The following is a 72089-nucleotide window of genomic DNA, read 5'->3' on the forward strand; positions in this document are numbered from 1 at the left end:
ATAGTAAAGTCTTAACTTGCATCTGTGGATGCAGAGGCGAGAGGTGTTGGCTAACAAAGGTATACTAAAGCAATCCAAAATCCATGTTCATGATATCCATTAGAGATGAATGATGTTTTTTAAGATAGTGACATCTGAGGGATCAGAGATCACACGCATTCAGAAGTGGTTTTCATCTTGCCCTTTATGCACCGAGATTTGACCAGATTCCTTGAATCTTTTAACTATATTGTGCACTGTAGATGGTGAAATGTCCAAAATCCTTCCAGTTTGTCTTTGAGGAACATTGTTCTCAAAGTGCTGGATTATTTGCTGGAACATCTATTGGCAAATTGACAAGTCTCAAATGATCCTTACTCTTGAAGGACTAGGCTGTTTTTGGAGGCTCCTTATATACTATGACACGTGTTTAACATTTCCTGTTTCATATTGCCTTGTTATTTTAACTCGTCAAATTGTTATTAGTCTTAAATTGCCTGTCTCAACTTTTCTGGACCGTGTTGCAATCATCTTATTTGAAATTACTGTAAATAAAAAAATAAAAAAAATAAAAGTAAACATCATATAATGTGTAGTTGTAGTGCTTTCAATATAGCAAAGGGTGAATATAATATACAAATCACTCCTTTTTGTTTTTATTAACATTTTTCATACTGTCACAACTTTTTCAGAATTGGGGTTGTATCAAAACCATGATTTCTGCTAAGAAAACCACGGTGACAGCAGTCCTTGTTATTACTCTCATGGTTACTACAATATTACCAGTGTTGAGTGTACTGCATTACTAAGCAATTAATTACTGTAATTAAATTACTTTTTGATTGTAAAATGTAAAGCGATTACTCTTAATTTTTCAGTAATTTAATTACAGTTACTTCTGATGTAATTGTGTTAAATACTGTATATACTATAGAACAATTCTATATAAAACAATAATGAACCTAAAATTGAAATTTAACGTCTAATGTTAAAATGAATGTTTTCTAATTTATTGCAGCACCCTTAAATTCTTTGGCCAGTTCATGAATAATTTATTTGATTTTATATGATTTATTTGAAGGAATTAAAAGAACAATTTCATGCCTATCCTTATATTTTTCAACTGGTTGAGGTTGATAAGGATTTTACAAGTGATTAGTAATAAGTAATGCAATTACTTTTCAGACAGAGTAATTAGTACATTAATATAATTACACTGTATAAGATGTAAGTAGTAGTTAGTAATTAATTACTTTTTTAGGGTAACTTACCCAACACTGAATATTACTATAGTAAAACCATGGTTAATTTTCATTGGTTATTTCAAACTCAACTCAACGTATTTTCAACATTCAGAATCTGTGCATCACTATAGAAGAAATAAACTTGCTTTTAAAATGAAGAGGAGAATGGATGTTGTAATGCAACATGAGTGTTTTAATCATACGTGGAAATCCCACATCTTCATCAACGGAGTAAAAGCAACATAACTTTGGCTATGAACACCCCAAGCGCTTTAGTTCTTGTTTCATGTCTGTCCGAACTAGCACAGAGTGCCTGTTTAAAGATGGAAGGAATTGTGTCTGTGTGCAGTTTTCGGGCTCACCTGCGGCTCTGTGCACACCGCGCACTATATATCCTCGGGTGATGTCAGCATAAATAGCTAATCAAATATCGATGTATTGCCAGTATACGGCACTTGCGCCGAACAATGTCTGCAAACAGTGCCTGTTTTGTAAACGTTTTTTGACCATCGCTATTGTAATTGACTGCATAAAGAAAAGTTCCCAGACAGAAGACTTGAATGATGCAGGGGCTTCTCTCTTGCGGCTTGTTTTCTCCACTTGCCATTTTGCCAACTAACATGTGCAGAACTGTGATGTCATCAACTGATTTAACATACTAACAGTTAATAGGACAGCTTCTCTCAGGCAGATGTGCCCATCTGTGAGCCATTCAGGTGCATTAGCGGAGGTTACAACTCTGCATGTCTATTTGGCTCTTTATTTTCTTTGCCAAACTGTATGATCCAGATGCGTTATTAAATTAGAGATGATCTGCGGAGCAAATGCTTACCGAACCATTGTTGTCGAACTGTACAGTTAGTTTTTTTTACAGAGAACCCCTAATATACAGTATATATATATATATAAAAGTTTTAGGCACATAATATTTTTGTCTTAAGATGGTTATTTATATCTTCAGCTTTAGTGTGTCAATAGGAAATATACATTTTAGACTCCCAAACATCCCTTTTGCAAATAGAATAGAACAGAAGAACAGTGAGCCCTGTAACAGATCGAATGGCTCCTCAGAGTCCCCCACTGAACATTGAGTCAGTCTGGGATTACATGAAGAGACAGAAGCAATTGAGACTAAATAGATAGAAGAACTGTGGCGAATTCTCCAAGAAGCTTGGAACATCCTACCTGCCAACAACCAAGAAAAACTGTGTCCAGGTGTTCCTAGGGGAACTGGTGCTGTTTTGAAGGCAAAGGTGGTCACAACAAATATTGATTTAACTTTTTATATGTTTACTGGATTTTGTTTTGCATTAAGTGATAAGTGAAAACTATTTATGGCATTATCTTTTAAAACATCCTCACTATGCAACATTTTTCATAAGTGCCTACAACTTTTGCACAGTACTGTATATGGTGAAAAGCATATGAAAGCTATGATTGAAAATCAGGGTTATTCCACCAAATATTGATTTCTGAACTCTTCCTAAGTTAAAACATTAGCATTGTGTTGTTTAAAAATAAATATGAACTTGTTTTCTTTACATTATTCAAGGTCTGAAAACACTGCATCACAACATCACGTCTTTGCATGAGACTCGATGGGGAGAGTAAACATGAAATTAAGTGCTATTTTACGTTTTGTTTTGTTTTTTTGTTTTTTTTTTGTCCAAGATGAATAAAGAGTGGTACTTGTTAGTATTTTGTGTTCTGTGATGTTGAGATTTAGAAGAGTTTCTGCAATTTAAGTTTCAGTGGCTACCACTCTGGTGAAGAGTGAAGTTTGAGCTTATAAACTAAATCTCAGTATTTAAAGTTACTAGCACTTCCAATAATCAATCTAAATGAGCTTAAAATGCATAGTGTGGTAAACCTAGACATTTAGGGTTAAAAAACGTTTGTTTGTGCGGTGCAAGTATTTAGTATTTGCAATGAAAACATTTGCTGCAAACAAATTCAACTCATACATTTGGGCATTGCCAACTATAAGCAGTGATGTGAAGTAATTGAGTAAACATATTTAAGTACTATACTTAAGTATTATTATTTTTTTATTTGTACTTTACTCGAATGCAATTTAAACAGAATACTTTTACTTAATTACATTTCCAAAGAAAATTTGTGTTACTTTTTAGTCCTTACAATTTCATTTCACTTGACAAGTACTCACTACATTTTTTCAGATAATTTTTTCGTCTTACTGGACTGAAGCCACCTTTTCACTGCATCCGACAAATGACAGATGACAGACCAGAGGTCAGTCATTTCAAATGGAGTGTCGTGCGGCGGCTGTGTGGAGTCCCGACCATTTGCAGAGGCAGAATTTCAGATCTGATTTGAGCTTTGGATATGTTGAAATATTTGTGCGACTAGACCACATGTTACCGCCCGACTGAATGTGATGAATTCATTCAAAACTATGAGCACAAAGTGAGAAACACTGATGTTTTTTGTCCTAAACTGTATTCTAAACGCCTGCTACGTCTACAGATTGGACAGTTATGAAGTCAAAAATGATCATTCATGTTGCAAATATACAGTATATATAAAACAAAAGGCTTTTGAAATTAAATGTTATTTCTACACTTGCCTTCATATTTAAATCATATCTATGAATTTCTACTCCCTATTTGCTGAATTATTATTGTTGTTAGGCAACTATTAATTATAATAATAACTATAAAACCAGCAATGATAATGATAATAATAATAATAATACAAATAATGGAATCTGAGAAATATTAATTATTAATTTTATTGAATTCATCCATCTGCTCAACAGCAAGATTTGGTAGCAAACCTCAGACAATGGGCCCCCTCTAGATTGTATAGGCTTGGTCTTAAAGACACACCCACCTGCTGGCAATGCCAATCAGAAGCTGAGGAGAGAGAGGTATAGTTCTGGATGTGTATGATTCTTATATATATATATGTATATATATATAGATTTGAGTGAAAGGGTATAAAAGTAATTGTTGTTTTAGCACCTCTAGCGTCCATTCCACCAGGAAATTGCCGTGTCACATACAATAGGCCACATAAAATAATTTTGCAAAAATGTAGTTATTGTAACATGATTCTATGACCAGGTTGCGAATGCCACTGGGGGAGAAATATGACAGTCGTCAGACAGTAAAAAGGTGATGCAGAAGTTCCAATAAAACGAAGGAAGTGGGAAGTGGGGTGGCAGTCCAGGTAAAACAACTTTTAATGGTCTTTAGCTTGACAACAGTACATGCACTTTTAGCTTCACAGCACAATGCACTTCAGCTTTACATCTAAATACACTTCACTACTTAATGCACTTCGGCTTCACTACTTCAGCTTCAGTACTTCAGGTACCTTGGTTCCCGTCTCTCTCTCCCTCACTGCCTCCCGTCATCACTGTAATGAGACACAGGTGTTACGCATCATTAATCACCAGGTGATGGCCCTTACCACTTCCTCTCTCCACAGTGACAGACACATGACCACGTCCCGCACCACAGGTAACTTAACAAACCAATCTAATTTAACAACATCTTCTCTCACACAATCTCCTCTCTTGATTTCATACCAGCTAGGAAAAAATTACTTTTTACTTTTTTAATACTTATGTACAATTTAATGTGAATACTTTTTTACTTTCACTAAAGTATGTTTTTGGCTAGATACTTGGACTTTTAATGGAGTAAAATTTTCATGCAGTATCCATACTTTCACTTAAGTATAATTTCTGAGTATTTTTTACACAATTGTTTTTTATATGGAATATTTTTACAGCACTTTGACATGCCAGCAATCATTACCTTTGTCAATTAAATGTATAACCTAATTGATTTGGAAACAATTAAACTAGATTTACACAATGGGCAATGTTATACACAAATTCAGTATAACTGTAGCAGTGGTATATGATAATTGCAACAGTGAACAAGCAGCTCTATAATGTGAATAAATACAGTACATTTTATGTGTACATCCAAATGTTAAACAATACAAAGCTCATCCTCAAACACTGTAAACACATCAACAGATTATGAAGCACAGGCCTTTGTGATTTAAGAATATATGTAAAATCAGCAACAAGAAAAACAAGTTGATATAGAAAATATTTTTTTTTATTCAACTTTGAACCCCAACGAGACACTTTTAAATGCATGATCAGAGAAACAGAACATAAGTTTAAAATCTAAAATTAGAGTTTAACAAATCCTTAATTCTTTCTTTAATATTAAAAGTTATGGCAAATACAGAGATGACCTCTTATGCCAAAGATCAAATATCAAATACCATTGCCACAAATCTCAGACTTCTTCTGTCTCTGTAGTCTCCCTGCGAAAGGGGAATATATTTTAAGAATTGAAGAATTCATGTATTGTAAGAATGAGAATGAACATTCAACCGTACACAAAACAACGCACATGAAATGTATATTAACTTGCATATAACAACACTGCGTTCTCTGGACTCTACACAAAATAACCCGCATTATAATAAAGTGACAAAACAACAAAAGTCAAAGTAACACACACAAGATGAGCATCAATTTGTTTATAACATTATGCATTCTCTAATATACACAGCATAAAGGAGAGCTTATATCAGTATGAGTGGTAAAACAACCAGATACAATATAAACCATATGAAATGTGCACCAGCATACATATGATGCTTTACTCTTTTGTATATACACGAATAACCTGTAGGCTACTCTAAAGGCTGAAACATACTTCATGCAAGTACGCAAACGCAGATGCAAGTGCTTGGCCAACGCATGGCCGATGCGCGGTCCCGTTGTACATACATTACGTGTGCTCTTGCGTTGCTCTGGTGGTTACAAACCTCAGACCGCAAGGGGGCAATATATTTTATAGGCATGACCATGAAACCAGATGTGGTAGATGAGTCTATAGTTGAGGAGTGGGTAGAGACATGGAGAAAAAACAAGTTCATTGAATGCACTGGGGACAAAAGTCTTATATATTTTTCGAAAAGATTCAACTCAAATTGCTGCCCAAGTCCACCATGATAGTTGTTGACTGAAAAAAGAAAATCCGCTTTAGCGCCCCTTGCGGCAACACTGAGAAAGCAGTGCGTACTTGTGTAGGGTTATGAATTGAGCGCTGACACATTTCACAAAGCAACGACACGTGAAATCGAGCTTGCATAGCAAGGTGCTTCTGCTACTTGCATAGAGTATGTTTGGGCCTTAATGCATATCAGTTTCCTGATAACAGACATGGCATTCTCTGGAATATATGTAAAGTCATTTCACATTCATTATGCATTACAGTTTATATGGCAAACATGACATTATCTTGCCAGTAATAACGTTCAAATTATCACAATACCATTATGCTTTACACATTATCATCAAAGTTTTTCTAGCAAGCCAGTCCACTGTCGGACATATTTGGAACGCTCTCAGGAGGCTATTTCCAGTCATGCTAGTGCAGCTCCTATGTACTTGAATGAGGGAACACCGAAATCTCCTAAACGGATGGTCAGGATTACGATTAAAGAACATATTTCAAAACAGCAATACAATTTGATAATACTGGAATCATTAATTGTGCAGTTGATCAGCGGGAGAGCGAGATAAAGGGGAGCCGGAGGCACCAGTTCAGGAGAAGAGAGAGAGAGAAGAACTTGCTCACCGGCTCCCGGATGCTCTGTCGCCCAGTCCTCAACTGCTCTTCCACCCTCTGGTGGATGCCAGCGGATGGCAGCCAGCCCCTGGCAGACGGAAAAGCTCCTCGCCTTTTTCGGCAGATGGCAGCGGTTCCAACGGCTCTTGCCGGCCGTCCCCAGGCAGACGGCCGCGGCTGCTCCCCTGGTGGATGGCAGCGGCGAGAACTCCGTGACAATGCATCCCTCCATCCTCCTGGGTTTCGGCACCACTGTAACAGTTAAAAGGTGGGCAAGGAGGAGGCGGGAACCGGCTTAACAGTTAACATAAAGTTTAATAAGAAACTCAACATAAAACAAACATAAACAAACACAGACACACATGTAACGCGGCTGCGTGTGTCTCTCTCGAACTGGCGCCTCTGGCTCCCCTTTATCTCGCTCTCCGGCTGATCAGCTGATTCAGCACCGGCCATGCATCATCACGGCCCGGCCATGCCCTCCTCCTCATCACAAAATGTTTTTCCGAGTATGGTGTGAAAGAAATTGACTGGCTTACACAAAGCCCAGACTTGAACACCTTTGGGATGAACTGAAATGCGACTGTGAGCCAGGCCTCATCGCCCAACATCAGAGCCTGACCTCACTGATGCTTTTGTGTCTGAATGGGAGCTAATCTCTGCAACCATGTTCCAACATGGAACACAGAAAGTCTTCCCAGAAGAGTGGAAGTTGTTAGGGAGGACCAGTTCCCTATTAATGACAATGAATGTTTTCAAAAAATGTCGACAAGCATATATGGGTGTGGACCAAACATTTACTTTCTCTCACAATTGACTTGAAAACCAAATTCAGACCTATTAATCTAAAACTCAATGAGGAATACATGCAAAAATTTTGCATGGTAAATATTAGACATTTATCTTGTTTAACTGACAAGGAGAGACTGATTTTCCTAATGTGTCCTAATGTGAGTCACTAACTGGTCTGAGTTGTCTGGATCACTACACTTCTCCTCCGGAAGCATCTGTGTTGCACCTAATTGTTTTTTATAAGTATATACATGGAAATGGATATATAAACCATTTCAGCTTTCACCTACACTAAATAAAAATGCATCTGAGAGTGTACAAGCCACTAATAAGTCTCAATAACCACATTTATTTATACCCTTTTGTCAGTGATTTGTCAGCAAAGTCTCTGATGTAAATATTTTGTGTTCATCTTTGCTTTTCAAAACATCTTTGGGTGGAAATGTTTGATGATTTTAAAACTATTTAAAAAAATGTTGCTTTACTGTAATACTTCTGTAATACATAATGTCTGTTTACAGAAATCCTCAGCAATTTTAGTCTAAATCACCACACTATACTGGCTATTTTTTTTTTTTCATTAGTCTGCGAATCACGAAGATTGTTGTTAGAAGTTTTGTCTGAGTGGTTGCAGGCAGACAATAAAAAAAAAATTAGAGAATTAAAAATCCTGAAGATGGTCTTTGACTAAAATGTCATTATTAATTATATAAAAGTAAAAGTTCTTTCATAAAGATTTGCAAGCTACAATAGTGTGAAGAAGTTTTTCTATTTTTTTTCCCCACAATATTATCGTTTTTACCACTGAGAACCAGTAACTCGGGGCTTTGCTGCTGTGGGCAGAGAATGTCTCTCTAATTTGGAATGTGTTGTAGTTTTCTTCAAATATTAATGCAGTTAAATGAGACCTTGGCTGAGATATTCAGTGCAATTACAGATTTTTGATTTGGTCACAGTTTTCTGACTCACTCTTTTACACTTATGCCTGTTTTCTCAGTGGATGTGTTTTGCTCAGGAGCAATATGTAACTGAGGTATTGAGATGTTCAGAAACTTGGTGAAGTAGATGTGAAAATCTCATTCTAGTTTTAGGCGAAGCGTCTAGTCTTTAGGTTTATTTGGAAATAATACATTTCAGAGACTGTTGCAGGTGTGAATGAATGGAATGGGTTACTAATGTTTATTCAGTCTGTTTATCAGTTAATCTGATGACTCTACATGTCAACGTCTCAGTTTGTTAGAATGCTATTCAAAATTGTCTTTACTAAATTTTTTGTAATAAATATTATTACATTTACATTCCTGCAAATGGGTATGCTTATTTCCACAGAAGGCCAGAAAGAGTCACATTAATGCTTTCAAAATTTTTTTGGAGATAAATCATAATATTTTGCAAAATATTTTGTGATGGGTTTACAGCTGGAAACTGGCTGTCTTTGTGTCTGTTGAAGGAATTTACAGAAGTCCAAAGGGGGAAACAAATTATTTGTCTACTGCTCTAAACAAATTAGGGAATGCATGCAAAAATGTTTGCATGTAAGATTTACCTTCCTACTTTGTCTTTCTTTGAAACATTATCAGGTGTATTTGATTGGTTCAATGTTTGTCCTGCCTGTAAATGTGTGTTTAGATTGGGCTCTGTCACTGTCACACCATAATTGTTTCTTTATTTTTATTTTTTTATTTTTTGGATGTCAGTTTAAGTAAGAGAGAGTCAATGACATAATGCACAGTCCTATTATCATCTTCAAATGATCACTGTAAACTCACAAAACCTCTTGACTAGGAAAAGATGAAGACTACACTCACTGTGCTCCTAATCCTGAAGCTATATGAACTGACCTCCTGTCTCATTAAAAAACAATTTTTGAAAATCAGAAGAAGACATGGTATGATGCACAACAGTTCTGCAAAACTTACTTTCATGACATGTCCACCTTCACCAATGAAAGCGAGGAGCAACTATTTTTAAAAGATGCAGGTAATCTAACTTCTCACAGCTGGATTGGACTCTACAAAGAATCAGGAACCTGGAAGTGGTCAGGAGGTAAAGCTGCAACTCAACTTAGTTGGGATACTGAACAACCAGAAGACAATCACTGTGCCTTTATACACAAAGATGATAAGAAACTGCATGACGAAGAATGCACGGATCAATTACCTGTATGACAACAGAGTTTGTTCTGGTGCTGCAGAATGAGACCTGGGAGGAAGCACTTGAATACTGCAGATATCATTATACTGATCTGGCAAGTCTGAGCTCCTGGTATAAAGAGCTCGCAACTGTGACTAGGACATTCTTGCCAGCATTCTACCAACCAAATATTGGACATTCCAGCTCTAAATACAATACTTTTTTGTTCAGCGGGGCTCCTGTGCATGGTGCTGCACAATGGTTAAAGAGGTCCACCTAGAGCTTGTTGAAAAGGTTGTTGAAAATTGAAAAACAGCACTGACAGATGCTAAAATACTTAACATGAAAATTTTTTATTTCTCATTGGATTACAGTGTTGTTGTTTTGGCAGTAAATAGTATTTTCCCAGGGAAAATGTAAGAAAATCACATTAAGCATTTTAACAAAACTACTGTTCTGTACTTCTGCACTAAAAGTTCTGCAGTTTACTGATTTATCTGAGTCTTTCTTTCAGAACGGGCACTGACACAATGTAAAGCAATGTCATGGCATTAATATGTGCTTTTACTGATGTAACCCTGGTTCCCTATCTGTCACTCACTCGATGTTGTGTCAATGTAGTGACACTAAGGGTCACTCTTGGGAGCCCGAGACACCTCTGGTCTTTGATAAAAGGCCAATGAAAATTTACATACCACTCCCCCGGACATACGGGTATAAAAGGAGCTGGTATGTAACCACTCATTCAGATTTTCTCTTCGGAGCCGAACAGTCGATGTTTACTGAGCTGACTGTTCATTCACCTCTGCTGGATCTGACGGTGCATTTTAGCGGCTTCTCCCTCTACTGCACTGGTGCACTGCAGAGAACGCCCCTGGGCGCTTCGGCAGAAATAAGAGAGTATATTTCTCTAAAAGAGTATATTTCTCTAAAAGAGCGGCACACACGGAACGTCTATTTAAAGACGCGTCTTTTTAAAGATGCCTTTCCGTTTGTGTGTTATTCCTGGTTGCAGTCATTATCTCTCAACTTCTGACGGTCGCGATTGCTGTCTTTCGTGTCTGGGCGCGACCCACACGGAGACAGCATTCGTGAATGGATCATGTACTCATTGCGAGAACATGACCATGGCAACGTTGCGGTTGCGGCTTGCTTCCTCAGTGGCTTCCCACCTCGGTCCTTCTACCTACAGGTATAAGGCCAGCGTGGCTAGCACTGGGGGTGATTTGGGGACCCCAATGGGACCACCTCCGCCAGGTATCCCCCCACGGACCTCCCAATCCCCAGCACGCTCGTCTGCCCTGATTGGGCTTCCGGATGAGTCCGCCGGCTCATCTCACTGCGAGTTCGGAGAGCGGGCTCATCCAGTCGGACACAGAAGCCTCAGCTGGGCTCCCCCCCTCGGATACGGTCTCCCAGTCACAGGCTGATGTGGAAATGATGGACATGCTTTCCCGGGCAGCTGCTCACAGCCAAGCCTCGCTCCAGTTCCTTTCTTCCCGGAAGTGCACGAGGAACTGACAAGGTCGTGGGAGGCACCTTTTACTGCCCGGTCCCGATCTTTCAGCTCCCCCGTCCTCACTACCCTCGATGGTGGGGCAGCCAGGGGTTATTCGGTGATTCCCCTAGTGGATAAGGCACTCGCGGTGCACCTATGCCCGCGGAGCGCTGCCACCACCTCCCGTCCAAGGCCTGTAGGTTTACGTCATCCCTGACGGCCAAAGCCTACAGTGCCGTTGGACAAGCCGCCTCCACCCTGCACGCCATGGCTCTCCTGCAAGTCCACAAAGCCAAGGCGCTAAAGGAACTGCACAAGGGTAGTTCCAGCCCAGATTTGATGCAGGAGCTGTGCTCGGCAACCGACCTCGCTCTCCAGGCGACGAAGGTCACGGCGCGGTCTCTTGGGTGGGCGATGTCCACCTTGGTGGTCCAGGAGTGCCACCTTTGGCTCAACCTGGTCGAGATGGGAGAGGCCGACAAGGCACGGTTCCTTGCTGCCCCCATTTCCCAAGTTGGCCTATTCGGCGACACCGTCGAGGACTTTGCCCAGCAGTTCCCGACAGTGAATCAGCAGACAGAGGCTATCCAGCACATCCTGCCCCGGCGTGGCTCAAGATTCCGCACCCCGTCTGATCGTCGCCAAGGGCGTCCCCCTGCGGTGACTGCACCGGCTCCGCAGCAGCCCGCCCCTCCGGCCCGGCTCCAGCGTGGAGCCCACCGCAGGAAGCTGACGCCACCTGTCTCACAGACGGCGCCGAAGAACCCACGGAGGAATGTGGCAAAATCAAACAAAAAGGCAACAAAAGATTTTCCACCCGGCCTTCCACCGGGGGATGGAGTGGTCTTCTTACCTGTTCCATGTGAGTGGGTTCCCTCATCCCAGGGTCGCCCGTCTCAGGGGCACTTTCTCCCCTGTTGGGTAGGATCTACCTTGAAGACTCTCCACATGGTCGGAAAGACCATGTGATGTATTCTTCCACTTAAATTTCCCCCCCCTCCCTTTGGGTGAGGTGTGGTCTCCGCAGTGTCTTCCCCTTGGGAGGGACACCCCCCGACTAGACCTGGTGTCCCAGTCGGATAATCCCCATTCTTTTTTAGGGAGTGGAAAAAGAGAAGAGGAAAAGAGGCCACGACTGGGTAAAGCCTGTCTCTATCTTTTGGGTAGTCGACTTGTCCCTAAAGGGCCGTTCAACACTCATGACTATGTTGGGGGAGGTTACGTGTCGACCTGGTGTGCTGGCTATGAGGCACACAGTAGTCTGCCCACCATACACCGCCAGTTCACGTAACACAGTTCAGCCAATTGTGGTGTTTTGTATAGGGACCCCTAGTGTCACTACATCGACACAACCTCGAGTGAGTGACAGATAGGGAACGTCATGGTTACTTGTGTAACCTCCGTTCCCTGATGGAGGGAATGAGACGTTGATGTCGATGAACTACCCGCTGAAATGGCCGGACCTTCGGCTCCTCAGCATAAAACCTGAATGAGTGGTTGCATACCAGCTCCTTTTATAACCGTATGTCCTGGGGAGTGGCACGCAAATACCACTCGCCAATTTTCATTGGCCTTTTTTTCAAAGACCAGAGGTGTCTCGGGCTCCCAAGAGTGACCCCTAGTTTCACTACATCGACACAACGTATCGTTCCCTCCATCAGGGAATGGAGGTTACACAAGTAACCATGACGTTTTAACCTGTAAAATTTACAGGTTGTTCTGAAAAGTTGTTTAAATTTTTACTGTATTTTTTTACATAACTGCATTTTTTTTTTGCATAATTATTCTGGCAAACACAGCTGCAGATTTATTTATTTATTTATTTATTTATTTATTTATTTTTTTTAAACAACAGGATTAATTTATTTTTTTACAGTGTAGGGCTTGCTAAATTCTGTATATTGTTTTGAGGTCCCAATTAATTACAATCTTCATTTGAACATTCCTGATATTGATTCCTCAAATCCCAAGATAAATCTTTTACACTATGCGCTGTGCGACTCTGCTCGTTCATATTTGCTCTGCCAAAACACTTCTGTGAGAGGCTCACTGAACTACCACTATTCTTAAAGAGACAGTACCATTTTAGCACTTGTTTTACATATCAATGTTAATGTGTGTAAATAGTTAAAATTATACAAGCTACAAAATGTGACAAAAATGAAAAAATAATGATAAACTAAAACTTTTATTTGTACAATGATATACCAAGTAAGAAGGTCCCCCTCTATAATTAACAGCATTAGCTGAGAGAGAATGTATTTTATAATGGACATTATTACTGAAATATACCCAAATTAATCGAAATTTAATCGAGAGCTTGTGAATCAGAATCTAATCGAACTGCGCCAGCCAGACATAACATGTTATTTCAGCTTTCTTGGATGTTTCTTGTTTTGTTGAAAAAAACAGTTTTGACCTGTATATTTATATTAAATATGTATGTTCCTCACAGGTCCGGCCCGTGGCAGAGGCGACATAGGCGGTTGCCTAGGGTGCAAAATCACAGAGAGTCACCGCACATTTTTTTATTCTTCTTTTTTTTCCGGAAGTGCGCCCTCTGGTGACAACTGTACGCCCCTCTACCCATACACTGAGCACTAGCACTACGCGATTATATTATAATCGGATCCTTATCATATGGGGACAAAATGAGTGAAAAAAGAACCAAATTATCAGGTGCACAAGGCAGGAAGTGGCACAAAGAAGAGGCACAGAAAAAAAAGAGCAATATAAAGCTAAGAATCACAAGTTTGCGACTTTTCATGTCAGCCATTGATGTTTATTTACTACTTTGAAATAGCTTATTAGACTGGCACAGACACCGTGGACCGTTTTTTATTTATTTATTTTTTTTTAAGTTTAGTGCAAGTTCAGTGCAGTGTATTTTCTTTAAAATAAACTAAAGCTTCTATAATGTTGTATTAATTTCAGTTATATTGCTGCTTGCTTTCACTTCACCAAAAAACTCCTAAGAGTCTTCTTTTAAAAGCGACCATGATTAGGACTGTAGTCTAAAGCATTCATGCTAAGCACCCTCAAACAAACTATAGAGCACCCTCAATTGCAGACCAGGGCAAACTACTGCCAGCGGGTCGATTTATCATGAATGTTTTTTATTAGATCTTTCATTTATCTGGCTTTGGAACCTATTGCGCATCCACAAGCTTTTAATATGCTCAGGGTTGCCATATAATATTTGCAACATCCCAATCAGAGATTTATACATGCACAAATAGGAAATATTTCACCTTATGTCATACTTAATTCATGCAGTCTGGCAACCATGTATGTGAGTGTGCACGCTCCGTGCAATATTGTGCTCAAAGAAAAGTGTGAAGCAGCCACTCCGTGTCCATTTGTGAGGCTGGGTGTGCTGTTTAGTGCCAAGTCTGCGAACCTTTTCAGTGATGAACTTTAGTAAAATCTTTGCATCATTCGCACACGGAGGGAACAAGCGAGCAAAACCAAGTGAGAGAGGAATGTTTGTTCTTTGTGTTATTTGTAAAATGCTGAAGTCCCTCACATCTGTATGTGAATGTTACTCTGGCAGTAATAATTTATCAGTGTCATGCTGCCTGTTGTATTCAGTTGTGTGCTGAATAGGATGCCAAACATACCATTGACAAGACTCACATCATGACCCATGAGCGTGTAAATGGGCTGATAATGTTTTGAGAATAACACAACTTTGTCTACTTTACGGCAAACATTAAAATAAGCTTTTAGAATCTATAATTTCAGAATATTTTATTTTAATATTAAACCAGACTCCTGAGAGTGTTAAATTGAATACTAAATTACCACTGCATTGAAGTATGGTAAAATAAACAATTAATAATTTTATTCAGCCTTTATTCAGTTTTACTAACACATGATAGAAAAGCAGCAGCAAAACTTCAAGCAATCACAGAATGGTCCCATTAGTCTGTATACACTTCAGAAAATTGTGCATCATTCATTGAGTGCATGAGTGCACTACTACTACTGGGCTTAAAATATACAACTATGCAGAACTTTTTATCTTCTCTCTGATCTACTTAACGGCTGATGTGGCCCCTGTTCCAAAATAACTGCACACCGTCTCAGTTGAATATGTAAGATTAATACTGTAGATACTGCAGATTTCCTTGAATCCCAGCAAGCACACAAAATCCCTGCATTTTGTGAACACACAAAATGTTGCATCAATGTATGTCCTATTCTGCAGGTGCAGCATTTTGCTGTCATGTTTTGTACATTAATTTTTTTTATTTACATTGTTTTAGTAGCATTTAAACATGATTTAATCTATTAAAAAATGTGTCATTACGATACATCTCCACTTTATACAGAGCACCCCCACTGTTTTCAGAAGCACCCTCAGTGATTTTGATCTGGAACCGGGGCTGTAGCTGGCTAACATCTACAGATATATTCAATTATATAGCCTATATTTTGTAGGTCAATTTTGGGTACATATTTCATATTGCTTTCTTTTTTTTACCCTTTGTTTTATTAACTACTTGTGCAACCGTAGGCACAGTTGTTTATGTGTTTGTGTTTGTGTGTGTGTGTGTGTGTGTGTGTGTGTGTGTGTGTGTGCTAGCATTTCTTAATTTGGGTTTGAGTAAAGCTCATATCTGGTCACTTCCATATTCTAATTTTGTTTGTTCCTTAAATAAGTGTTTTCGTGTGTGTGTAGACAGGAATCTCGCCTAGGGCACCAACAGAGCCTGGGCCGTTCCTGGTTCCTCAATATGGCTGTTCTTCAAAAAAAAAAATAGCAAGGAATACATGCAAAAATATTTGCATGGGAAATAATTGGTCTTGTCTTACAGAGAAGAATATGTGCATTTTCCAAGTTTGTTTTTAAAGCTTTTTAAAATATTTGGCCAATTATTTAGCTACAATATGAGTTGTAAAAATGCAACATATAGTCCCCGGCTTTGTGAGGTTGAGTTAGTACACAAGTGCAAAAATGGCAAATCTTACATCACTATATTTGGGTTTGCTCCATTGGAAACTTAAAAAATCTTGTCACACTTTGTTGCCCTCAGGTTTCTTAATCAAGCCAATGTGATGGCATTTCCTGCATTTTATTGAACTTCAATATAAACAAATAGTCACCAACTTAGGTAGTCACTTCATGTGTTTTTACTGATCGGATTGGTATCCAATTGAATAAGCACATTCCATTGACACTTGGCCACATCAGTGTGTTTCCGTCAAACAGATATAAATCCGATCTTCAATTTCTGCACTACATGCAGATAAATAAGAGTTCACTTCCATGATTGTGCTAACACTGTATGGGATGAATATAATATCAAAATTATTCACAAATGTGTAAACACTTATCCATCAATTCGTTAAATGTCATACATGCATCTTACTATCCACATACAAACGCCTTTCAACTTGTGTCTGTGAAATTCAGAATGAAATGAATGTGCACCTATTTGTACAAATAGAGACATATTTGTGAATAAAAATGTTCCTTTTTGTATAAATGTAACAATTTGCGTGTCTAACCAAATTAAACACAAAATGGCCTTGTGAAGCACTGAACGTGCATTTGTGGATCAAGTGACGTGTGCATTCATTGACGTTTTTTTGTGTGTTTTCTGTTTCATTCATTTTAATTTTGAGACTCCCTTTCTACTGGATTGCCTTACACGATCCACATGTAACTTTGTGTAATAAAAGCAGCTACCATACATTTATTCACAAGGTCACTCGGCATGCGCAGTTTACAAGTGCCACTTCAAACAATGTCTGAGATCAGCAGAAAGAATCAAAGGTTTGTATCAATTGTACCAATTATTCTCATACACAACCAAGGATTATGTCATGAGGGTGAGCAATTTTTATTTTTAGGTGAACAATTATAAGTGCAGCTAAAAGAAGAAAATGCTAATTATTTAGGTAAATGCCTGTTGCACTTTTATTTGTATACATGTACATATTACTTAAGTCTGACTTCACATCAGAAAACAATAAAGTAGCATATTATACATTTTAAAATGTATCCTGTATTGGAGCTGGAACCACTGAGTTTGGGAGCAGGTGAGTCAGTGCTTGAAGTTGATGGGCAAAGCACAGGGAAAAATGATATCAATGAGTCAGTGATCCTTGTCTGAATCTGATATAGGATTTCATAGAATTCATATTTATTGCCTTATTGGGGATTTTTTTATATATATATATATATACATATCGTGGAAAAAACAATTTTAACAACAGAAGATCTTGTACAAACCTTAGTATAAAGGTATTTATGGTATGTCTTTTATCATGATTCTTGTTTTGTAAAGGCACTTCTAGCTGTGCTGCTGTTCTTCTGCATGAATGCCTTTTATTTCTCTCAATAAAAAATTCAAAATGGTTGATGAACGTATCAAATTCAAGGCTCTGATGCTGGCATAAAGAACAATCACTGGGTCTGCTCCAGCATACCCAAAATCATTTCTGCAGAGCTACTTGTACCAACACAAAGAGGCACCAAAACACTTTCCCGGACTTTCGGTTTCATCGTACCATGTTGGTGGAATGACCTTCCCAACTCCATCCATGAAGCTGACTCACTTTCTGTCTTCAAAAAACAGCTAAAAACATCTTTTCTATGAGCACTTAACAAGTCACAAAAAATACAAATAAAATTGTGAATAAACCACGCCCCCGCCTGATGGTACATCTGTAAAATAGGCCGTCGTCTAGTGGTAGCTGCTTTTATTACACAAAGTTACATGTGGATTGTGCAAGGCAAAACCAGTGGAAAGGAGGTCTCAAAATTCAATACACATTCGATACTTCACAAGACCATTTTGTGATTCATTTGGAACATCTTCATTTGGTTGCATACACAAACTGTGATTTATTTGTACAAATAGCTGTACATTCATTTAATAATAAATAACACAAACACAAGTACTTTACATCTGTATAAGGCCAAAAACACGCATTTGTGAATTTTTCCCAAATTGGTGGGTAGATGTGACCACATGTATGGATGAATTTATGATTTATTCATTGGTTGTTGTTTGTGTATGGGTTGGCCATGGTAAAAACAGCTAAAAAAAAGTCTCAAAATTCAAAGAAATAAAACAGAATAGACACAAAAACATGTCAATGAATGCACGTGTCTCATTTGATCCAATGCTTCACAAGGCCATTTTGTGTTTAATTTGGAATTACTTCCTTTGGTTAGACACGCAAATAGTGTTACATTTATATAAAAGGGAACATTTGTATTCACAAATATGTCTCTGTTTGTACAAATAGGTGCACATTCATTTAATTCTGAATTTCACAGGCACAAGTTGAAAGGCATTTGTGTGTGGATAGTAAGATGCATGTATGACATTTATTGGATTGATGGATAAGTGTTTAGGCATTTGTGAATAATTTTGATACTATATACATCCCCTAATACTGCGCAGTGTATTTAAAGATGTGATTAGTTATTTGACACTAAGTGACTTTGGCCAGTGGGCTTGTGTGTCAGTGTGTGTGCATGCTGTGTATTTTTCCTCTCTGGGCTTGTCATATGTAAGAGCAGTCTATGCACATCAGCTGCACTTATTGTCAGTGTTTAGTTTGAGTTTCGCAAGGTGGTGGTTTGAGTGATCGGATTGATATCCTTCACGAATCCGTCTCGGAGGGCATTTACACCTGGTTAGAAATCCGATCAGTAAAACAGCATGAAGTGACCAAGTGTAAATACCCCTAACTAAAAAACATCCTTCACACAAATGGTTGACCGAAATTGATCGTAGGACACAGATATATGTCAATATAATAGAAAGAAAGGGAACAAGTCCTGCACACTGTTGTGGCTTACAAATCTTTACTAAATAGCAATTTTCCGGTCAAAGACTATCTTCTGGCAAAAATCACCAGCATGTTTAAATATAAACAAGCTAATCAGATTATTTTTAGGCGTGCTACCCAGCCAATGGCATAAATGTGGCAACTAAACATGTAAAAAAGGATATAAAAACAGGTAAAGAAAAATACCAATAAGGAATCTCAGATGTGAATACCAAGAAAGAAAATTTCAATATATATTTCCATGAGATCAGGCTGTATCATCCATCATGTTCTTTATAGGGTATGTTTGCACATTTGCTTCGGAAAGTGCTTGTCAAGTAAATAAATAGAAAAGTGATCCCAGCTTGCCAAACTACGTGACTGTTATGTAAATATAACATATGATGACCAAAGTTTCATTGTGGCAACGTAAATGGTTACGTCATGACAATCGTAAATGTGAAATCCCAGGATTCGTCACCACAACGTAACTTTGTGACAGTGTCAGTCCGTAAGATCTGCATAAACGTTTTCAATAAATAATAACAGTACAGTGCAAAAGTAGTCTTAGGCACATAAGATGTTTCACAAAAACATTTGTCATAAGATATTAAAGCGTAAGTGGTAGTTCTAGCAAGAAGACTTGGGATCTTTACGCTTTCTTTCAATCAGGGTTCTCATCCAATGTAGTTTGGTCATTTGGATAATGGATATGTGTTGTTTGTTTGACGTAGGCTTCAACAAAAGTCTCGGTGTCAAACATCACTGTGGCAGGGCGGAGGGCAGGGCCGGGTCGTGATTCTGCACACTCAGCCCCTAATCAGGCCGATCAAGCCCGAGAGGGATGAAGGCGACCGGAGACGTCAGTGCGACAGAAATAGAGAGTTATGGGCAGCTGCCCGACACCTGTGTGTGTATTTGTCTTTTTGGTTAAGTTTATCATTAAACTATCATTTATATTATCAAGCCGGTTCTCGCCTCCTCCTTTCCCTTTTACATCATTACAATCACATCATTATTTGCCGTTACATATTGGCCTTTTGATCTGCATCTTATGGCATTTGCCAGTCCATTGATCTTTCAGTCATCTAAGACATCAAATAGTAAGATACCATTTAAAGGCATTTTCCATTCCTTTTATGAATAATTGATATGCTTTGGCATTATTTTTTACTTTTCGTAATATATTGTAGTTAATTGCCTGGAATATATATATATATATATACACAGTGTATATATAGTGAAGGGGAAAAATTCTAATCTCTCTTTGCTCTTGAAAGTTATATCTTATATTTCATAATCCTCACTTATTATATTAATCAATGATCTGTTCTCTTTTCCTAAAAGGTACAAGTAATATGTAATCTGAGGGATGACTGAGGGTCTGGCCCATGCCAGGAGTGCAGTAACAGTGATTACTCATTTAGCCCAGCTTCCAGAGAATGTGCATTTGATATTGTATTGCATTTATTCTATTTTTATTACATAATGAATCATATACCCTATTTAACCATTTGATTATATTGAGGATTGATTAATCTCAAGTAGTAATGTAAGAGAGAGAGAGAGAGATCGTAGTTATGCTTTTTTGTAATTATCTTTGTTTTATGGTTCGTAAAAATCACCATGACTGGACAACACATCTACCTCATGATCTACCACATGTCATCAATGAATTGAAACATAAATTTACTTCCTGACTTTACTATAATAGTAGGCAACAAGATTTAGCAATGGTGTGCTCTCTTGTGCTCTTTTGTTCCTCTCTGTGTTCAGTCCTAATGTTACAAAGATGGTGAGGCCCGGCATTCCATCAAGGTTGGGGAGAAGGCCTCTGTTCCTGAGAAGAGAACACCTACACATTGCATGTCTAAATAACTCATGTCTCTGAATAATTTTGGTTATTGTGCCCTCTCAAATTTGACTTTGCCATAGTCGAAAACAACCTCCAAGGATTTTAATTGCTCTCCTTGGTACCCCTTTGATGTAAAGAAATAAGGAGTAGCCATAACTGATAGCTAACCTCTGATATCTGACCATAAGTTTGTTTCAACCAAGGATGGGAACTCAATTCATATTGTGGCTAACAATTATTGTTTGCACGAAGACGGAAACAGTCCATATTTGTAATATGTTAAAATGTTTGAAGTAACTGACCTACTAGAGTGCTAGAAATTGTGGTACAATGACACCCTTAATGTAATTTGCATATGACTATAATTACTTTGGGAAGTTTGTAAAACTTCACTTCGACTTCCTGTGTTTCTAACTGTTGTGATGCCTATTGAACCTACAGAGAACAATCAGTAAACACTCCCTCATCTGATTATTGCAAAACCTGACTCTGAGTTTTTATTCTTCAATATCCATGTTGAGGACCCAGCTGTCGCCCCCTACTATATATATATATATATATATTACACACACACACATACAGTACTGTGCAAATGTCTTAGGCACATAAGATGTTTCACAAAAGCATTTGTCTTAAGAGGTTATATATATATCTTCAGCTTTAGTGTGTCAGTAGGAAATATAAATGTTAGACTCCCAAACAATACTTTTGCAAATAGAAAAGATTAGAATAGAAGAACAGGGAGCCCTGCAACAGATGTCATGGCCCCCACAAAGCCCCCCACTGAACATCGTGTCAGTCTGAGATTACATAAAGAGACAGAAGTAATTGAGACAGCCTAAATAGATTGAAGAACTGTGGCGAATTCTCCAAGAAGCTTTGAACATCCTATCTACCAACAACCAAGAAAAACTGTGTCCAGGTGTACCTAGGAGAATTGGTGCTGTTTTGAAGGCAAAGGTGGTCACACCAAATATTGATTTAGTTTTTTTGTTTACTGGACTTTGTGTGACGTTAAGTGATAAATGAAAACTATTTATGTCATTATTTTTGAAAACATCCTCACAATGCAACATTTTTCACAAGTGCCTAAAACTTTTGCACAGTACTGTATATACAATAATATATATATATATATATATATATATATATATATATATATATATATATATATATATATATATATATATATATATTGTATATACATGCAAAGCTTGAATGCCAAGACGCATGAAAGCTGTGATTGATAATCAGGGTTATTCCACCAAATATTGATTTCTGTACTCTTCCTAAGTTAAAACATTAGCATTGTGTTGTTTAAAAATGAATATGAACTTGTTTTCTTTGCATTATTTGAGGTCTGAAAACACTGCATCTTTTATTTTTTTTTTTTTTCTGCAAATAAATGCTCTAAATGATAATATTTTTATTTGGAATCTGGGAGAAATGTTGTCAGTACTTTATAGAATAAATCAAAAATGTTTATTTTACTCAAACACATACCTTTAAACAGTAAATCCAGAGAAACTGATCATTTTGCAGTGGTCTCTTAATTTTTTTCCAGAGCTGTATATGTATGATTCAAGCTTTGCAAAGGAACTGTTATTGAAGGATGGGGCAGTTAAAACACTATTGGACTGCAAACCTGCAAGTAAATAATTTTATTCATGAATATTTCATATGTCATGACTGTTTTAATATTTTATGGTGCTGCTTGAGTGAACACTTTAATATATTCAGATGTAATGTGTTGGGTGTATGTTATGTGTTAACCTTGAAATGTAGTGTGGAGTTTGTTCATTTTTTTTCAGATTGTGTTTCAAATATAGCTGTAAAGAGCACAACAGTCTAGTTCTGGAAATAAAAATCCCATTCATTTATTCCATAGATGAATTTCAATGATAACTTATAAAACTTTAAGGACAGACCTACCGTGAGCTACGAGGTTGTTCATTGATGGTATATGATTCCGTTGAAGCCATCCGTCTGCGTTATCTGAGCTTCATTGTTTAAAAATAGTGTTTGATAGCGGAATTCATGGTATACAATTATGGTACATCAGAGAAAGATCCACCAATCAGAGAACCGCGTCCAAAGAAAACCGCAAAATGTGCCTCGGAGCGACAAAAAACTCTAAAATTGCGTTCGGTTTGACTTTTTAAAAATTTCTTCCAGAGTGCTGACTGAATAAAAAAGGTTTCTCACGGGGTTAAGACCAGTACAGTCTAATAAAACATGTTTCAGGGATAATGGATTCTGGCAGAAGGTACATGTTGGTGAATCTTCTCCCAATATTAAAAACTTGTGTCATCCTGGAGTGACCTATTCGACAGCGGGTGTAGACAATCTGGTACCAGTGATTTGAAAACAGAGAGGAACTTCTTTTGCCAACAATAGGGCTGATTTCATGGAGTTTGTTCATGGTGCATTGATCCCACTCAGTTTGCCATTTGTTTTTAATATATGACTTTATTATGGGTTTTAGGTCAGTGGGAGGTATTGGACACTTTTTGAAATCTGCTGATAAGGCCTCTTTTGCAGCAGTGTCTGCTTCCTCATTTCCTGGGATTCCACAGTGTCCAGGTACCCAGCAGAAGCAGATATTGAAATTTTGGGCCTCCAAATCCAGCAGCTTGCATATAATCTTTTCAAGCATTGGGTGATCATTTTTTAAAGATGATATTGCCTGAAGACATAATTTTGAATCTGAAATTATCAGAAAGTTTCTCTGCTACATAGTCTTTCCAAAGTCCAGTGCTAAGACGACAGCGTTTGCCTCTGCTGTAAAAATTGAGCTGTGATTGGGGATGGATATTCCTTTTTTCTGATGGTTGATCACAAATGCAGATGATACATGATCCTCAGATTTTGATCCATCTGTATATATAGGGATATGTGATGGAAATATTTCTCTAATGAAAAGGAGTTGTTGTTGAAAGTAATTTGGGTGCATTTCAGATTTTTTGTTTCTTGTTAAGTCTAAGATTATTTTTGGTTTTTTAAAGTTCCAGGGGGGAATTGTACTGAAGTGTGTCTGATCCAGTATGCTCAGATCTACTTTGAGATTTAGTAAATGTGGTTTGATCCATAGTCCAAAAGGATGGATATGTCTTGGTTTTTGTTCATATAGGCTTGACAAAGGGGTTGAGAAAACAGGATGGTAGGCTACAGTAGGGCTAGTTTAAGGCATCTGTTCTCCAGAGAAAGTTAATTTGCTTCTACATGCAAACTTTGAATTGCCAATGTCCTAAAGGCCCCTAAAGCCAGACGTATGCCTTGATGATGTACTGTGTCCAAGAGTCGGATATATGATTTCTTGGCTGATCTATACTTCCATAATCCAGGTGTGTTCAAATTAGTGCTCTGTAGAGATTTAAAAGAACTGAACTTTCTGCACCCCATTTTGTTTTAGCTAAAACCTTTAAAATGTTCAAGGCTTTAAGACATTTATCTTTTAAAATATTTATGTGAGGGATAAAATTCAGTTTACTGTCAAGAGTTACTCCAAGGAATTTGGTTTCCTTAACAACTCTGATGTGTTCACCATCCATGAATATCTCTGGGTCAAGATGAAGAGAGCGTTGCTGGCAAAAATGTACACAAACAGTTTTAGTCTTTGAAAACTTAAAACCATTTGGTACTGACCAGGACTGCATTCTGTTAATTGTCAGCTGGATTTTCTGTTCAGTGTTATTCATGGATTTACTTCTGTAGCAAATACCAATGTCATTAACATAAAGACTGCAATGGATACCCGACCTGATGGCTTTTGCAATGCCATTGATTTTGATACTAAAAAGGGTAACTGATAAATGCTTCCTTGTGGTACTCCTAGCTCTTGTTTATGAGGGTCAGATAGGGTATTACCTACTCGGACTTTAAAATGTCTGTTTGATAGAAAATTAGCAATAAAAATGGGTAAGTGTCCTCTAAAACCAAGTTTATATAAACTCATTAAAATACCGAACTACCAAGTGGTGTCATAAGCTTTCTCCAAGTCAATTCTGATGAAAGCATCTCGTACGTAGCTTTCAAGGCTGATGAGGTGATCTACAGTACTTCTCCCTTTTCTAAAGCCACACTGAACTTTACTTACGAGATGTTGCGATTCTAGGATCCATACTAGACGTTCATTAACCATTCTCTCCATAGTTTTGCATAAGCAACTTGTCAGGGCTATTGGGCAGTAATTGTTGGGGTCATTATGATCTTTTAATGTTTTTGGGATGGGAATGATTATCGCTTCTTTCCAAGAGAGTGGAATATTCCCTGATATCCAAATAGAGTTAAAAAGTTTTAAAAGTAGAGACAGGATAATGTGAGGCAAATTTTGTAAAAACTGATAGTGTACATCATCTGGTCCAACTGCCGTATCATGTGCTCTGTTTATAGCTTGTGTCAATTCTTCCATTGTGAACAGTTGATTATAGGGTTCCTTATTATTAGATGAAAAATTGATCTTTCTTTTCATCCTGTGCTCGAAAAACTTGGAAGGCATCAAGACAATTCTCAATGGAGGAGTTATTTTCAAAATTTACTGCTAGGGTATTTGCAATCTCTTGTTTGAAGTTAGAATAGAGTCTTGCTATTTGATGTGCTGAATTTGAGCTCCATCATTCCTGCCCTTCATCCTTTGAATCAGATTCCAGACCTTTCTTGGTAAAGTACTTGATGTCAGACCAGATACAAATTGTCTCCAACTTTTCATTTTAGCTTCATTTATTATTCTTTGAGCTTGTACCCTACTTATTTTAACCTTAACAAGATTTTCATTTGTTGGCCTTCTGAAGAATAATCTTACGTTCTTTTATTGCTGTCTTGCATTTATCATCAAACCATGGCATCCGTTTGCATTTAATGATGATTTTGGAATGGTCTCATTTGCTATGGAGGTGAGTGTGCTGGTGAACTGTTTAATAGCATCTGGATCAGAGACTTCATTAAACCTTTCATAGCAAAGTGTTTGAAAATGATACCAGTTAACTTTTTTAAACTGCCATCTTGGTATTCTTAGAGCTTCTTCTTTTCCTTTTAGGGTTAGTATTAATGGAAAGTGGTCACTACCACATAGGTCCTGCCATACTTTCCATGAAAGATCCAAAAATAATTAGGGTTCGCAAATTGTTAGGTCAATTGCAGAGTATGTTCCGTGCCCTGGGTGTAGGTAAGTGCTGGATCCATAATTTAGAAGACATAAGGCGTGATTGTCTAGGAAATCTTCTTCCCCTTGGTGTCACAATGGGGATTTCCCCATAGAGTGTTGTGACTATTAAAGTCTCCCATGAGTATATATGGAGAAGGGAGTTGGGCTATTAGGCCATCCAGGTCCTTGTGTGTTACAGTAAGATTAGGAGGAGTGTATATGGAACATATTGTAATGGTTCTCTGCAGGGTTAAACACACTGCTGTTACCTGTAAATTACTGTTCACATTGATGCGACTATGAATCACATTGTTTCTGATTAAAATGGCTGTTCCACCAGAAGTCTGTCTATTAGTAGGACCAAAAGTATTTAAAATTGTAAATTTTTTAAAAGAGAAGGTAAAATCTGGTGGTAGTTTTGTCTCCTGATTGAGAATTGTAGCTAGACGTTGCAACTCTGCAAAATTTGCCCTGAGTTCACATCAGTTCCATTGGATAAAAATATTTTCCATTCTCACATAGGAAAAATAGGAATATTTCCCCTGATTGTTCCTTTTGGGGATGGACTTCTACTCCGACTATCTCTTTCTTTCATTTCAACATCTTTGGTTTGTTTTGTCTTTGCTATTTCATCTTTTGCTTGCGAACAACTCAATCTTCTTGTATTTCTATTTGTAGTTTGGTTTTCTATTGAGTTCTGATTAGACTGAATATTGATTGAGGTAGATTCACTTTGGGTTCCTGTATTCTTGGTCCTTGGGAGAGATTTATTGCCGTTTACATTTTGAGGTTTATCTTTGTGCATCCAGATGAAGTCTGTCTGGCATTCCGTGGTCTTCACAGATTTCTTGACAACAGAAGCATGCATATGTTTTACTCAGTGTAAAAAAAGGGACAGCATCTACCATTTTCCTTGCCTCGGGGTAGCTTATCTTTTTGTGCATCTGATTCTCTGTATTTCCTTCTCCTTGATCCATGTAGGGCATTATTTTGATGCAGCCGAATGGTCTTCTGAACAATTACAGCATTTTGGTGATTTTTGACAACTCTCCACGTTGTGGTCTTCTTCACCACACTTGCAACAGATGCTTTTATTTTTGCAACTGTTTGACCCATGTCCATATTTTTGACAATTAAAACATCATAATGGATTGGGCACGAATAAATCCACTGTGACACTCAGATATCCGATTTGAATTCTTTCTGAGGAAAGAGGTTTATTAAAAGTGAGGATGTATGTATGTACCAGTTTTGATAACTCGGTCCTCTCTTTTGATTATTATTCTTTTCACATTTACTACTCCTTGGGGTTTGAGCTCACAGGTAATTTCATCTTCATCTACATCATACAATTCTTTGGTGCGGATCACTCCTTTGCTGTAGTTTAATGTTGGATGAGGTGATGCCTTTATCTGAACTCCAGCGAGTAGTGCGGCTCGTAGTAAATTCTCTGCATTTGCCTTTTTACAGCATTCCACTAGAATTTGTCCAGATCATAACTTTTTCACTGTTCCTGCTATTCCTGTGATACCCTTGTGTATAGCAAATGGAGAAAGTTTAGTGATTGGCAAATCTGGTGATGCTGCTTTCAGGATTATAAACCTTGTCCACTCTTCACTCTTTGGCATGAGTAAACATTTACTCTCTGAAATACAGTCTGTTTCCATGTCTAAAAAACGCTTTTTGGAAGTGTGTTTTGAAGCCATATTTTACGTTTTGTTTCATCATTCTTATTCCCCACCCACCTTGGAGCCCCCCAAAAAAGCGATGCACAGCGCCACGGAATTCCAGCAGAATATCCATCAGGGCTATAAGAATGATATACTCGAGCAGGTAGAGCAGATTGTAAACTGCTCTATCCACTCGATTGACCCTTAGCCAACGCTTACTGGGGATTCTGGAAAGTTAGCAGTTGTTGAGCTATCAAAGAATTCTAAGAGCATGTCTTGACCAGCCAATTGATTGGAGTGAGCCATTCCAACCTCCCGTCTAGGTGAAGTATGAGCCAAAGTACAGTGTTGAATAAGTGGCAGCCGCAGAAAACCGTATTTCTCAGGCACCAAGATCTCTTCCTCCACCGACACGGGTCGCAACTTACGGCAAAAAAGTATTTTTAATCGCTCCTTGCAAACAGCATTGGGGTACTGGAGGATCTATTTTACTCTGGATTTTTACAGAGAGATGAAGGATGGTATTAGCACATCTAGATGGTGTGTGCAAAAGGTATAATCAAGAAAGTTGTAACCCTCATGAGGGGGCACAAGGGTTGTTCTTTCTTGCCCAAGGAGAAGACCCTAGCACTACGGAGGGAAGGAGCGTGCCACTGTTCCTTTCACGAGCTACCACCAAGAAGATCGGTCTCATGCCGTACCCGGTTAGAACCCATTAGCACCTGTATTTTGCACTAACCACTTGTGATCGGATCACCCATTGTAATACCAGGTGTTAATGTGGTCAAAGACATTACAGTTGCCTTACTAACATATTGAAAACTGTATCACTTAATCTATTCAATGAATAGAAGACTTACAAGTATTACACATACTATTAAGCTAACTAATATTGACATACTATATGTTAATGTTGCAAAGCCAATGGAGGATGGGCTGGTTTCTGTGATGATTTTTCAATTATTTTTCCCCCTTCACTTTTTTTTTTTTGACTTGCTCACAGGGGGCTTAAAGACATTAAGGCATGATTTTCTACAAAGATGTTTAATTGGGGCTTTTAGACCGTTAAGACATTACAATATGACTTTCTGTTAAGCTGCTTCGAAATGGTGTGAAAAGCCCTTTAGAAGTAAAAATGACTTGACCTTGTTTGTTGAAGGGATATTACAGATCAAATAAAAAATAAAAACACCCAGAGACTGTGAGAAGCTCAACTTCTTTTGCCTCAAGAAGTCAGTAGATGGCAGGCCACCTGTCAACCTTTCTGAAAGCCCAAATTACAGTTAAACTTGGCGATGGGGAGGATGGAGTTAGAGTAATTTCAAGTTTTTGTTCCAAATGATTAGTATAAAAGCTAGATAGGCTTCGCCTAACATGCTGTATTGTATTACAACTGGGCCTGCCATGCTCGTATAATTAATGATTGGATTAAGGTACATTTCAGTGGTGGGGTGCATTCCCCGGATGTATGGTGTTGTTGTCCAGCAACCTCCTGGGCATGTTTATCAACTGTAGGGAAAAGATTCCAACTTACAATAAAAATAATTTTGTTGTTTTTCCAACAATAAGAATATGGCAAGAATTATTGAAAATAGCGGACAGGAAGAGACTTTTATTTAGACAATGTTCTTATGTCCTTTACACAACTTGGAGAAATTAAAGCATTTACAAGCTTGTCATTATGTTATGAAAAACATCAGCCACTATCACGATGGAATGGTGAGGACTCTGGGTGATAAACGTTTCCTTCAGTTCACATTTCTCACTTGGAACAATCATTGTATACAGTATGTCATGTTAAGAGAACATGGGAGAGGGATCTAGGGCATGTAATTGAGAAAAGCAACTGGGTAAAATGCCTTTTTAGAATTTATACATTTTGTTGTAATAAAATTATTAAAACTAAAATTTAGGATATTCCTCACACTTACCTTTATGCTCAAAAGGAACATATTAAATACTCTTGGAATTGCCCCTCGATTGTTAGATTTTGGTCCCTAATTTCTCAGGAATTAAGATACATTTTTCGACAAAGAATAGATCGGAAGCCATGTCTATATCTTTTAAGCTTATCAGCTAGGCAGGAAAAAATTAACTCCTATCGCATGATGCTGTTGTATAAAACTTTCTTGCTAAGAACAAGAGTTATTTAGTTTAATTGGATTAGTGAAAAACCACCAATAATTACACAATGGTATAGAAAAATGAGTGCAAGAAATAAAAAGAATGATAATTATTATAATGTGTGGAGTCCGGTTTTAGATGCCCCTAATGACAGCAGATATCACGGAGAGAGGAAATTACGTGCTAGAGCAACTCAATTAAAACGAGATCTAGTCAATAATTGTGAAAATATGGTAACATTTACAGTATGAAATACAGATTGTTAAATTTCAATATTGTGAGAAAGCCAAAGTTTTTTTTTTTTTTTTTTCAGCATGTGGTGGTGGGTTGAGGGGAGTTTGTGTTTTTGTTATTTGTTTGTGTGGCAGGGAGGAGGGTGGGGCTGGGTCGCGATGCTGCACACCCAGCCTCTAATCAGGCTAATCAAGCCCTCGAGAGGGATCAAGGCGACCAGAGGCGGCAGTTCCAGAGAACTGCAGCTGCCCGGTATGTGTTTGTCTTTTTAAGTTTATTATTAAATTACTATTTATATTGTCAAGCTGGTTCTCGCCGCCTCCTTTCCATTGAACTTCCTTACAGTTTGCTTCTTGTATGTGTTTTTTTTATTTATTTTTTTTATGTAGTTTGTGTTTCTTGGTTGATTATTTTTTTATATAATTTGTGTTTGTTAAATTATGGGGGAAAATTTAAAGTATTGAATACTTTATTCACTTATAGACAAGTGAAGCAATCTGTTGGTGTTGTGGGGTATGGTTCTGTTCTGAGCAATTTCTCCACCCATCCATGCATGGACAGAACAGAGTGCAGCAAATAAAACCCCCCAAAACAAAACCATATGCCAAACATATCCCAGTGGTGCGTCGCTAAAACTCGCCCAGAAAAAGAGCTTACAGCAACAGCATGTTGCCAAAATCCGGCCAGATAGCAGCTTATGGCAACAGCATGTCACCAAAATCCTGCCAAGTAGCAGCTTATGGCATCAGCATGCAACAAAACCCAGCCAGATAGGAGCTTATGGCAACAGCATGACATGATATCCAGCCAGATAGGAGCTTACGGCAAAAGCATGTTGCCAACCTGGCCGGATGTGAGCTTAATGCAGCAGCATGTTACCATTACCTGACAAAAAAAAAAACAAAGCAGCATGTCCTATTACTTGTGGGGATAACCAATCATAATGCAGATTATTAACTTGACATGGTAATGGTGATTTTATAATAGAATTACATGAAAGACTATGGTGGGGCATAAGCATGTCATTCTTGAATAGGTTACTCTGCCAAACAAGCCATGTTGCTGATTACTTAAGACTAAAAGTTGAGATTCACATTGGCCTTCTGAGCAACCTCAAACGGTTTTGTACTCAGAAGGAAGCGACAGACATGTCTGCAATTGCAGTGGCTAGTTCATGTAGCCAAATGTATAAAATAGCAGCATGACGGGAATAGACTTAAATGAAACACTGTAATTGACAATTCAAGAGCAGATACCTATGCAGCTGTAAACTCAAATAAATTAATGTTGAAGCGCCATTCAAAGTTAGCAACTACCAATTTAGCTTAGCACAAAACCTTGAATAGGTAAGTTTGACCTTTAAGTAAATTAAGATCTAATTGGTAAGGAATTCAATCAGAGCAGTACAGTGAAGGTAGCTGTGTAGGCAAAGCATGTAGCTGAGCACTGTTAAGATTAATCTGATCAGGGAAACATACACCCTTGCAGCAAGTAGCCACCAGTTAAAACTGAATTTGAATATATAGTAGATATTGCATACGGTAGAAGAGCATTTAGATTAGAGCTATCAAATCTGCTCCTGAAGGGTCACCACCCTGCAGTGTCTAGAGTTTCTCAGAGTCCAATACAAGTAATCTTGAAGAACTTGATTAGCTTATTCAAATGTGTTGATTAGAGCCAATGTCCACGGAGTTCCAGACTGAATAGAAAAAAAAAGATCCAAACAACTCATCCTAAGTGAGGACAGCCAAGCCTCAGGCGGATGCACTGCTTAAATGTCCTTAATTCCGAGATGACATAACATTGTTGGTATGCAACAGAAAAATGTTCGCCAAGAGCTTGAAGGCATTGTTACAGCAGTTGTTGCCTCTCCGATGCGACAGAGTGAGCATGCATGAGGTCATAAACTTGGATATAAGGACTGGCAAACAGTGGCGGCCAGCCTATTGCTTTGTTTGTTGATGCATTCTAGGCACAGACAGTTGGATGACAGACATGCTGCCTATGGATGATCAAAGCATCTGAAAGACTGAATGCCTGACCTGACTTAATAGAAGACTGCATTTTATGAGAGATGGGTGATAATGCATGATAACATGCACATAGGCCTACTATGAAATTACAGCAAACACAAAATGCAAATAAAGCAAAATCGAGTGAAGTTAAACATGTGTAAGGAAATTTAGCTATGGTCGCTATGATGAAACAATGATTTGTATTTAGGGAGCAGCACCAGTAATGAAAAATTAAGTGCAAAAAGACTATAAGGAAATTCTATATTATCCAAACATGGATTGAAGCACAGTTGAATATGCAGCCAGAATCTGGATTAAATCATAATCTGTGCTAGTAAATGAAAGGGAGGCATTTGGAAGAAATGAACCAGATATAGCAAAAGTCCAGTTATTTGTCCACAGTAAGACAAGGCATCTCTAGCTCTGGCTTACAGAGGGGGAGCCTGTGAAAAAGATGCTCACAGGAGAGCGGCACCAGCAGATGCTCTGATGCCAGATCAGCATAATCGACCCTTTAAATATACATGCTGCTTAGCCAGAAATACTTAGAATATAAAGCATACTGCTGTGATCATGCATGAGCTTACAAATATCAACATTTATAACAGGGCTCTTCCAGTTATTTTCTTAACCAAAAGGAATCTTCACAGGGGCAAAATATTTTCTGCATTTCTCTTATCTGACAAACACAATTAACAATGGTGTGTTTGGAATTGAAAGGTTTTTTTTTATTTTTATTTTTTTTATTATAAAGCAACAGTGTAAAATCTGTTGGAAGAACAGACAGAACTCATAACTAATGACACCAACGCGGGAGCTGCGATGAACCCAGATGCGGGAGTTTTTCAAATCAAATCAAATCACTTTATTGTCACACAGCCATATACACAAGTGCAATGGTGTGTGAAATTCTTGGGTGCAGTTCCAATCAACATAGCAGTCGTGACAGTGATGAGACAGTACCAATTTACAGTAACATCAAATTAACACAGCACAATTAAACATCTGTTATACACATAATTACACTCAACAGTATACAAATAATAACATACACTGTACAGTATACAATACGCACTATATAGATACACATTAATCAATAAAAGTAAAAAAGAATATATAAAAAAGTATATATATATATATATATAGAATGTACAGTATTGTACTGTATTGACATTCAGGCTGTCGGTTGATAGTCAGTTGTTAAGAGAGAATATAATATAATAATAATATAATTTATGACAGTCCGGTGTGAGATATAAGAGTAAGAGTAATAAAGTGCAGTGCTGATGTATTTGATCGTGGGAGATCAAGAGTTCAAAAGTCTGATTGCTTGGGGGAAGAAACTATCATGGAGTCGGCTGGTGTGGGTCCTGATGCTGCGATACCGCCTACCTGATGGTAGCAGTGAGAACAGCCCATGGCTCGGGTGGCTGGAGTCTCTGATGATCCCCCGAGCTTTTTTCACGCACCGCCTTGTATATATTTCCTGGAGGGAGGGAAGCTCACCTCCGATGATGTGTCTGGCAGTTCGCACCACCCTTTGCAGTGCTTTGCGGTTGTGGGCTGTGCTATTGTCGTACCAGGCGGAGATGCAGCCAGTCAGGATGCTCTCTACAGTGCGGGTGTAGAACCGTGTGAGGATGTGGCAGTTCATTCCAAACTTCCTCAGCCGTCTCAGGAAGAAGAGGCGCTGATGAGCCTTCTTCACAATGACTTCAGTGTGGATGGACCATGTGAGTTCCTCAGTGATGTGGACACTCAGGAACTTGAAGCTGCTGACTCTCTCCACTGGTGCTCCATTGATGGTGATGGGACTGTGTTCTCTGTCTTTTCTTCTGAAGTCCACCACAAGCTCCTTTGTCTTACTGACGTTGAGGGAGAGGTTGTGCTCCTGACACCAGTGTGTCAGAGTGTACACCTCCTTTCTGTAGACTGTTTCATCATTGTCAGTGATCAGACCTACCACCGTCGTGTCATCAGCAAACTTAATGATGGCATTGGAGCTATGTGTTGCCACACAGTCATGTGTGTACAGGGAATACAGGAGTGGGCTGAGAACACAGCCCTGTGGGGCTCCAGTGTTGAGGGTCAGTGATGAGGAGATGTTGCTGCCTATTCTAACCACCTGGCGTCTGCTTGACAGGAAGTCCAGAATCCAGCTGCACAGCGAGCTGTTTAAGCCCAGAGCCTGGAGTTTCTCATCTAGCTTGGAGGGCACTATGGTGTTGAATGCTGAGCTGTAGTCTACAAACAGCATTCTCACATAAGTGTTCTTTTTTTCCAGGTGGGAGAGAGCAGTGTGTATTGTAAATGCAATGGCATCATCAGTGGAGTGGTTGTTGCGGTAAGCAAACTGCAGCGGGTCAAGAGAGAGAGGCAGCACAGAGCAGATGTAATCTCTGATTAGTCTCTCAAAGCATATGCTGATGATGGGGGTCAGAGCAAAGGATGCCAGTCATTTAAGCAAGTTATTTTTGATTGTTTTGGAACAGGCACAATGGTGGATGTTTTAAAGCATATGGGGACTACAGACAAAGAGAGGGAAAGGTTGAAAAAGTCCGTAAAAACACCAGCCAGCTGGTTCGCGCACGCTCCGATGACGCAGACTGGAATGCCGTCTGGGCCCGCGGCTTTGCGGATATTCACCCGTCGGAAGGATCGGGTTACATCCACTACAGAGACGGAGAGTGAACTAACCTCTGTAGCTTCAGCCGCGAGAGCTCTCTCCATGAGGGCGGTGTTATTTCCCTCGAAACGAGCATAAAAAGTATTTAGCTCATCCGGTAGAGAGGCAGCAGTGTTCATGGCGGAGTTTTTATTCCCTTTAAAGTCCGTGATGATGTTAATTCCCTGCCACATGCTTCTAGAGTTGGTGGTGTTAAACTGTCCTTCAATCTTGCTCCTGTACTGGCATTTTGCGGTTCTGATGGTTTTTCGGAGGGCATAACTGGCTTGTTTATGCTCCTCCGCATTCCCGGAATTAAAAGCGGAGGTCCGCACATTAAGTGCCGCGCGAACATCGCTATTAATCCATGGTTTCTGATTCGGATAGATCCGTATTGTTCTGGTCAGAACGACGTCCTCTACGCACATTCTGATGAAACACATTACGCTATCAGCGTAAAGCTCGATGTCGTCATCAGAGGCGGACCGGAACATCTCCCAGTCCGTGTGATCAAAATAGTCTTGTAGCGTAGAATCTGATTGGTCCAACCAGCACTGGATCGTTCTGAGGGTGGGTGCTTCCTGTTTCAGTTTCTGCCTGTAAGCGGGCAGAAGCAGAATGGAAGAGTGGTCCGATTTGCCAAATGGTGGGCGGGGGAGGGATTTGTAGCCATCCCGGAATGGAGAGTAGCAATGGTCCAAAACCCGGTCCCCTCATGTGTTGCAACTAATGTGCTGGTGATATTTTGGTGCGACTGATTTTAAACTGGCTTTGTTAAAGTCCCCGGTCACAATGAACGCGGCCTCAGGGTGCGCGGTTTCCTGCTCACTTATAATCCCGTACAGTTCCTTGAGTGCCCGGTCTGTGTCGGCTTGTGGGGGAATGTACACAGCTGTGATGCTCAAGAGAACACAGGTGAAACAGGTAAGTAGTGTATTCAGAATATCACAGGATAGGCATAAATTCTTAGACAATTTTCAGTTAAACAGGACAATGGCAGTAAGTACAGATCCATTAAAGGTAACAATACAAGGCACTTGCCGAAACAAGGAACTTAAGCTTCAAGCTGGCATAAAAGGGGAGTTTCTTCTTTCAACAGGGGAGCTGGTCTGCATCACAAGACTTGAAGTTCATACAGTGTTAACAAAGTCACATATCCAGCACTGACACAGTAGGGTGAAGTATAACAGGGAAGTAACACTCAGACATGGAGTCGTTCATAAAACAATATCTGTAGAAGTCACGCAGGCTTCACGTTAATCTTGTAAGAACAGAGCAGTTCATCAAAACATGTGTGGGGAAATATTAGTAAGTTGGCATGCCATACACTCAGTATATTCAAAGTCACTTATCTTGAGAATACTGAACAGAGCGTCAACGAACAGACTGGCGACATGCAGAGATGCGGCAAGTCATATTGTCAAAGCAGGGGAGAGTCCATGGTGCCTACAACAAGGCTAGATACTGACTGAGGGTGAGAGTGCGGTTTAAGTGCGTGTCTAAATGAGATGGAGATGAGCTGCAGGTGTGAGTGATTAGAACGTAGGCGAGTGAGAGCGAGTGACTGACGGTGAGGGAGAGCCCAGTGCGCTCATGACAATAACCTTAAATAACAAATGGGTTGATCAATTTGAAATAAAAACATAATGATCCTTTTAACATTTCAGGGCTATAGTTAAATGATGAAAGTAAGAGGAACATTTCAATCTGCTAAAGCCCATATCTTTGATGAGCGTCAACCCACATAAGAAAAACAATGCCATTGGAGAACAAACTTATTCCTGGTTTTCAGGATTGAGAATGGTGACACGTCTATATATAGAACCAAACGTAGTCAGGAGATATGCATGTGTACAGGTTCCATGGCACTTCACGTTAGCACTTTTAACTAGCACAAAAGACTCTGAACAGATGAGACATGCTAGTTTAACATATGAAGCATTGAAATGAATGCAAACATTTTGTAGTGCATTTTCGTTTCACTTCGTGAATTTCTCTTTGTTGAATGAAATTATGCACATGAGCAGACACCATTTCGGAAACAACTGCTGTGAAAGTATAATTACGTCTTTAGATTTGACCATGATTTGAGGTGCGCGGGTCTTGGAGAGGTGAGGCTCAGGAACGGTATATGCAGCACTGGTATAACTGCAATGAATTCCAATATTGTGGTCTCTCTCATACGGATGGTGGGGCAGTCAGTGTAATCGTTGAAGTTTGGGACACAAGCAAAGCAAGTTTTAAATTCCAGAGTTTCAAACTTGAATGTTGAAGCTGAAATAACAGAATTCTCTGCGGACCAATCAATATACCAAAGGTGTAAAGCAGCAAACTTCTCCAGATTTGGCTGTTTGATCAGGATACCCAGGAAGAGATACACCACATTTGAGTCCAGCATGTCCGTGGTGAGTGACGAAAATAAAATGTGCTATAAGCAAATTTCTTATATCAGTTAACATAAGAGTCGTGTTAAGTGCAGCTTGTATCCATGCAATGGAAAGACATCTAAGCAATTAATGAACAAATGAATAGAGGACTTAAATAGGACCGCTCTGATAAGCATCTGAATTGATGGCTTTGAGTCCCCAAACCAAAGACCTGCAAATATCATGTGTTCACGTTTTGTGCGTTGAACAAAACTTAACTCATTTATGACACAATAAAAAGGCCAAACAGAAAACTTTGAAGACTTGAAAATGGGTATGCCATCTGTGTTCCAAGTTAAAGAAATGTTTCTCGGATCACTGAGAGGCCCATTGCAAGTTGTTAATTTCTGATAAACTTCTCCATCGTATATTTCCTCGATACTGTCATGACACGTTTTCTGTATATTAAACCTGAACTTTAGGTTTTCCTCAAAACCTTCCTTAGCAAACAATGACTTCAACTGTGCTTCAATAGGAACCTCAATGAAATAGGAAGTTGAGCCCTCGATTAACACATTTGCTTCACAGGATTTACAGTGGGTGTCTGTACGCTCAACAGACATAAGGCATGCACTGCAATATTTGTGCAAAAGTAGAGAAGAGGAAGAGGAGTTATCAAAACATTGTTTGAATTTCTGTAAATTCTGAAGACATTCGGTCTGGATGTCAGAGGGGCAGTGCAGAGTGATTAGTGTGAGCAAGTCACTTAGCGCTTTTCCTGTTATTTTGTGTCTGTTTGCAAATGTCATTATGAGTAGAAGGCTCTCTGCAACAGAAATTGGTGCATTTTTGTAAAGTAAACTATCTCCAGTGTTTGTTGAGTTTTTGAGTCCTGTTCCCTCTCTATGTTTAGCTCTACACTGTCCTCAAATGATAGGTCATCATCAAATGTCAAGTTATCATCTTAAGTCCTCTCCTCAACAAATTGATCAATCAGTGTATCTATGTAAAAAGACAGTTCACTCTCTGATTCTGCATTAAGGCCAGTGTGATGCATCACTGTTGTGTGTTCATAATACTGGGACAATGTATGTTTGGAGTTACAGACATCACAGGAATTCATGATTGACGGGTTTTCCAGATTAACAAAATCCTCAGCTTCCAGAGTAGCAGAATAAGGTACTCCTCCAGTGCAGCAGTCAACTGGCCTCCACATTGATTCTAGAAACAAAAAAGTTGTAATACATTTTACAGATTTGTTGTCTTGTTGTAATCAGTCATGTACACGAAATGTTGAAAAGCAGCATTGGTGAGTTTGAGCTCACTATTCTACTTGTGTTTATTTTCCATAGTAATTCTGTAAGTCTAAACACATTACCAGTTACTAGACATCAAAGTGTCAGAGTAACCTGCGCTGTCATTTAAAGCTTGGCAAACCAATTGACGTATGCAAGTCTCACATCAGTAACAGTGTTTTGTTGGATACATTCACTTTTCTTTGAAATTAACACTACTACTGATCACAATTTAAAGCTCTATAACATGGGATTTCTTACATTGCCACTATATGAATAGACCAGATGCTATCTTTGAAACATCTGAATATTTATTATACAGTTATATGAATACAATGCAAATGACATTATGGTAGCCCAGTAAGCATGCCAGCCAACTGTGCAGACACACCTGGATGGATACAGGGACATAGCACCTTCCTACACATTTCAGCTTTCAGATAAGTGTGCTGCTGTCCAAGTGGCAGTTCACTTCACATGCTTTGGAGGAGGTATGTGGTTTCCCTTGCCCTCTCCAGCCAATTCTTTGTTTTTACAGTCAACCAAAATATTCAGTGCTGACATTGGAAGTAGTTTGAGGGAATATGGCAGTATACCATATTCATTTTCCCAATTAGTATGGAACCAAAATCCTTTGTGTGGAAAACTTATTATGCTTCATTACTCTATAGAGTTCATTTTTGAACAGTTGTTACCTGTGTTCTCTACTCCTTGTGTGTCCAGCTGAAAATAGAAAGAAATAATAGTTACCATAGTTAAACCATAATGCATATTAATGGGATGTGCAAAATATTAGGAAAACCTTTCAGTATAACGCAGTACAGTTCAACAGCATCACAAATTACAGACTACAAAATGAACATTAAATCAATAAAACTGAATATTATAATCCCCATGAAGGAGGCTTTATTGAAGGGCTGTTGGATTATACCGCATTATTTTTATACAAGTGTACTTAATAAATTGGCAAGTAAATTAATATTCTTAGTAAACAGTCATTTCAAACAAAACCAATTTCTTAGGTATATAAAAGTATTCAGCAATGCTGTCAGAAGCAAAGGAGCTGCTGAAATGTGGCTGGGAGAAGAACATAACAGCTGTCCATATAACAACAAAAACATCTGAAATTTTCTCACCTTTCTTCTGTATCTTTTGCAAGTACTTTGCTGGCTCTTGACTTTTCTCCTCCAGCGTGAGTCGTACCTCTGTGCCACTGTCAAATTTAGTAAGCGTCAGCTTTTGCGTTTGCCTGAAAAAATGTCAACAGATACAAAATAACCTCTCTGAGTACAAATAAGCATTTGAAAACTGAATAAAATATCAATCATATAATCAAAATCAAAATACTTCTCTCTCTTCCAGTTACATTACATTTCCAACTGCAACTAATTCATGGACCATACTATAGTAAGGCTACAAAGGAAAAAACAGCATAAGGTGTGGGGCCACCACATGCTGCTAGAACAGCTTCACCTTGACATTGATTCTCCAAGTCTCTGAACTGTACTGGAGGGATGAACACCATTCTGCCAAAAGATATTCATTCATTTGGTTTTTTGATGGTGATGATGTAGGCGGAGAGCACTGTCTAACCTGTCAGTCCAAAATCTCCCATAGGTGTTCAACTGGGTTGAGATCTGGTGACTGTGAACTCATCAAACCATTCAGTGACCCCTTGTGCCCTATGGATAGGGGCCTTGTCATCCTGGAAGAGACCACTCCCATCAGGATAGAAATGTTTCATCATAGGATAAATGTGATCACTCAGAGGAACTTTGTATTGATTTGCAGTAAACTCTTCCTCTAAGGGGACAAGAGGACCCAAAACATGCCAGCTCCCCAGAGCCAGCTGACCCCTGTTGTAGGGGTGCAGCATTCATGCCTCTCCTGTTCTCTTGGTGAACGCCACAGATTACCTCAGCCACTTGTCGTGAATATGTAAAGGGATGGCTCATCTGACCATATTACTTTTTTCCACATCTTTGTAGACCAGTGTCATTCTATCACTCTCTATACAGATCTTTTGGTTTTCATCCCTTCACTTCGAGAATTGGAGAACAGTATGTCAAGGCCCACTGAAGCTGTTCTGGTGGCCTGTGGTGCCCTTGCTAAATGTCACTAAATGTTGGTTTTTCCTTAAAAAAAAATTATCTATCTGTATGTGTGTGTAACACATAGAGCTAGGTTGTGTAATAAAGACTTACCCCACTACCATCAAACACACACATGTAACTTCTATGGAAGAGCAATATTCATGCTTGACTGGTGTCAGAAATGGAGCTGAAACAACGGTGACACTAGTGATGACAGAAAAGGCACACTCTTACACAGTTAATACATACCAGTTGGTTTTACAACTTTTAGCGTACACTGGTGCACACGATTATGATATAAATGTATCTCCTGACTGAAGAGTGTTACAGTAATAGGACAATTGTACATTTGTCCAACTTTTCCTATTAAAAAAACAATTAAGATGAAGATGAAGCATATAATCATAATTAAAAAAAAATCACAGTTGTAACATATGATAGCACACTTCGGAACCGTGCACTGATTTCACAAAAAAAAAGCATTAGAACTGTTACTGGCATAGCATAATCACTAATTTCTTTCAAAAGCCAGCAAAGTCCATATGGCCAAAGTCCAGTTTATTATAGACAGTGGCATTTTGAGGATGAAGAAAAATTCCTGGCTTAATACTTCTGATAGTGTGAATAAACAATTTTGATAAACCTATTATAAAGAGTATAGAATAAAAAATGTCATTATTAGTTAACTATATTAACCTTTTATTTTTATAAGTTTTAGCCGATATGCCTGTTCACATATAATCTTTTCACTGATTCAAACTTCCCAACAACAGATTTTTCCTACTTCTGAGTACAATCAAATGCAGAATAACTACACTTTATTAGTATTAATGAATCATTTACTCTTTGGTAAAAGTAATATCAAGCTTTATCCACTTACCGGTTTCGGAGGTTGAACAAATTTAGCGCAAAAAGATGTGAACTGTTAACCAGCAATAGGACATTTCATTGGACAAGAGCTCTGCCTGCATCGTGATTGGTTAATCTAAAGGTTGGGCTGATTAACGTACGGGGAACACAGGGAGCGCAAAAGCGGCCGGGAGCAACGGAGAACCACGGGGCCTCACAAAAGAAGGTAAGTTTTATCTTTGTTAAGTTTAATTTTGTAACATTTAGAAGATATATATTTGGGTTCTGAAACTTTTTGAAGAATCTGGTCCACATATACTGCTTATAATAAGGTTAGCTAGCCTTAAACCTTGACCATATGTGGCTATGAACTTGTAAATGTTAGCTAACTATTACTGCAGCATGATAGGGTTAAAACGTTATAGATCAGTGGTTAAAATCCACGGGAAAGCCCGCGACCTCGGCCGAATTACTCTCTTTCAGAGGGTGTAGGGGGCTCAGCTTTTAAGCTACAGGTCCAAGGTAACCTCTAAAACCTCACTGAGGATGCCGGTGAAGATACCTATCAAATGAAACTAGATGACACAGGTTGTCGGGGGCTAAATAGTGCACCAAACTTAGGCTACTTTGGCGATGGAAAAACTGGCATTGTCATTTTCAAATGGGTGAAAATGTGTTTTATGAGTATGACTCTTTATGTTAAAATGCAGTATGGGCAAAAACTGATTTTTTCATTTACATGTGCTGTACATTTATGTATTTTACAGAAGGGAATGCCAAGCGGGAAATTTTAAAAAAGAGATGCCCAAAAGAGCACGTATCCCAACGAAGAAGATGAGATTTTATGAACCAGACCCCGGCTCACCCAAAGATGACCAGGATGGTAACTGAATCATTGTCATTTTACTGCACATCTTTTTAATTTGATGTTATTCTTCAAATAAATGTTTCTTAATTTTAACTATTGTTTTGGATGATAATAACAAAAATCTACACAAAATGATATTTAGTTTCTAGGGTTAGGGTCGCAGTGGACTGAGTGCACTCTACCTGGTAGCCTAATAAAAAAAACGTAAAAAGCTACTTCATTTGCAGCATATTAAACCATTTTAAACTAATTATTAAATACTGAAATAATAACAACAGGCCTAGAACCGACCACTGTGCACTTGATTTTTGCACTTGACTCATGATTTTTGGCCCATAATAAAACACAACTCCATAGTCATTTTGTTGTTTGATGACAGAAAAGGACAGAACTATATCGTGACTCCGGCTGCATTAAAACACAGTAGAAGTGATAATGAAGAGCAGGAGACTGAACAGAGGTTGAGCACTGAGTATGTTTAATATTGTTGTGGTCACTATCACATGCGATCACTATGATGCTTGGGACGATCCAGTGGCAAGATGAAATACAGAAGAACATGAAAAACATAAATAGGTTAAAATACTTTAAAACACTAAAATATCAATGTAATTCATATAACAACAACATACCATAAAATGTGATAATGTGAAGTAAAATAACCACTCCCTCACCCCCTGGGCAGATACCATTGTTCATTACAATGTTTCACTTTGGACACTGTGATGTCACAGTTCATTAGGCATTGCCCTACCCTATTCTGAGTAGTTTATTAATTTATGAATAGAGATATAGTAGTATGTTTAATTAAAGTTACGATATCTTAGTATGTACTTGTTTACTCAAAAGCTCAGTTTTTCACTCTGTCTTCATTTTCAGGTCTTTTTGTATTTTTGACATTTGAAGATGGATACTCTACAAACATTTTTAAGGTCTGTGACGTACTAAGCAAAGATGATAAACCCATTACTTGCTTCAGAGATCTGAAGCCAGGTGATGTAGTACTAGCAAGATGGTCTGACAACAAGTTCTACAACGCCACAGTGGATTACATTGGAATATCTGACAAGAGAGTGGATGCCAAGAAGGGCTCAAAGAAGGACATTAAAAAAAGAGATGCAGCTGCTCAGAAATTCTATAACCTCCAATCACTGCCTCAAGCCGTTCAGTCCACCTCTGCACAGAAATACCCAAAAACTGTAGAGCACAGTGTCCCTCTACCTACCCAGTCATCTCCACTTCCCAGGCCACAGTACCAGCCTCCACCTACCCGGTCATCTCCACTTCCCGGGCTACAGTGCCAGCCACCACCTAACCAGTCTTCGTCACCTACCAAGCCACAGTACCAGCCTCTCCACCAGAATCCACCCACTCCGCCGCCAATCCCACTTTGCTACAGCCATCCTCAGTATCCACAGCATCACCAGCCCCGCACTGTACAGCTCATGCCTCCAGACCAATTGCAACAGCTGCCTGTTTTTGTGGATTTGGATCAGCAACGGAAATCAACAACCCCAAATAACATAACAGCCAAAGAAAGCTTTCTTAGTATGTTGTACAGTCACACTATACCTAAAAGATCATCTCCTGTTCGGAGTCAGGCTAGTACGTCTGAAAATGAGAGTTGTTCATCAAGCTCAGGCTCATCTGCATATTGTATCATTGAGCGTGATCCACTACCAGAATATGGAGAACCACGTGTGCGAGCTGAATCAAGAGAAGCATGGAAGCCATGCAAGGCATGTCAGGCAGAGGTGGCAAAATTAATGGAGGAGAAGGGGAAACTGGAGGATGTGCTGTGTAGTATCAGTAAGTAAATTTTTTTCTGTTGTGTATTTGTCGCTTTAGGTCGCTTTGTTCCTTTAGTACCTTTTTTTTTTTTTTGCACAATTCACCTAAGGAACCTGAAGTGCTACTCAATACACAAGCACTGTAAAATGAGAAATAATTAATAATTGTGGAACATTAGATTGTAATTATGTTTTCTATCTATATTATATCTAGGGGTGTCAGTGTTAACCCTACGTTCACACTGCCAGTGATTTTGTAGCTCATTGTAGCCAAGTCGGTCTGTAGCTGTCGCTGAAGGGCTCCCTTGTGCGCTCACTGCTCGCTCGAACTCCAGCGACAATCATGAAGTAAAATGACAGCAAACCTAAACGCACTTGGGGTGCATTCCCACAAAATATAAACATTTAGGAGGGAATGTTTGTATATTAGTAGTAGGATCTTTTCAAACTTGGGTTGCCTATTCCTCCATGGATCATATAGAGGGGCTATACATTCGCTTAAAAGCTAAAAAGCACTATGCCAAGTCAATGATGTGTCAATGTCAAGAAGCATTTTACTTTGTTATGCATGTTATAAATCCTTGATCTCAACAATCTCACAAATCTATGCATTCATTTTAAGAATTATGTCTATGATGCCAGGGAGACTGATATCTAGCAGGTTAAATATCTTGACCAGTCGGTGACTCCAAATCGTGTAGTGTGAGGTGTTGAGACTGACAATGACAGCAGTGACGGCCTACAGCCAATGAGAACATTAGTTTCTAACAGAATAAATTGTCATATAGTTTCTTTTAGAATAAACTGTCATAGACTACACACAAGCTTTTCAGTTGTTTCTAACAAAAACAAAGTAATAACAATAACGAGCAGGCAGCTACCTACATTTATTGCAAATTTATTTATTTACATCCAACACTCTCTGCAGAACAGACAATTTGGTGCGCGTCTTCCTAGCCATTCTCGCCAACATATTTTTTGTTTTTGTTGTTTTTTCGCTGCAAATCAGCGCATAAACACCATTTTTGGAAACGTACCTTCCAAAAATGGAAACGTACCTTCTCGCGTGTGTTTGCGTGACTAAACGTAGTTTGGGGAATCGTCTGCGAGTCCTCGTGAAAAATCTTGTAATGTGTGACCCCCTGTCATGTAGTGTGAAACACACAACAACTTCAAGATACCCGATCGCAAGAGAAACAGTCGTGCAGTACAGCGATCTGATGACTTTGAAAGTCGTGTAGTGTGACTCAGCATTAGCAATCAGGAAGCACAGTGTCAGCGTTGTCGAAGTCCTTAAGACTGAAGCCCCGCCTTGATGAGAGTTCTGACATATTGCATTGCCATTTGAATTTTTACACCAAAAGAGCGTCTAAAAATTCAAATGGCAATTCATTAGACTGGGGGCCCTGTTTCACTGGCAAAATGCATTTCCATTTGAATAAAGTGGCCAAAAAACACGGCAATATGGAATGCAATTGATTTAGCATTCTTTTATTTTGTTAAACTAAGTAATTCCAACTGAATAGAAGATTGCATTGTCACTTTGCATATTGAATTGCCAATTGCAAAATGAATAAATAGGCCAAAAAACTCTGCAAAGTCTGCAATTCATTATGCCAATGCCAAATTAATATAGATTATAATATAGATTCTCATTGAGAAATCATAAAAATTTAGCTGAGATGTTATAATTTCCTCTAATCATTTTGTCATGCATTTCTTCATTCCAACACCACACTGGTGTTTATCTCCCCCCATAAATACAAGTAAATAAAGTATTTTAAACTTGTGATTAATCACAGCCTATTATTGTGATTAACTGTATTAAAAAAATAATAAATAAATAATTCATCTTCTGTGTTACAGGTGGTGAACAACTTGAGACATTAAGGTGCTTTCTGGATAAAGTTGAACAGATACAACTTCAGGCTGGTGTTATGGCTACAAAAAGCAGATCTGGGAAACAAGAGCTGTATCCAGATAGTGGCCTCTTCCTGTCCTCAACCCGCTTGGCTGCAATCCATGCAGAGGCAAGGAACGACTGCCTTCGCTTATTCCATCTTCTTTTTGACGAATTCTTCAGTGCAGAGGAGTGCCAAAATGTGGTGCCATTTGGGAAACACGGAAAGGTGCCTGAAGGAAAAGCAGTCCTGGACAAGTCCAAAGTAGATGGGATTCTAAGTAAGTACATTTCTCATTTTGTAGATCAGTGTTGTTTTGTAGATCCGTGTTTTGTGTGTGTGTGTGTGTTTATTCACCCAGTTGGACTTTTTCATGTTTTGTTTTACAACATTTTATTATTAATTATTTCCCCATGCATCAGAATAGTTGGTGATTAATTCAATAGTTGACAACTTATTAATAGTTGTAGCTCTTACTATAAACATGAGTTTTTTTTTTTTTTTTTTTTTTTAGTTTTTTTCATTACTTTTTTAATATAACTTTTTCAGACTAAAGAAGCACAAATTTCCTTCAGTTTTTGTTTTTCTCCTAAATGTCATGGTGCTATCTACCCAAATTTGGTCATAGTTTCTGAGATGTTTGGACACTGTATAATGGGATTTGTAGCTATATCTAATGTTATGATCGTTTTTGTGTCTTTACATTTCTTTGTGTAACTTTACTGCCACTGTAAAATACATGCATAGTACATACATACACTATAAAACACATAAATATGCCTGTAGTAATAAGGCCAACCCATGGTTGAAAGGTGATATAGCAGTTGTTTAATTTTTGTTTTGTAGTGGTACCTTGCATTTGTTTGCGAGAGGATGAATTAAATCAGACAAAACCCAAATATCACTCAATATGTAGGCATCCACATTGTCTGCAGCTGTCAACTTCATTGAAAACTTTCCTGAAACTGCACATTCTGCTAATAAACATCAGTCACACAAATGCAATAAACAAACTGCTCCAAGTAGACAAACAAAAGCCTCAAAGTTATCAATGTGGCAGAATGTTTGATTCACCAGTATATGGAAAGGAGAAACGGAGGGGCTTTGTGTGTTTACAGATGTTTGTGGTTCTGGCATCAACTGATGTTCAGAAATCATTTAGTACTTACAAGATACACTAAGTTAGAAAGTTAAAATGATCACAGTGTAAAAACTGGACATTGACTATTTCCCTGGTAACAATTTAGTAATGATTTTCCACACCACTGTTACTGTATGTAAGGGGAATTCATCTATAATTTGTGCATTCTTTTATTCTTGCAGCCTACATCATGCGCTGTGGCACACTGGATGGATGGACACCAGTTGAGAAAACTAAGGTCAAAAAAGCCTTGATAAACAAATGCCGCACGAGGGCCGCAAAGACTATAAATTCTTGAATGTGGCACACTGGAGGGATGGACATTTGTTGAGATGACCATGGTCAAAAAAGACTGTAAGTTGCAGAATATTGTGTGTTGTGCAGCTGTGCTGAATACTGTTACACTGTTCTAAATACATAGTCATAGTGAGAAGATGCACATTTATAGTTCAGATTTTCTAAATGATGAATAGGACAAGTTCTTGCTGTCTTACAAGTTTTAACCTGTTATTACACAGCTAACTAAAATACTAGATTGTGATTTGGGTTTTTATTTTTATTTTTTTTTATATATATATATATATATATATATATATATATACATATTCCACACTCAAAACCAATAGGGTGTAGCATACTGCAAAAACGTATATTTGTATATTTTCTATATCTCAGTTTTTCAGATCTCAATTTACCAGTCTATTTATGTTCCATCACACATCTATTGTCACAAGACGAGATAGACAGGGACTAGCTTGTTCAGGACAGCCAGCACCAGTTATTGTACCTTAAATGCAATCTGAAGTCACTTATTTCTGAATGTCATTATTCTGCTTGTTCTGTTCAAAACAAATCACTAATACGCAGAGCAATGCTGTATCTTGTGTAGGGTAAACGTGGCCATTTTAATAAAGGGTTCATTTGTTTCAGAATTTGTGAAAGTGTCCTTGATTTATTTACACATATATATAAAATGCATGACTCACATATTGCTCCATAGTAGCTCTAGTACTGCTCATTTTCTTCTAAGGAGAAAAAAATGAGCCATTAATGAGACTGAGCAAGATATCTCCCTCAAGTCTCAACTATGACTGCTGCTGCTAAATGCTCTGTCTCACCTATTTCTCCTAGTGAATTTTAGGAGCAACGTATGAGAAACAGGTCAGACAACACTGAAACTAAAATGAGGCTGAAATGAGAATCACAATTTTGTTTCCTGAGCTTTAGAAGATCAACCATTGAGCAATACAATTTTCCTCTGGGTGGTTAAAGAAGTTTACTCTAAAGTTTTCTTTGAGATGCATGACAGGCTCATCATGTGCCTCATAGGAAAACATCCTCTTCTTCTTCAGGGGCATACAGCTATTTGTGCTGGAAAACAGGCCTCTGCATCCAACTCGTTTGCTAGCTCTCTTGCACTGGAAAGCACCCTTTCATATGCGCTGTCCATGCTGTACTTGTTTAAGAACCATTTTGTTGCATTAAGTTAGTCACTGCTTGAGACAAATCAAAGTCTGCTGCCTGTAGTTTCTTGCTTGTTATATTGATTTAAAAAAGAATGTCATACCAGACAACAAGAGAACACATGAATGAGAAAGTCTTTATTTTCACAGCAATCCCATTCACGTCTAACCTCGTTTTCATGCCACATAATCCAGTAAGAGTAGTGTCATTTGCAATTGATAGCAGGGCATTGTATACTTCAAGTTGATAGCGAATTAGCTTTACAGCCTACATCTGACTTTCCCATCTTGTATCACTCAAAGGTTTTAAGGTAAGTCCTGTATCCAGCTTGTTGTATGTGCTCTTTAAGCACTTCCCAGCGAGAAGTAGATGCTGCAAAAAAGTTGAAAACCTCCTATATAGTGCCAAAAAAGTCAACAGTATGAAGACAACAAGAGGCAGCATCACTGACAACCAAATTAAGGGAGTGGGCGCTGCACGAAACAAAAATATGCCCTGGGGTTAATGTCACAAACTCATTTCTGCACTTCATTATGTTTCCGCTTCATGTTCAAACCATTACCATAGCCTTGAACCTCTCATGTTTCCAACATCAAGGCCCAGCTCTTCTAGCTTCGACATAAGCACTTCTGTTAGACCTGCACCTGTGGTATATTTTAGTTGAATAAATTCCAGGAAATGCTCACTTACATGTACACTTTATTCATTCATGATAAAAAGGACAATCATAGTCTTCTGCTCAGTTTTGCTTAAATCTGGTGTACAGTCTAAAATGATCGAAGAGAGAATTTGGCATTACACCTCAGATGCAATCATTGTGATGATCTCATTTTTGTATGATCTGCCATTACATTATCATACATTCCTCCACAAATTTTTTAAAGTTGCTGTTGTTTGGCTCAAACAACTTATTACTACTCCCATGAAATGCTACATTTTGAGTTGCCATCACTCGCACAAGACTGATGAGTCACTGTAGTACCTGCTGCCATTGCATAGTATCAGCTAAAATTTTCTGCTGGTGGTGTCCATCCACTGTTTTTGAGATTCAAGCCTAATGTCCAATTCTTTCCATTTGTGGAAACACTCCACGTGGTCATTTAATTTTTCATGTGATCAAGATGCTAGACATGTTCTTCCAGTCTTTTATACCTTCTCTTGACAATGCAGGTTTACGCTTGGATTCACAAAAATGTTTTGAGCAGAAACACATTGGTGACCAGACAAAGAGGAAGTGTTTGTGTGTGCTTCTTATAGTGGTGCTGATTGGTATCTTGAATTGGCTGCAGGTGCGGGTGATTAGTACTTTGGTGAGTTCCAGCGCTTTGATTGAATAACTGGGGAGCCTGGTGTATTCGTGACAGCTAACACTACGCTTGATTTCAGAAGTCCTGATGTCAAAATTATTTAACATAGCTCTACATAAATTAGGTGTTTATTAACATTTTACAGATTTTATTGTTGTTAATATCTGCATCCCAACTCAATGTTTTACTGCCAAAATATGCAATATTAATATTGTTAATTACATTGCGATTCAATAATATTATCACTATTTGTTCAAGGTGATAAAAAAAGTTTTTTTAATAACTGTGAAAGGATAGCATTTGGGGTAAATAGCCCCTCTGTTACAGGAGCTAAAGACCCCCATAAAACACATTGTTTTTCTTAAGTAGGGTAAATAGATTCAAGAATATGTCTCTGTGGAACAGTAATGGGTGTTTTCCAATCTGTGACCGTTTTCAAACTGGGATGGGCGTTTCTAAACTATCCAGTGAAAGTAGGGAATCTCAGTGGGCATCAGTGGGGAGTAGGGAATATCAGTGGGCATTTCCAAACCAGGATGAGTGTTTCTAAACTATCGGAATCTCAATGGTTTAAAATAAACACCCACTGATTGGGAAAAGTCCATTTTTGTTCTGCAGAGACATAAGTCTCAATAGGTTTATTATACAGAATGTTCAAAGTGGACTCACATTGACTGATCTAATCACAATGAACATGAATTTGTTTATAGAATACATGAAATGTTATGAAATTCCAAATGTGATTGAAATGAACATAAAACAGTTAATCCTTTTCTGAAGTAGTTATTTTGTGAATGCAACAATCTTAATTTGTTACCCAAAAAAGCATACTTCTGTCTCATAGGTATTTACCAAGTTGACAAAATTTGCCTCATATCTATTTTCTCTCTATTTACTCAATATCACTATAACCCCCCTTGGAGCCTTTTACTCCAAACATGGGGGCCTTTTACCCCAAGTGTGGTTGTACCCTCATTGTAACCTACTGGTATACTGTGCACCCATAATATGCTCCTGTTGAAGCCATAAGTTCATGTTACTTGAACATCTTTTTTTTTCAAAGACTGTTTAATAGTGGAATTTCTTGTGAAGAACTACACTACCCATGAACACTGAAAAGAAAGATCCACCAGCCAGAGGGTCGAATCAAACCTACCACGGCAAACAAGATCTGCAGTGACTGCCCACTTCCATGACACACTGCAAATGATGCAATCGAGTCAGTCCCTACACTCACAAACTACTTACAGTACAGTGCAAAAGTTTTAGGCACTTTTGAAAATGGTGCATAGTGAGGATGTCTTCAAAAATAATGCCATAAATGCTTTTCATTTAACGTCATACAAAATCCAGTAAACAAAAAAAAAACAAAAAAAAAACAAAAAAAAAAATCAATATTTGGTGTGACCACCTTTGCCTTGAAAACAGCACCAATTCTCCTAGGTACACCTGGACACAGTTTTTCTTGGTTGTTGGTGGATAGGGTGTTCCAGGCTTCTTGGAGAATTCGCCACAGTTCTTCTGTCTATTAGGCTGTCCCAATTGCTTCTGTCTCGTCAAATAGTCCCAGACTGATCCCCCTCTGTGGGGCCATGACATCTGTTCAGGTTTGGAAGGGTTACTTTTAAAATGTATTCCACTACAGATTATAGAATACATACTGTAAAGTTTAATTTGTAACATTTTCCGTTTGATTACTCAAGGTCAGTAACATAATCTAAATACTTTGGATTACTTCTTCAGCACTGGTAGATTTTTTCACTTGTTTTGACTATAAAAAACAAAGACAAAATAAACATGTTAAAAATACATTCTCTGATAAAAGCCTAAATATCCTCTGCAGTAAAACAAGATAAAGTCTTACTAGAGAGAGAGAAATATATATATATATATATATATGATGTGGATTTTCTTGAAAAAAAAAAAAAAAAAAGATTGTGTCTGGTGACAGGTGCATGTAAAATGACTAGAAAATAGCATTTTAGATAAGCATAAAGCTAAATGTTCACATGACAATTTACACAAGGTTTATTTCTATTTCTGCTGCTCCAAACTTACTTCTCTGTCTGCTTGTATGAATGTAACATCCTAAGAAAGTGTTTCACACAGTTCAAATGCTTTTTGGATCGCATTATTTATATGGATAAATGTTTTCCAACTGAATAGACTAAATATTAAATGGAACAAATGACAATAAAATGAAATCAAAATACTTTTTGAATGTAACTGTATTCTGATTATCAATGATTTAAACTGTAACTGTAGTGGAAGTACAGTTACTAATATTTTGTATCTAAAATACATATTCCTCTTACATGTATCCCGTTACTCCCCAACCCTGCATCTGTTGCAGGGCTCCTGTTCTTCTATTCTATTGTATTCTATTTGCAAAAGAGATGTTTGGGAGTGTACAATGTATATTTCCTATTGACATACCAAAGCTGAAAATATACTGTATATTTACAATCCCAGACTTAATACTGGACACAAACAGAAGGGGGAAAAGGGATGTGAGCGATGCCATACAAATAAAATAAACAAAACACGCTCTAGCTATAACGTTTTAAACTCTAATCTGACTAGAAAACAAAAGAGTAAAATACAAATTTCTGAACTAATCTACTCGGTCTAGCCAAAACACAAAATGCACAGCGGGTGGCACTCGCTCCTTACCTGGTGTGTCTCTACAGTACAGAACCTACAGCACCTGTCCACTTCTCCTCAGTGTAACAAAATTAGGGGAAATGATAACAAATAGAAACAAATCACAATGAAAAGTAGAAAAGGAAACAAGACAGTAACCTTACAATAACAAGCACAAACTTGTAGATGGGTAGTTTCTAGCATCCAAACGAATGAATACAGTAAATACAGCTGATGCTGGTCGGTCTGTGGGAATTTGTGGAGGATATGGTAATGCCATGGGGGGTTTCCAGCAGAAACAAGCAATGATAAGTGCCAGTGAAAAATGTATTACAGAGTGCGTAGCAACGACACATACACACACAGACACATAGATATAACAATCAACAACGTAAAATAAATAGTTTATATATATTTCCATAATTCGTTTACGTCATTTGCAATCCTTCAATGAATTGTGTGTTTGTGAGCATGTGTGTCTGTTTGTGTTTGAGGTGGGGGAAAAATATATTTCAAAGTATAATTTTGGTTCACATTAATATTTTTGTGAAAGAAAAGGTATGGCAACACTCATAGCAGGTATGTGAAAAGAAAAAATTTAATTAGTAGTGCCCGACCAACATATCGGTCGGCCGATATTAGCCTTTCACCAATATATCGGTATCGGCATATATTTTACCGATATGCGCCGATATGAAACTTTTTTTCAGAACATACAATGCAGAAAACAACGCTTTAGAATTGCTGTCATAGCGTAGTTTGTCCAGCAGAGCGCGCTCTGACTCCATTGTTTACAGAGCTGAACTAATGGTGTCTCTGCAGACAGGGCGGAGTTCAGCGGTGTCATCATGGTAAGTTGTTAACTAGTCTGTTAAATACATACTGGAAACTTAATAAAAAATGACCCCATCATTTTCCTTTTTCAGTATAACTAATATAACGTTAACCTTGTCCCTGACAACCATGTCACTCATGTCTGTTTGCTGTTAGCCAGCTATAGTTTGTCAGTGCAGTCAGTAATGTAGCAGATTAAAAGGTAAACAGCAGAGCATCTTTTTGCAGCACAGCAGACAACGGTGCGGTGGTGGATTGTTTATTTTTACACTATGTTATTACCAAGTTGGTGAGACACAATGCTGGAAAGTAAAATAAACAACATCCATCTTTTACTCTCCGTGACAACGAGCTTATAGCTAACTAGCTAATCACGTAGCTGCTTTCATTGTTGTCAGCAGAGTAGAAGCTAATGTGTAAACATGTATTCACCAAACTGTTTTGTTCAGGATTCACAGTTTGGTACCCCCTTCAGCTGAACAATTCCAGCCGTGTCATTTATAAAATGTAATATTTAAAAGTCTGGTTTTCCACTGTTGAAAGTTTCCCCTGAACTTGTATACCAGAATACGGTGTAACACCACTGCCGCTTTTATCTCTTGTCTCGGCAGTATTAGTCGGCATTTGACTGATACTAAACAGTAATACTGATGTTTATTTAACTATTTATTTTATTTGTATTTATTCTTCATTTTAGTGGTCAGCATTTGACTGATACTAAACAGTACTGATGTTTATTTAACTATTTATTTTATTTGTATTTATTCTTTATTTTAGTGGTCAGCATTTGACTGATACTAAACAGTACTGATGTTTATTTAACTATTTATTTTATTTGTATTTATTCTTTATTTTAGTGGTCAGCATTTGACTGATACTAAACACAGTACTGATGTGTATTTAGCTATTTATTTTATTTTATTTATTCGTTATTTTAATGATCAGCATTTGACTGATACTAAACATACAGTACTGCTGTTTATTTTGCTAATTATTGTATTTTTATTTATTCTTTATTTTAATGGTCAGCATTTGACTGATACTAAACATACAGTACAGATGTTTATTAAGCTATTTATTGTATTTTTATTTATTCTTTATTTTCTCAGTGTTCGTTTCTAGAATTTGTTGACAATGTATAATAATAATGTCAAATATTCTCTGATAAAAATATTTGTTGAAGAAAGCAGCCTTCTGAGTACCTTTGTGTAGTCATATTGGTGAAAAAACCACATAGAAAAGGTCTGTTTTCATTCCAGCTCAAAAATTAAGTATATCGGCCACCATATCGGTAATCTGTGAATTTTCCCTCTCTAAAATCGGTATCGGTCTCAAAAATCCCATATCGGTCATGCTCTAGTAATTAGGTCAGCAAATATTCAATTATTTCTGTTTGACTACAAAGCAAACTAAGAAAAAGTCCAGAATATAGACCTAAAGGCCCTTTCACACCAAACGTGACATGAGAAAGTACAATGAATTGTCGGAAAAGCTTCATAAGGATACACTGTTTGTACCGAAAATGTTCTTTGCGCTGAATAATCGCATTTGGTGTGAAAGGGCCTTAAGTCTATAATTTGTTTTATTTCTAAATGTTTCCGTACAGCTAGACTGCAACAGGTTTTTATTTAATAAAAAATTTCCACATTCCCTTTTTGTTTACTGATACTGACGTGCCCTTCGCTACTTCTATGGCCAAGAAACATTGTATTAATTTTAACTCTATACACTGTAAAAAATTGAAAGATACTTGAGGCACAATTTGGGGTTTCTTAGCTGTCATACTGACAGAATCCTCTGATTATTCTCCAGATCAAGGAGCCTCAAATATCCCACTTATTTACTCAAGGAACATTAAAATATACTTAAAGAGCTTCAAAGCCTTTATCTTACGACGTGGTTACTGAAGGAACTATTGACAGTCCTTAGAATTCTTGCAGGAACTAAGAGTTCGTTTCTCATAGACCTTTTCCACCGAAATGACAATGGTTCTCGTAGCAAGCCTTTGCTCGGCTGGTTTACGGTGTTGGGCCTCATGTATTCAGATAGAAGACAAAGGCAGGCCTAACACAGTCGTAAAAACATAACTTAAGCCCCCACCTTCTAAGTCGTAAATCTTACTGATAAAAATCACGCCAAAATCAAACAAAGGGAGTCCAAAACAGACTACGGATCCATGAAGCCTTGCCCTCTAAAGGATCGAGCTCTCAACTCCTATTGGATGAGGCACACAACAGAACGTCCCTCAAACATGACATCATCAGGACTTCAAATAATTCTGAAATGCTTCCAAAGTGGCTTCCGGCGACTTCGTTCACCGAATACGGACGTAGCTTTTTGCTGCTCTCCGGTGCAACCTCGTGGCATAAGGAAGTAATGTCCGACTTGAAACTGTAGCCATACAATCTCCATCTCGCTGGACGAGTTGAGATTACTCTGTGTTCAACCAAACACTCTAACGGATCCGAAGTAGACCGCCGAGCAATTCGCATCTTCATCCGTTGGCCTACAGAAGTGAAGAGATTAAAGATTTCTCTTCCATCTTCAATCAAGTCGACATTTCTGAGTTCTCCGCCAGCCCGCCGAAAATCAACAGCCGTACCGCCCGCCGACAGCGCGAGGAAACGGCTCTCGTCATCACACGAGCCTCAAGAAACTGGGTCAGAGTTAAAGGACGGAGGAAAACACATTCTACCTGTGTCCTCATGCGATTCAAGTAAGAGGTTTACGTCTGGGCAGAGATAGAATATTATAGCGTGTTATTCTTGTGTTTCAAGGTTTTTGCTTGTACAGTTTACGGACCGCCATGTCCGCTCATTATTAATACTCAGGGTATTAATTATCACAAATATGTTTTGCTGTATTGTGGTCCAACCAGATTGGACTGTTGTGCATTTTCGCCATCGCGGGTGAGACAGCAACTGAGTTCATCCATTAAAGAGTCAAATAACAAGGGACTTTTACGAGCCCCGCTCGTAAAACCGCATCTCTGAGTGATGAACGCGGCTGCTTTATCTCCAGCTATCGCGAAATCAGCTTTCGGGCTGTCACTTAATCTCTCTCTCTCTCTCTCTCTCTCACTAACCACACTGACACACACACACTGATACACACACATCTTATGTGTTATAGGATTCTTTTTATTTCCACATCTAATCATATCACTGTTTAGTTTGTAGTTGTAAGTCAGAAGTTTATTGACTGCATTGTATTAATTATTAATTGATATTACTGCATAAATAAACTTTGTTTATATTAGAGTAAGAAGTGTTTTGGTTTGTTTTGCATACGCCTGTGTCGTGCTGACGGGATGTCAGTGCTCGGATTCAAACCTTCATTCATTGTTTTTATTCGAAAATCGATATTCTTCGGATGTCGATTTTCCTAAGAAAACAATCTAATATTGAGACTGTTTTAATATTCGGTTATTAGTCCCTGATTTCAGGGTGGTGCCCCGTCAATGTTAATCCTTATTAATATTCTATTGATTTTTGATAATTGATAATTATCTTTGATTGAATTAGAATGATCAATAAGCTAGTGTTAATTTTAATGTTTCATCGATGTTAACAATTGATAAGTGTTGATTTTAAAGGATTAAAAAAAAAGCTAACATTGATTCTCATCAATGTTCTATTGATTTTAATAATGAATAATTATCTTTGATAATTATTAATTATTGCTAATAACCAAACTTGCTCCTAAACGTAGCACACTACATTTACTGGAGTCCTATATGAGGTTTTAATGAGTTAGATCCAATTAATTAATTGAAATATTGATTAATAACTACAGAAATAATTATTAATTATTTCTGATAGTAACACTGATCTAAACAACCAGTAAAGCCCTACATAATAATTGGTGCCCCGTGTGAGGAATCCTACGTGCCAGTTCTGTCACAGTGTGTATGCATAAGAATCCAAAGTAATAACTTGACATCCTTACTTCAAAGTTTGGTTCTGTTTGACAATTTACTTCTTAAAACTTGCCAAACATAAGCCAGTGTGGTGTGAAAGTGCTCTTAAGAGTGAATTAGGGGTTGGTAAATTTACTATAGTCTGCTTAAAACCTGCTGTTGTTGTTATTTAACTCCTAACGCTTTCATCTAAATGTTACAGAGAGGTGCCAAGTCACTTCATTAACGTCCACCAAAGAGAGAACACAGTGAAATTTGCACATTACATAACAGTAGACTGTAAGCCACAGGTCGAAGCCTCTCAACTGTGCTTTCGTGTTAGCATTATATCAACTGTAAAACAACAAGCTGTCAGAGCCACTATCACAAGAATTTTTACGGCCCCAGTAAAATGAGTCACCAATCGCCCCGCGTGACTGGAGCTGAAGCTCCACAGAGGTTAGTCGACCCAGCACTGCAAGATGTAGTTGTTGCTGTCCTTCGTCTCTCCATAGAGGAGAGAGATAACCTTAACGGCTACAATATTAGTCGTTGTGATGAAGCATTGCAGGAACTAGTTGATTATGTCAACAACCCAGTCGGGAAGCCAATGCACACAATCCTGGACCTTGTGGGCCAAATGTTCCTTCTTCATCGCAAAACCCAACTGCAAACCGCAGAGCACCAGGCCCAGCTCGCACAGCTGCAGAGCAGCTATCATGCGGTGCAGAGGGAAAATCTCAGCCTGCACCAAGAAATTAGGTGCACTCAAGCTGAGAAAGTCCAGGCACAGAAAGATAATGCCCGGATGCAGGAGGAAAACGAAGCCCTGCGCAGGCAGCTTCAAGCTGCCCAGCTAAAAGTAGAGTCAGATCAGGTAAGTGCAGCTGAAACGCACCGCACGACATCTGACATAGAAGAGGGCTCCCTTTTTAGCGATACGCGTAGAAATGTGCCCCTGAGAAACCCAGGAACACACACTAGGAGCCGAGCTGCCCCTAGTGGTACAGTCTCTGACTTCGTCCTCCAAGACACCTTTCAAAATCCTCCAGCGGCCCGCTGGTTGGATGCAGGTGCCCCTCCTTATAGTTGCCCTCCTCAGTCATTTTTCAGTCATGCCACCGTGCGTTTCAAACCGACTGATTCCACACCACGAAGGGGGGACAATTATTTTCAAGCCCAGAGTGGTGTAAGCGGCTCAAATATCCCAATAGCCAGGGAGCTGTACGCAACCCGGGGTCCACCCCCACACGTCGACTGGACTCCTTCCCCACCACGAAGGGGAGGAAGTCATCCTCATCGCTGTAGCGATCAGAGTGACTATGATGTTTCGGATGACTCGGACGACCCGTGGTCATACCGACACCAACGCTTGCGCATCCGACAACTCGAGTCCCTCGCAGGGGACATAGAACGCTTTGACCCAAGTAATTGAGATTCAAACATCGACAATTATCTTAGGGAAATTGAGCACTGCCTGATTGATTTGCCTTACGCTTCGTCGCGCGAAAAACTCAAGCTTATATGGAAGACCACGGTAAGGAGTGTCCATGCGTTCATGGAAACGCTACCGACTGGTACACGAAACCGCTACTCAGCTCTGTGTAAAGCCCTACGCGAGGAGTATTCGCTGAATATCGACGAAGCCTCCGCTACCATAGCTGCTTTCGCCATCACCCAGAAGAGGCACGAGCCTCCGCGTGAGTATTATAGATGCCTGAGAACCACGTACTTCCAAGGAAGTAATGCACCAGGTCTGGAGGAGGAATGAGCTTTCAAGTCTCTTTTCCTTCACAACCTCCACGAGTGCGTGCGATATGACGTCACAATGCACTGCAGAATGGGCAACCCCACCATGCAGGAAATCAGAATGTACGCGCAACTGGCATGGGAGACACGTGTGCGCCCTGCCCGAGGGCATGAAGGCGACGCCAGAGCCCTGGGGATCCAAGCCTCATATGCAGACCTAGCGCTTGAAGGCAACGAAATGCCTCGCGTTAAGGTGAATGCTAGAACCGGACCCCAGAGGCGCCGATCACCCCGCCAGCAGGGTAAGCAACAGAACCAGGGGGGTGGTAACCAGACACACCCCCAGGGTCACGGCAGGCCTAAACAACAAAACGTTCGCCGGCCGAAAGAAAATGCGTGTTTCAAACGAAAACCCAAACAAGAAGGTGAGTGGGTAGGCAAAGTTTCAAATCCCCTCAGAGAACAAGATTTGAGAGAGGAAATGGAGGATATTAGGAGACGCTTGACTGAGTTAGTAACTAAGCTTGATGTGCTCCGTTGTTCACCAGGTCCGTCGACCTCCTCAAAGGAACACGGCACTGAAACCCCGTCAGTATGACTAGACGATGTACCCCCTTCCGTTAACGCCAAAGGTTACTTTGTAGGTTGGGAAAAGGGGAACAGTGTCCAAGTTGCTCCCCAAAACAGTCACTCCTAACATGCCACACCATCCTTTTCTGACCTTCTTGGGCGATCTGTACCATAAGGGCAACGCTTGACACATGGGTCATTCAACTCCCACACACTACTCAACACCGGTTCCGAAATAGTCTAATGGGTTCCAACACCTTCGCAGAGGTGGCTAGAGCAAAGCTCTCCCTTGGCAAACCGTTATAGACAGAGACCTGCAACGTAAGCGTCACAAGCTACACACAAGATAGGTCGTCTATCACAAAACGGGCCTGGATTGACACCTTTCAAGGGATGATGCTAACATACCCTGTTTACATATGTCCCATTAATACGGAACCACCATTAGTTGGCCAGGACCTACTGAACCGATTGGCTCCGCTCATTGACTGCCGTCGTGGACACATGCGGGCTCAGGTTGACATACCGAGACCACTTGGTCCAGAAAACAGTTCGCCAGCTTCAGATACACACGTCGCCATCATCCAAAAATCCAGCAGAGACGACGACTCCAATAAGAACAATTACAGGGCCTGAATAAAACCCTTCAGGGTACTATAGTCACTGTAAATTCGCAATCCGTTCTTATCAATAACACTTTGCACTCTTTAGGGATTTTGTCAGAGAAAACAACTTATGCGTGTATCGTTAGAGATCTAATGCAGGACCTCAGGGAAATTAGCTCCTTAGTCAACAGTCTGAGTGGTGGAAGGATTCCAGATTACCTGGTCTCCCTAGACCTTTTCGAACAAATCCTTAGATCTGCTACTATCTCCATTGTGCAACCTTCACAGATACACATGGCATATAGTTTTGGCATTGAAATTCCAATCCATGTAAATCCTCAGAACCTCAAAATAGGATTTATCCTCAATCTACCATCATAGGCAGAATATATATAGACTAAAATCTGTATTTAATGTTGGTTTTCAGAGAGGTAATGCACACATTCACCACCAACACTCGCCTACCATGATGAGGACCCCTCGCTCTACCTTATCTCTAACCTAAACATGTGTACCAAGACAAAGTAAATTCATTGGGTTTGTCAAAATGCAACCCCTTTGATAGAGAGGTGACTAACTACCTCTGCGGCCAAAGAGCCGAATTCCATGAACAAGTGTCATGATAGCATGTCCATCAAAAATGAAGGAACAGAGACAAAGGTAGAGCGAGCAGGCAGTCGCTGGCTCGTTAACACCAGCCACCGAAGTCATACGACTGCCATGATACAGCCACTAAGCTAAGGCCACTAAACTAAGGCTACCAAACCAAATGGTGTTCTTAACGGTTCCCCAAAGAGCCATCGTGCACACTGACGATATTGTCCTCCATCATCTCAACGTCAACAATCATGATGCAGAAATTGAGACCATGGACGCATTTAGAGATCACAGCCTCACCGTTGATGACACCCTTCAACAGCAGCTTCAGGCTGAAGGGATGGAATTAGTGAAGTTCAGTCTCAAACCGACTGGCTTGACCACTATATTTCATAGTCACATAAGCAGATCGTCATTTTACCAAGAACACCCTATCAGTTTGGTTGCCCTCTGGCTCCTCCTTAGTGGTTGGATCATCGCAATTATTGCACACGCCATGTACAGGTACATTCAACACCTACAGGCCAGACTGGACTCACTTCTCATACAGCCGCGTTTTACACACCAGTCTGAGCCCATCACACAGGTTAACTCCATCATTTCCAAGGATAAGCCTTTTAACCTTTAACCCTCCTTTCCTCTAACATTTTGTTCCTAGTAACCAATGTCAGGTTCTACTTTGATTTTGTGTTATGACCAAAGAACAACAAAGGATTGTGTTATGGTTAATGCTGTGCCTTCCAGTAACTTGAAATGTTTATGTGTGATGAATGTAGTTTTAGAATTAGCTAGAAGTTCTATGCCCAGATGTGCCTCAATCTCTGTCCAGACGATAAAACCTCTGTGAACTCTAATGAACTGTATGGACTGTGCAACCATTTCTCTTTCCTATCAGGAATACATGGATGGCGTAACCCACAGGTTACTGTGAACCGACAAGAACTGTTCGGCCCTTCAGTTGCTCTAAAGATGCTGGACAACAACCAACTCTTCAGAACAACGGCCAGGGCAGTCTGGAGCCTATCGTAAACTGGCTACGTTTTCCACTAACTTGAGAGCCGAACGGTGACATAACAGGTTACGTAGCTACATGGTAGTTTTATGTGACTACCTCACCTGCCCATAAACAAACTCGTCGCAGTACTTGTGTCCAGCTTTTACTCCCGTTTTTGAGCACATAGTTAAACATACAGAGAAATGCAGTCCTACGTTATTATATTGCTCAAAAAGATTTCCAAGTGAGTAGTCCCCTTACTTAACAAAACAATGAACAAAATAAGATGAGAAGAGTGTAAGGAAAGCTAACAAAGTTGGCAAATATAATTACTTGCTGAGATCAGCTATAGAGGACACGGCAATTCTGTGTTAATCTCAAGCGTGACTGACTGACTTCAATGCCCCGGTTAATTAGCTGGCTTGTCTGTGTCCGAGCACAGAGTCCAAGACATTGTTGCTCCCTCCACTGCCTCTTTTGCTTGGGTTTCTTATGCTCCCTCTACTCTCTTTACATTTTTCAAATTGTTTATGATTTGGTCAGTCGTACGATTGAAGCCGGTGGGCATCATTTCTTGCCGTTTCTCCTCGTAGACTTTTTTTTATTGCAATCTCTCTAGTCTGTCTTGGATCTCCATAGAAAACATATCTCAAGCAGAGTGCTGGTGTCCTCTGCATTTTCTGAATGCTTTTGATGTTGGTAGCTACTGTTGTTGTTTGGAAAACTTTACCTCATGACGAATCATTATCCCGCACTCCGTCCCCTGACATAATCAGTTCCTGTGTAGAGACCAGCAAGCTTTTTTGGAACAGCCTTTTCTGTGGTGGAAACATGCGGGACAGTTTGAAAGTTTGCACCAACCCAGGAACCCGCCCCCGAACCATGTCCATGGAAAAGGGCTATAGCCCGCACCAGCTCCAAAAGCTTGCTGGTCTCTACACAGGAACTGATTACGTCGGGAGGCGGAGTGTGTGATTATGTTTCGTCACAACACGTTTGGTAGTTTCCAAACAACAGTAGCTACCATCTGCAGCAAGGAGTACTTTTTCACTCTATAACAACAATAAAAAAACCTCACAAAAATGTAAGACATCAAAAGCATTCAGAAAACATGGAGGAAAAGAGCACTCTACTTGCAATATGGTCTTCTATGGAGATCTGAGATAAACTAGAGAGATCACAAAGGAAATTAGTATAAATGGAGAAAGAGCAAGAAATGATCCATGCGATAGGCTGCAGATTGCCCTGACCGTGAACCAGCTGATCACATGCTCGGCTCTAGAACCATTGCAATTTCGGTGGAAAGGGGCTATCGGAGAACTGAAGTGCTGGAGGTTCTCCAGAGGGCTCTGTCAGTGTGGCAGCTGAGGAACCACAATGGTGCCTTCAGCCTATCTTTTAATCTAGTGCACACAGCAGGTCTCAAATTCTGATGCCTTTTTTAATCACACACTTCCACCAACTCCTAAACAAAATTTAACTTTACTGAACACTAATAATCAAAAGGTTGAGCACACTTAAATGCTTTAAATTAGTGTTTTGAATAAAAATAAAATCTGTCAATGTACTGTATGAAGTTATTTTAAATATATATATATTTACATTTATTTAAAATAGACAAGTGGTGACTGTTAAAACATATGGTGGATTATACAGGTGCATCTCAATAAATTAGAATGTCGTGGAAAAGTTCATTTATTTCAGTAATTCAGCTCAAATTGTGAAACTCGTGTATTAAATAAATTCAATGCACACAGACTGAAGTAGTTTAAGTCTTTGGTTCTTTTAATTGTGATGATTTTGGCTCACATTTAACAAAAACCCACCAATTCACTATCTCAAAAAATTAGAATACATCAGACCAATAAAAAAAAAAACATTTTTAGTGAATTGTTGGCCTTCTGGAAAGTATGTTCATTTACTGTATATGTACTCAATACTTGGTAGGGGCTCCTTTTGCTTTAATTACTGCCTCAATTTGGCGTGGCATGGAGGTGATCAGTTTGTGGCACTGCCTAGGTGGTATGGAAGCCCAGGTTTCTTTGACAGTGGCCTTCAGCTCATCTGCATTTTTTGGTCTCGTTTCTCATTTTCCTCTTGACAATACCCCATAGATTCTCTGTGGGGTTCAGGTCTGGTGAGTTTGCTGGCCAGTCAAGCACACCAACACCATGGTCATTTAACCAACTTTTGGTGCTTTTGGCAGTGTGGGCAGGTGCCAAATCCTGCTGGAAAATGAAATCAGCATCTTTAAAAAGCTGGTCAGCAGAAGGAAGCATGAATTGCTCCAAAATTTCTTGGTAAACGGGTGCAGTGACTTTGGTTTTCAAAAAACACAATGGACCAACACCAGCAGATGACATTGCACCCCAAATCATCACAGACTGTGGAAACTTAACACTGGACTTCAAGCAACTTGGGCTATGAGCTTCTTCAACCTTCCTCCAGACTCTAGGACCTTGGTTTCCAAATGAAATACAAAACTTGCTCTCATCTGAAAAGAGGACTTTGGACCACTGGGCAACAGTCCAGTTCTTCTTCTCCTTAGCCCAGGTAAGACGCCTCTGACGTTGTCTGTGGTTCAGGAGTGGCTTAACAAGAGGAATACGACAACTGTAGCCAAATTCCTTGACATGTCTGTGTGTGGTGGCTCTTGATGCCTTGACCCCAGCCTCAGTCCATTCCTTGTGAAGTTCACCCAAATTCTTGAATCGATTTTGCTTGACAATCCTCATAAGGCTGCGGTTCTCTCAGTTGGTTGTGCATCTTTTTCTTCCACACTTTTTCCTTCCACTCAACTTTCTGTTAACGTGCTTGGATACAGCACTCTGTGAACAGCCAGCTTCTTTGGCAATGAATGTTTGTGGCTTACCCTCCTTGTGAAGGGTGTCAATTATTGTCTTCTTGACAAACTGTCAGATCAGCAGTCTTCCCCATGATTGTGTAGCCTAGTGAACCAAACTGAGAGACCATTTTGAAGGCTCAGGAAACCTTTGCAGGTGTTTTGAGTTGATTAGCTGATTGGCATGTCACCATATTCTAATTTTTTGAGATAGTGAATTGGTGGGTTTTTGTTAAATGTGAGCCAAAATCATCACAATTAAAAGAACCAAAGACTTAAACTACTTCAGTCTGTGTGCATTGAATTTATTTAATACACAAGTTTCACAATTTGAGATGAATTACTGAAATAAATTAACTTTTCCACGACATTCTAATTTATTGAGATGCACCTGTATTTTTTTTTTTACACTATATAATTTCCATAATTCTGTTTGAGTTATTTCATAGTTTTGTATTATATTATTCTAAAAATATGTAACATAGCAATAATAAAGAAAAAGTTTCTGTGTCCAAACATTTGAGTGGTAGTGTGTATCACTAAAATGTATTTGAGACATGGTAAAGGTGTTTTATTTCATTTGTGCTGGTGAATTGGTGTGTGGAAACTGGCTTTCTTTGTGTCAATTGAAGGGACACAGCCAATCAATGGGAATTTTTTTTTAATTTTTTATTTAGGTTCGAATGTGAACCAAATAAATGTCATTGCTCCAAACTGGGGAATGCATGCAAAAATGTTCTCATGACAAATGTTGTCACTTACCTGCCCACTTTGTCTTTCTTAGAAACATTATCTAGTGTATTTGATTAGTTAAATATTTGCCCAGTATGCAAAGATGTTGTGATTGGACTTTTCCATCACATCATCACACTCATTTCTCATTGATTGTATGCAAGTTTAAGTAAGAGAGTCTGTGTCATCATGCATAGTTCTGTCCTCATCTTCAAATGATCATTGTAAAATCACAAAACCTCTTCACTGGGTAAAGATGAAGACTACACTCATTTTGCTTTTCATTATGGAGCTTTTTGGACTCACTTCCTGTCTCTTGAAACATTTCTTTGTGGATCAGCACACGTACCTTCATGACCTATCCACCTTCACCAATGCGATTGAGGAACAGAATTTTTTAGAAGATGCAGTGGGTCAAACTTCTGATGCCTGGACTGGACTCTACATAGGATCAGGAACATGAAGGTGGTTAGGAGAAGCTCAAACTGCAACAGGAATTAGCTGGGATATTGGTGAACCAGATAACGATGACTGTGCTTTTATTCAAAAAGACCCTAAGGAACTGCATGATGGCAATTGCTATCATCAATTACCCTTCTACTGTATGAAATTATCAGAGCTAATTCTGTTGTCAAAGAATCAGTCATGGAAGGAAGCTCTGAAGTACTGCAGATATCATAATACTGATCTGGCAAGTTTGAGCTCAAGTTATAAAATGGATTATGCTGTAGGGAAAATTAAAGCAGCTCAAACAGAATATGTGTGGACTGGTCTGCGTTTTCTAGCAGGAGAGTGGTTCTGGGCCAGTGGAGATGATCTACAACAACTGGTCTCTGGTAGAACAGCCCTAATGTCCTGCCAGAAACCTACAGTGCGGAGCTCTGAACAAGAATCTGAAAATCTGGACACACAGAGACTGTGAGGAGAAGGTCAATTTTTTTTATATTTAATAATCACTTGGATAACGTTCTAGAGCCCATATTTCAGTTATACTAGGGGTTGGAATTGGTCATTATTGTGGAGTTAGTGTATCATGTTTGAGACATAGACATATTTGTCTTATTTTCAGATGTTGCATGTTGTTATTTACTTTTGATTTTGGGTTTATTTGCTTACAGCCTAAATGTCTTTAAATATTGTAATAGTTGAGATCCTATATTATGTTCATTTACAGTGGGGTGCAACTAGTGAAAATGAGTCCACTAGTAAATAAATGCTTCTGTTTTGCACTTTTTTTTATAATTTAATACAAATATTTTCTTTACAAATTATATTATCAGCATACATTTTTGGTTGAAATTTTGGTTGAATAATTTACATGAAATATTTGCTAAGAAGAAATTTGTAATGTTATGACAAAATGAAGGACATTCTGCACCATTACTTGGTCAATAATCAAATAAACACATTTGTGACACTGACCATGTTATAGCCTATACATGAGCACATGTTGTTGTAATTTATAGATTTGGGGTTAAGAGATAGCCTAAATTACTACTGTATATTGTGATTTTGATATTAAATACTAATATACCTGCAAGCAGCAATGATGGGCCCAACCACCATGGGTCCATTTCCACCCGGTGGCTTTCGGAAAACAATACAAGGTGGACACATGCATTTGGCATTTGACATTATTCTAAACAATTTTGTGTCAAAAGTGCCATACTTCCTGCTGCCAGTTGGTGGCACTATGACCGTGACCCATAATAGCCCTATGTGATCAGCCTCCATAACCAAACATACAGCTGAATTTTCATCAAATCACACAATGCACACAGAAGATATAAGGCACTTCCTGTTTCCCATTTTTCACTATATACTTATTGCTTCGCCATGGTGACACCATTCAAAATATAAAAAATCCATTCGCAATTTAGCATCTACAATTTCTTGGCATGATGTTGTACAAATTTGGTGCCAGTCACATGAATTCCCTTGGAGAAGTATTTAAAAGTTCAGAGCCTGCAATTTTCAGAAAACCAAAAATGCACTTTCTCTGTGCACTGTAAAAATAAATGAAGTACATTAACTTTGAGTCTGCATTTGTTATTAATACGCACAACTAGGGCAAATGAGGACATATATTAGTTTAGAATACTGCACGTTCGCCCATAGAATAATTATTCAAAGCATAAATTACCAACTGGTTACCAACAAACAACTATTTGTCACGGTTCCGGCATTTGTGCCGGCGCATACTGTTGTTTGTTTTTCTCTCTCCCTCCTGTCTCACAGGTGGAGCTGGCACGCGATAAGCATTTCCATGGGAATGGTGATCGATTTCGAGGAGATGCTGATCACAGCAATGATTTACTTGCCCGTTACCATCTGTTTCACTTCCTACTTACTCCTTGTGTGTCACCTCGTTATTTGCCTGTTTATTGTTAACTGTCATGTTAACTGTACTCTCTTGTGTAGTTGGAGCATGCTCGTGTGTTTGTTGGTTGCACCTCTGTAGAGGTGCAGTTACCTTCCTGCTTGCCGTCACCTTCGCCAGTTCTGTGCGCAGTTCATGTGGAGGAGGATTCCTCGTCTCTGCCCGCGTCTTGGGACTATATCATCTGGGCTTTGCTTCGCAACACACCAGCTTCAACGGACTCTCTTCGGATTGTTCCTGACTTCCACAAAGCACACACTTATCATACGAACACACCCTTCACTAGCCCATTGCGGCTCACTGGATCTCAGCCTTCTGCAGCCAGCGCCAGGTGCGCCTTATCTTGACATTGAGAAATTTGTTAATAAAACTATTGAACTGTCATCTCTGCTTTTGTGTACTTTGTCCCCTCCATGACACTATTGAACCACGACCTTGCCACAACGTCATCATGACGGACTGGCACCGCTCCAAAGTTACGTTGTGGCAACGAATACAGAAATTTCACTTTTCCGGTTGTCACAACATAATCAGTTACATTGCCACAACTAAAGTTTGGTCATCAAATTACAAATTAGTTCGGAAATGGCCACGTAATTTGGCTAGCTGGAATTACAAAATGGCTGAATTTGCTGCTGCTTTTCTCAAATTTTGCAGTGCAATTTTCTGCATTTTTTGGGGTTGTTTTGCAGAGAAAATTCACAAATCATCATTATATACCTACATTATATTGCCAAAAGTATTCGCTCACCCATCCAAATAATTGTATTCAGGTGTTCCAATCACTTTCATGGCCAAAGGTGTATAAAATGAAGCACCTAGGCATGCAGACTGCTTCTACAAACATTTGTGAAAGAATGGGCCGCTCTCAGGAGCTCAGTGAATTCCAGCGTGGTACTGTGATAGGATGCCACCTGTGCAACAAGTCCAGTCGTGAAATTTGCTCGCTACTAAATATTCTACAGTCAACTGTCAGTGGTATTATAACAAAGTGGAAGCGATTGGGAATGACAGCAACTCAGCCACGAAGTGGTAGGCCACGTAAAATGACAGAGCGGGGTCAGCGGATGCTGAGGCGCATAGTGCGCAGAGGTCGCCAAATTTCTGCAGAGTCAGTCGCTACAGACCTCCAAAGTTCATGTGGCCTTCAGATTAGCTCAAGAGCAGTGCATAGAGAGCTTCATGGAATGGGTTTCCATGGCCGAGCAGCTGCATCCAAGCCATACATCACCAAGTGCAATGCAAAGCGTCGGATGCAGTGGTGTAAAGCACGCTGCCACTGGACTCTAGAGCAGTGGAGACGCATTCTCTGGAGTGACGAATCACGCTTCTCCATCTGGCAATCTGATGGATGAGTCTGGGTTTGGCGGTTGCCAGGAGAACGGTACTTGTCTGACTGCATTGTGCCAACTGTGAAGTTTGGTGGAGGGGGGATTATGGTGTGGGGTTGTTTTTCAGGAGCTGGGCTTGGCCCCTTCGTTCCAGTGAAAGGAAATCTGAATGCTTCAGCATACCAACAGATTTTGGACAATTCCATGCTCCCAACTTTTTGGGAACAGTTCGGGGATGGCCCCTTCCTGTTCCAACATGACTGCGCACCAGTGCACAAAGCAAGGTCCATAAAGACATGGATGAGCGAGTTTGGTGTGGAAGAACTTGACTGGCCTGCACAGAGTCCTGACCTCAACCCGATAGAGCACCTTTGGGATGAATTAGAGCGAAGACTGTGAGCCAGACCTTCTCGTCCAAAATCAGTGTCTGACCTCACAAATGCGCTTCTGGAAGAATGGTCAAAAATTCCCATAAACACACTCCTAAACCTTGTGGAAAGCCTTCCCAGAAGAGTTGAAGCTATTATAGCTGCAAAGGGTGGGCCGACGTCATATTAAACCCTATGGATTAAGAATGGGATGTCACTTAAGTTCATATGCGTCTAAAGGCAGATGAGCGAATACTTTTGGCAATATAGTGTATGTAATAATGTTAAATGCAATTACATGTAAATATTTTAGTGCATAATAACTGAATATGAAGATAGCAACCAAAAAATAAATAAAAATAAATGCACACAAAAATAGCATACATTTAAGTGAAAGCTGTGAGTATTGAAATAACCTTCATTATTTTGTATTATTATTATTATATAATTTTCTGCCTCAGAGAATGCAATAAAACTTTTCTAGGCCTTCATTGTGATTCATGCCATTAAGAAAACACAGTTTCACAATGAATAAGACACCGTATGCCCATCATACATTAAGTGGCATCAACTAATAATACCAATTGACATTTTAAAAACACGTCCACGCACGAAAGCCAGAACCAAGGAGCTCTAATACAAAGAAAAAGCTCTCTTATAATATTTGCGATTTAAATTTTGCTTGCAATAAATTTTGTTTCGTCAGGGTACACGGATACTTATCAAAACTTGATCCGACACTAAATGCTCAAGCAGCCTAATTTACACTTAGAAAATTCCTGATGTTGCTATAACAATAAAAAAAGCACTTACCAATTTGCTTGAAGTGAAAATGTGCAGTAACAAATAATAAAGAATAGGCAAGTGTGAGCAAACTTTTCTACAAAGTTCTAGTCTTACACTGAGGGGCCGTTCACATTGAGTGCATTTATGTGTCCGTCTGCGCTGTTTTATAAATGATTTCAGTGTAAACGTGCGCTAGACAGACGTCTTTGATGGCTTGTTTGTGTTTTTAGATGCCGTGTCAAGTTAAAAAGAGCTTAAACTCAAAAACGTCTCGAGTTGAGACACATACGTTTTGCTCTTTGTAGCACTGCGTATAATTTTATTGCAAAACAAACGCATTCAAGCATGTGAACGGCACGTAACATGTTTCAAACAATGCGCTGAAATTTCAAATAAATATTTTGAATATTAGCTAATAGATTAAGGGCCATGGAGAGTGAAGTCATTGCTTCCGAATACAAGCTGTTATTTCTAAGATACAGACATTGTTATTTTGCTAGCCAACTTAAAGGGATCTTTAACTTTATCTGTTGTTCTACTGATAAACATAGTTAACTGAAGAACGTAGTTACACATACTTAGAACTATTGTTCGTCGATGTTGCCACAACGTCGTAATGATGGACTGGCACTGGTCCAAAGTTACGTTGTGGCTACGAATATAGGAAATTCACTTTTCCGGTTGTCACAACATAATCAAATACATTGCCACAATGAAAGTTTGGTCATCAAATTACGGTGCAGTTAGGTAATGCAAGAAAATGTGTCTAAGGTTAAAATAGATGTACAATAAATCTGTAAACTATAACATACATCTGCAATATTTAAATTTTCTGATATTTAAATCTGGTATATGGCCATATATGAACGAATACATTTAGAGTTAATATATTTGTACTATGTACTTTATACTATGAGGGGTGGCAACACCAAAGCAAGCGCCCATGCGTAGATCTTATGGATTAACGTACCAAGCTTCATTGCAACAAGTACTAGTTCATTAATTGGAGTTAAAATCAAATTATAAATATCCATGAATTTGTGATACAACTGCATTTCCACAGAAACCACATAGTAACAATTTTGCTACTGATTTGCCAACATAAAAAAAATTCCAGAGTACCATTACATTGTCTATTAAACACATCAATAAATTTTAAATGTTCCTTAGCTTGACAAAACTGGCAATCTGGAATCACCTAAAGGACAATTTTTTTATTTTATTTGTATTTTTTCTTAAGCGTGTGCATGGATGGAGAGTGCATGCATATCCAATGTTATCCTGCTAATAAATCCAATAAGCCTCTCAACTTTGTAACAACTGGAATAAGCCATTTGAAAGGGAACATTAACACAAAGTTAGTTCTAAATAAAAATACACTCTAGGAAAACTGTACTTTGCGTGGCAGTGTTGCAAAACTCATGAATATTAATTATTTTATGCACAAGAGATTATTTTAAATCACCTATTTTGATAAATAGTCGTTCTAAATGACCTATTCAATCACTCAAATAGATATTTCACATTATATGGTAATTTAATCTCTACGTCTGCCACAATCAGTTTGGGGATTTTTTTAGTAGATGAACACATATATCAGCAATTTAATCAAGAAAATGACTGATCGGTCTAGTGGTCACTTTTTGCGTCTAGTTTTTAGAGATTCTGGTTTCTAATTCACCAAAATATAAAGTGTTATTTTAATAAACCAAGATTGCATCCGAAGTTCAGACAGTGACGAACACAAACTCTCCGCTCCAGCAGCGGGAATTTGCACGCGAGCATCGGTGACCAAGATGGCACAGCTCACGAACACACATTGAACACACCCAGCCATGAAACACTCGGTTTACATAGGAAGAAAACACTGGGTGCCGGCGCTGCACATTAACAATCAGCTCACCTGAGAGAGAGAG

The sequence above is a fragment of the Myxocyprinus asiaticus genome, chromosome 10 (genome assembly GCF_019703515.2).
Source record: "Myxocyprinus asiaticus isolate MX2 ecotype Aquarium Trade chromosome 10, UBuf_Myxa_2, whole genome shotgun sequence".
NCBI classification, from domain to species: domain Eukaryota; kingdom Metazoa; phylum Chordata; class Actinopteri; order Cypriniformes; family Catostomidae; genus Myxocyprinus; species Myxocyprinus asiaticus.